Here is a 72,089-nt window from a genome sequence, read left to right as displayed (position 1 = left end):
AGTTATGTGGAGGATTTTCCTGACGGTCAGTGAATGTGGCGGTGTAACTGTTGCTGTAATTGTGTGTTTTAGGGAGTTATGTGGAGGATTTTCCTGATGGTCAGTGAATGTGGCGGTGTAACTGTTGCTGTAATTGTGTGTTTTAGGGAGTTATGTGGAGGATTTTCCTGATGGTCAGTGAATGTGGTGGTGTAACTGTTTAATGTAATTGTGTGTTTTAGGGAGTTATGTGGAGGATTTTCCTGATGGTCAGTGAATGTGGAGGTGTAACTGTTGCTGTAATTGTGTGTTTTAGGGAGTTATGTGGAGGATTTTCCTGATGGTCAGTGAATGTGGTGGTGTAACTGTTGCTGTAATTGTGTGTTTTAGGGAGTTATGTGGAGGATTTTCCTGATGGTCAGTGAATGTGGAGGTGTAACTGTTGCTGTAATTGTGTGTTTTAGGGAGTTATGTGGAGGATTTTCCTGACGGTCAGTGAATGTGGTGGTGTAACTGTTGCTGTAATTGTGTGTTTTAGGGAGTTATGTGGAGGATTTTCCTGACGGTCAGTGAATGTGGTGGTGTAACTGTTGCTGTAATTGTGTGTTTTATGGAGTTATGTGGAGGATATTCCTGATGGTCAGTGAATGTGGAGGTGTAACTGTTGCTGTAATTGTGTGTTTTAGGGAGTTATGTGGAGGATTTTCCTGATGGTCAGTGAATGTGGAGGTGTAACTGTTGCTGTAATTGTGTGTTTTAGGGAGTTATGTGGAGGATTTTCCTGATGGTCAGTGAATGTGGTGGTGTAACTGTTGCTGTAATTGTGTGTTTTAGGGAGTTATGTGGAGGATTTTCCTGATGGTCAGTGAATTTGGTGGTGTAACTGTTTAATGTAATTGTGTGTTTTAGGGAGTTATGTGGAGGATTTTCCTGATGGTCAGTGAATGTGGAGGTGTAACTGTTGCTGTAATTGTGTGTTTTAGGGAGTTATGTGGAGGATTTTCCTGATGGTCAGTGAATGTGGTGGTGTAACTGTTGCTGTAATTGTGCGTTTTAGGGAGTTATGTGGAGGATTTTCCTGATGGTCAGTGAATGTGGTGGTGTAACTGTTTAAAGTAATTGTGTGTTTTAGGGAGTTATGTGGAGGATTTTCCTGACGGTCAGTGAATGTGGAGGTGTAACTGTTGCTGTAATTGTGTGTTTTAGGGAGTTATGTGGAGGATTTTCCTGATGGTCAGTGAATGTGGTGGTGTAACTGTTGCTGTAATTGTGTGTTTTAGGGAGTTATGTGGAGGATTTTCCTGACGGTCAGTGAATGTGGCGGTGTAACTGTTGCTGTAATTGTGTGTTTTAGGGAGTTATGTGGAGGATTTTCCTGACGGTCAGTGTGGTGTAACTGTTGCTGTAATTGTGTGTTTTAGGGAGTTATGTGGAGGATTTTCCTGATGGTCAGTGAATGTGATGGTGTAACTGTTGCTGTAATTGTGTGTTTTAGGGAGTTATGTGGAGGATTTTCCTGATGGTCAGTGAATGTGGTGGTGTAACTGTTGCTGTAATTGTGTGTTTTAGGGAGTTATGTGGAGGATTTTCCTGATGGTCAGTGAATGTGCAGTTGTAACTGTTGCTGTAATTGTGTGTTTTAGGGAGTTATGTGGAGGATTTTCCTGATGGTCAGTGAATGTGGAGGTGTAACTGTTGCTGTAATTGTGTGTTTTAGGGAGTTATGTGGAGGATTTTCCTGATGGTCAGTGAATGTGGTGGTGTAACTGTTGCTGTAATTGTGTGTTTTAGGGAGTTATGTGGAGGATATTCCTGACGGTCAGTGAATGTGGAGGTGTAACTGTTGCTGTAATTGTGTGTTTTAGGGAGTTATGTGGAGGATTTTCCTGATGGTCAGTGAATGTGGAGGTGTAACTGTTGCTGTAATTGTGTGTTTTAGGGAGTTATGTGGAGGATTTTCCTGACGGTCAGTGAATGTGGTGGTGTAACTGTTTAATGTAATAGTGTGTTTTAGGGAGTTATGTGGAGGATTTTCCTGATGGCCAGTGAATGTGGTGGTGTAACTGTTGCTGTAATTGTGTGTTTTAGGGAGTTATGTGGAGGATTTTCCTGACGGTCAGTGTGGTGTAACTGTTGCTGTAATTGTGTGTTTTAGGGAGTTATGTGGAGGATTTTCCTGATGGTCAGTGAATGTGGTGGTGTAACTGTTGCTGTAATTGTGTGTTTTAGGGAGTTATGTGGAGGATTTTCCTGACGGTCAGTGAATGTGGAGGTGTAACTGTTGCTGTAATTGTGTGTTTTAGGGAGATATGTGGAGGATTTTCCTGATGGTCAGTGAATGTGGTGGTGTAACTGTTGCTGTAATTGTGTGTTTTAGGGAGTTATGTGGAGGATTTTCCTGATGGTCAGTGAATGTGGAGGTGTAACTGTTGCTGTAATTGTGTGTTTTAGGGAGTTATGTGGAGGATTTTCCTGATGGTCAGTGAATGTGGTGGTGTAACTGTTGCTGTAATTGTGTGTTTTAGGGAGTTATGTGGAGGATTTTCCTGACGGTCAGTGAATGTGGCGGTGTAACTGTTGCTGTAATTGTGTGTTTTAGGGAGTTATGTGGAGGATTTTCCTGATGGTCAGTGAATGTGGCGGTGTAACTGTTGCTGTAATTGTGTGTTTTAGGGAGTTATGTGGAGGATTTTCCTGATGGTCAGTGAATGTGGTGGTGTAACTGTTTAATGTAATTGTGTGTTTTAGGGAGTTATGTGGAGGATTTTCCTGATGGTCAGTGAATGTGGAGGTGTAACTGTTGCTGTAATTGTGTGTTTTAGGGAGTTATGTGGAGGATTTTCCTGATGGTCAGTGAATGTGGTGGTGTAACTGTTGCTGTAATTGTGTGTTTTAGGGAGTTATGTGGAGGATTTTCCTGATGGTCAGTGAATGTGGTGGTGTAACTGTTGCTGTAATTGTGTGTTTTAGGGAGTTATGTGGAGGATTTTCCTGATGGTCAGTGAATGTGGTGGTGTAACTGTTGCTGTAATTGTGTGTTTTAGGGAGTTATGTGGAGGATTTTCCTGATGGTCAGTGAATGTGGTGGTGTAACTGTTGCTGTAATTGTGTGTTTTAGGGAGTTATGTGGAGGATTTTCCTGACGGTCAGTGTGGTGTAACTGTTTAATGTAATTGTGTGTTTTAGGGAGTTATGTGGAGGATTTTCCTGATGGTCAGTGAATGTGGTGGTGTAACTGTTTAATGTAATTGTGTGTTTTAGGGAGTTATGTGGAGGATTTTCCTGATGGTCAGTGAATGTGGTGGTGTAACTGTTGCTGTAATTGTGTGTTTTAGGGAGTTATGTGGAGGATTTTCCTGATGGTCAGTGAATGTGGTGGTGTAACTGTTGCTGTAATTGTGTGTTTTAGGGAGTTATGTGGAGGGTTTTCCTGATGGTCAGTGAATGTGGAGGTGTAACTGTTTAATGTAATTGTGTGTTTTAGGGAGTTATGTGGAGGATTTTCCTGATGGTCAGTGAATGTGGTGGTGTAACTGTTGCTGTAATTGTGTGTTTTATGGAGTTATGTGGAGGGTTTTCCTGACGGTCAGTGAATGTGGCGGTGTAACTGTTGCTGTAATTGTGTGTTTTAGGGAGTTATGTGGAGGATTTTCCTGACGGTCAGTGAATGTGGAGGTGTAACTGTTGCTGTAATTGTGTGTTTTAGGGAGTTACGTGGAGGATTTTCCTGATGGTCAGTGAATGTGGAGGTGTAACTGTTGCTGTAATTGTGTGTTTTAGGGAGTTACGTGGAGGATTTTCCTGATGGTCAGTGAATGTGGTGGTGTAACTGTTGCTGTAATTGTGTGTTTTAGGGAGTTATGTGGAGGATTTTCCTGATGATCAGTGAATGTGGAGGTGTAACTGTTGCTGTAATTGTGTGTTTTAGGGAGTTATGTGGAGGATTTTCCTGATGGTCAGTGAATGTGGTGGTGTAACTGTTGCTGTAATTATTATTAGAATTTATTAGGATTAGCCCCTTGAGATGTATCATCTCGTTTTCGAGGGGGTCCTTACAATGAAACACAATTACAACTTAAAGAACATAACAAGATTACAATTAACAATACATCAACAAACAGACAAAACACAAAAACACACCACCCAAAAAATAAAAAGAGCAACAGTACACATAACAACAACGACAGTTTCAATGATAGCATGTGCAATCTACTTTAAAATAAGATAATATAGATTGTTTAAACAACCAAAAAGAAGTAATGGATCTAATATCTACAGGCAAATTATTCCAGTCTAGTACAGCTTTAAACATAAATGCTCTCTTACCAATTGTTTTTCTAACACGAGGAACGAGAAAGTAAGTCTGAACAGAATGCCTAACTTGATGGTTTGAAGAAAAGAGTACAAAGTATTGTTGTAAATAACTAGGATAATCAAAGTAAATACATTTAAATATAAATTGGAGCCAGTGAGTCTGCCTTCTCACATTCAAAGATGGCCACTGAAGTGCATCATACATTGTACAGTGGTGAGTGGAAAAAGAACATCCTAAAACAAATCTGCAAATTCTATTATATGCCGAATTAAGTGAGACAAGATCAGATTTTAATGCCGTCTGATAAACCACATCACAGTAATCAAAAAACGGAAATATTAATTGAGCAACTAGTTTCTTACGAACACTATAAGAGAAGCAATTTCGAGATCGATGCAAGATACTCATTCCAACATTGACTTTTCGTAAAACATGATTAATATGTGGTTTAAAGGAAAGTTTAGAATCGAGCCATAAACCAAGATATTTAATAGTGTCAACTCTATGCAGAGGAGTACCGTCTTTACATGATACAACACAAGAACAGGTTTTAGAATTAAGTTTATGTCTAGAACCAAAAATCATAGTATATGACTTGGTTTTATTAAGCACTAATTTATTAGCCAAAAGCCAGTCTTGTAGACTATTAAAATCCGATTGAAGAGATAATTGAATTTGTGTAGGATCAGAATTACATATATATATGACAGTATCATCTGCGTAAAGTTGAACCTGACAGTTTTTAAGAAGTAATGGTAGATTATTTACATAAATAGAAAAAAGAAGTGGTCCCAGAACTGAACCTTGAGGCACACCTCTTTGCTGAATCAGAAAATCAGATTTATTCCCATTTAGGACAACGCATTGTTTCCTGTTGTGCAGATATGAATTAAACCACAAAATTGTATTTTTTGAACAACCAATAGCATGAAGTTTATCTAGAAGCAAATAACGATCAACCAAATCAAAAGCTTTAGTCAAATCAAGAAAAATAGCACCTGTGAGCTTTCCATTATCTGAGGCTGAAAACACATCATTTGTAAACTTAAGTAATGCAGTAGTTGTGGAATGATTAGACCTAAAACCAGATTGAGATGATGATAGAATATTATTGATAGATAAATAATTTGAAAGTTGTTTATAAATTAATTTTTCAAAAACTTTAGATATAGAACATATAATAGATATTGGTCTATAATTATTAATATCAAGTACATCACCTCCCTTATAAAGCGGAGTAATGCGTGCACATTTCCAGATCACCGGCAACTCACATGTAGACAAAGAAAGATTAAATAAATCAGCTAGTGGATACATAAGAATATGTGAAGTTAATTTAAGATACCTATTTTCAATTCCATCTAATCCTTCACCACTAGTCACTTTTAATTCATCAATAGCACTCTGAACATCAATTGGAGCAATCTTCCCAAATGAAAATGAACTATTACATGATGCAGTCTCATTACAAATATCAGTATTCAAGTAAGAGGCGGATACTAAAGTAGACCAAACTGAAGAAAAATGCTGATTAAATTCTTGCGCAATAGATAAGGAGTCATGAAGTATTATATTATTATTAACTCTAATTTGATTAACTGAATGTTTATTTGATGTATTAATAATGTTTTTAATTTTATTCCAAAATTGTTTAGGATTTTTATAATGAAAAGAAAGACATTCTTTATAATAATTAGACTTTGCATTTCGAGTTTTTGTTTTGCTCAAATTTCTCAAATGCCTATAGACTTCCCAATCAGCATTACTTCTTGTCTGACGAAATGTTGTCCATGCTTTGTCCCTTTGCCTAAAAAGACTAATAAGTTCCGAATTAATCCAAGGAAGATGATTGCCCTTAACCCTAACAATTTTCCAAGGTGCATGCTTGTCTACAACATTTATAAACTCAGTATAAAAAAAATCCCAAGCGTCTTGTACATTAGGAATTAAATTATATCTATTCCAATTAATAGAAATCAGATCATGAATAAATAAATCTAAATTCAGTTTTTTATATTGTCTGATTTTAATTAATTTTGGTGGCAATTTAGGTACTTTAATTTTCCATACACAGAATATAATCGAATGATCACTAAAGCAGTCAGACATCACACCGGACCTTAAAAATCTATTTGGGTGTGAGACAAGTATCCAATCAAGAAGAGATTGTGTGCGAGAAGTAATTCTAGTAGGCTCAGTAATTAATTGGGTAAGATTTAAATCATTAAATATATTTTTCTCTTTATTACATGACGTATCCAACCAATTCTTATTGAAATCGCCTAATAAGATTAACTCATTTTTACCAAAAACTGAATTAATAGTGGATATCAGGCAGTTAAAGGACTCCACTGGTGAAGAGGGTGGTCTGTATATGCTCCCGATGATTATACATTTATTTAAATGGAAAACCACCTTAACAAAAATACATTCAAAATATAAAGGATCAATCGAAGGTATAATTAATTCAGAAACAAGACCTGTAGATACATATATAGCCACACCTCCACCCCTGGAGCACCTATCCGATCTGTAAACAACATAATTTGTTAAGTTAATTTCATTATCCGAAACATTGCTATTGAGCCATGTTTCGGAAAGAGTGATAATATCAGGCTTATTTAAATCAACCCACACACGAAGTAAATCAATTTTACACACCAAACTTCTAATATTCAAGTGAATGATTTTTAATCCCTTAACCTTATCCAGCTTGAAAAATAACTAACAATGATACTGTCACTGGTCAAATATAAGAACAAAAATAACTGAATACAAAAATTCATTACAAGGGTGCAAAAACTATCAAATAAACTGATCACAACAGAACAAACAAACAGGACATAAAATACAAAACATATAAACATAAAAACATGATACCCTTCAAGACTAACCCAGCTGCCCCAGAGACCATGTCCCAGGGCACTCCAGTGAGTAAACCAAATAATATAGATCAAAAACCGTCTCATCAACTCAACTCAAACAGCAATAATAATAAAAATAAAAATAAAGAAGAATGTAACTTAATGAAAAAATAAAAAATAAAAAAATAGAAAAGAAAAATATAGGCTATATGCCAAACAGTAGCTCTGTGTGAGGTAATACAGAATCCAACGCTCCAAAATAGTATTTCACATCACAAAACTACCTCCACACAATAATAATAATTATGCTACTAACAAACTTCGGTTATCCAAAAAATCAAGCCTCTCTTCAGACAGTCATTAAATTATCCTGGTGAAGTCTGAGGTGACATGTAGACAGCTTCAGCATCTTTGTGGCAGCTAAAACGCTGCTGTTTGCCATCAACAAAAACACACAACGTGCAAGGATATCTAAGATAATATTTCATATTAAGTTCGCGAAGCTTACGTTTAACAGGATCAAAGCTCCTGCGCTTCTTCATCAGGTCAGCACTGAAGTCCGGATAGATATATACACGTGTCCCGTTGTACTCGAGCTTCTTTTTCTCCCTCGCAATGCGAAGAATTTTCACTTTGTCCTGGAAATTAAGGAGCTTGATCATAATAAGTCTAGGACTGGCTCTATCGCTTTGACGAACTGTCGGAGAGCGATGAGCCCATTCAATGATCAACGGAGTGGAAAAGTTGTCTTGTCCCAAAAGCTGTGGAATCAAACGGGACATAAAGCCGGCAATATCACCGCCTTCCGATGACTCTTGAACTCCAACAAAGCGGAGATTAGAACGTCGACTTCGATTCTCCAAATCGTCAACTTTGTCCAGCAGGTATGAGTTGTCTTTCTCCAGTTGTTGAATCCGAGCGACACATACTTGCACGTTGTCCTCATTAGCCCCAACACGTTGTTCTAACAAATGAACTTGATCTCCCAAAGTACTTAATGAATTCTGAATACTAGTCAGTCTGCTATGAATGACGTCCATTTTTACATCAAAATGCTCCAGCATATCAGTCTTACTCTGTGTAATGGCGTTCCACAAAGTTTGGAGTGTGATATGTGACTCATCCATTGCGCCAATCGTGTAATCCAAACAACAAAAAACGTGTGGCTGTATGAAAAACTTTAACGCCAATGTATTGAAAAGCAGTCAAAAAAGAGGAGATCTTACAAAGTTACTATGATAGCAATAAGCATGCTTGAGTAGAGCTTGACAAACGTTCACTCACGCCGCGGCCATCTTGTTGAGAGTCTATGGCAATCTATGGCAAATTATTTAATAATTGTGTGTTTTAGGGAGTTATGTGGAGGATTTTCCTGACGGTCAGTGAATGTGGTGGTGTAACTGTTGCTGTAATTGTGTGTTTTAGGGAGTTATGTGGAGGATTTTCCTGATGGTCAGTGAATGTGGTGGTGTAACTGTTGCTGTAATTGTGTGTTTTAGGGAGTTATGTGGAGGATTTTCTTGATGGTCAGTGAATGTGGTGGTGTAACTGTTGCTGTAATTGTGTGTTTTAGGGAGTTATGTGGAGGATTTTCCTGATGGTAGGTGAATGTGGCGGTGCAACTGTTGCTGTAATTGTGTGTTTTAGGGAGTTATGTGGAGGATTTTCCTGATGGTCAGTGAATGTGGTGGTGTAACTGTTGCTGTAATTGTGTGTTTTATGGAGTTATGTGGAGGATTTTCCTGACGGTCAGTGAATGTGGTGGTGTAACTGTTGCTGTAATTGTGTGTTTTAGGGAGTTATGTGGAGGATTTTCCTGACGGTCAGTGAATGTGGAGGTGTAACTGTTGCTGTAATTGTGTGTTTTAGGGAGTTATGTGGAGGATTTTCCTGACGGTCAGTGAATGTGGCGGTGTAACTGTTGCTGTAATTGTGTGTTTTAGGGAGTTATGTGGAGGATTTTCCTGACGGTCAGTGAATGTGGCGGTGTAACTGTTGCTGTAATTGTGTGTTTTAGGGAGTTATGTGGAGGATTTTCCTGACGGTCAGTGAATGTGGAGGTGTAACTGTTGCTGTAATTGTGTGTTTTAGGGAGTTATGTGGAGGATTTTCCTGACGGTCAGTGAATGTGGCGGTGTAACTGTTGCTGTAATTGTGTGTTTTAGGGAGTTATGTGGAGGATTTTCCTGACGGTCAGTGAATGTGGTGGTGTAACTGTTGCTGTAATTGTGTGTTTTAGGGAGTTATGTGGAGGATTTTCCTGATGGTCAGTGAATGTAGTGGTGTAACTGTTGCTGTAATTGTGTGTTTTAGGGAGTTACGTGGAGGATTCTCCTGATGGTCAGTGAATGTGGAGGTGTAACTGTTGCTGTAATTGTGTGTTTTAGGGAGTTATTTGGAGGATTTTCCTGACGGTCAGTGAATGTGGAGGTGTAACTGTTGCTGTAATTGTGTGTTTTAGGGAGTTATGTGGAGGATTTTCCTGACGGTCAGTGAATGTGGGAGGTAACTGTTGCTGTAATTGTGTGTTTTAGGGAGTTATGTGGAGGATTTTCCTGACGGTCAGTGAATGTGGAGGTGTAACTGTTGCTGTAATTGTGTGTTTTAGGGAGTTATGTGGAGGATTTTCCTGACGGTCAGTGAATGTGGTGGTGTAACTGTTGCTGTAATTGTGTGTTTTAGGGAGTTATGTGGAGGATTTTCCTGACGGTCAGTGAATGTGGTGGTGTAACTGTTGCTGTAATTGTGTGTTTTAGGGAGTTATGTGGAGGATTTTCCTGACGGTCAGTGAATGTGGTGGTGTAACTGTTGCTGTAATTGTGTGTTTTAGGGAGTTATGTGGAGGATTTTCCTGACGGTCAGTGAATGTGGTGGTGTAACTGTTGCTGTAATTGTGTGTTTTAGGGAGTTATGTGGAGGATTTTCCTGATGGTCAGTGAATGTGGAGGTGTAACTGTTGCTGTAATTGTGTGTTTTAGGGAGTTATGTGGAGGATTTTCCTGATGGTCAGTGAATGTGGTGGTGTAACTGTTGCTGTAATTGTGTGTTTTAGGGAGTTATGTGGAGGATTTTCCTGATGGTCAGTGAATGTGGTGGTGTAACTGTTGCTGTAATTGTGTGTTTTAGGGAGTTATGTGGAGGATTTTCCTGATGGTCAGTGAATGTGGAGGTGTAACTGTTGCTGTAATTGTGTGTTTTAGGGAGTTATGTGGAGGATTTTCCTGATGGTCAGTGAATGTGGAGGTGTAACTGTTGCTGTAATTGTGTGTTTTAGGGAGTTATGTGGAGGATTTTCCTGACGGTCAGTGAATGTGGTGGTGTAACTGTTGCTGTAATTGTGTGTTTTAGGGAGTTATGTGGAGGATTTTCCTGACGGTCAGTGAATGTGGAGGTGTAACTGTTGCTGTAATTGTGTGTTTTAGGGAGTTATGTGGAGGATTTTCCTGATGGTCAGTGAATGTGGTGGTGTAACTGTTGCTGTAATTGTGTGTTTTAGGGAGTTATGTGGAGGATTTTCCTGATGGTCAGTGAATGTGGAGGTGTAACTGTTGCTGTAATTGTGTGTTTTAGGGAGTTATGTGGAGGATTTTCCTGATGGTCAGTGAATGTGGTGGTGTAACTGTTGCTGTAATTGTGTGTTTTAGGGAGTTATGTGGAGGATTTTCCTGATGGTCAGTCTGCTCTGCTGGAGCGCTGACGGACAAGTGACTTGCAGAGACCACAACAATGGAGAAGTGGACTGGTGAGACAACACTTCTACTACTACTACTACTACTACTACTACTACTTTGAAGTAGTTTATTTCTGTTCTTTTTTCAGCAGAACAATAAACATATGGGAGAATTAGCAGAGTGCAGTGAACTCCAGATTCAATTTCTGATTCAATGTCCTATTTCAGTTGCAAAACTAATTATCTCTGATATTTCTACAAGGTTCCCTCTTACCTGCTGCATTATTAAAAGTTTCAATGTTTACATAAAAAATTGCCCCAAAGCAGTTACATTAATGTACTTTTTACTGAACATGAACACACTACAACAGAATAACACAACAAAGTTGAACTCTCCAGACACTACAGTCAGAGAGTATTTAGTGACATTTCATTCAGATATCTCGACAGACAGAGAGACCCTTTTAAAATGGCCATGCCAGTTTTTCCCTCACCAAAATGTAGCCAAACTTCCTATAAAAGCTAGCATGACCCAATTGGTACCAGTGGATTCCTCAGATCTTGTAGTTTATACAAGTTAATACAGACAGAGATCCATTCTGAACTGTAGTAATATATGTTGTTGTATGGTATTAAAAAGGTTTTGTATTTAGAAATCTTAAATTTACCATAATGAACCCTGCAGGTAACCTGAAAATTATGTTTTATTATAAAAAAAAAAAAAAGAAGTCAAAATGTTTATCACACTTTTATTCATTTAATCCGACAGACATTTCAGATCAAATTCTCCTGGTTCTTTAACCTCCTTTTATAAATAGTGATAGAGGGTCCCAGACAGTTCAAGCCTAATTTAGCATTTGGAAAAACTTTGTGATGCATTTTTTTTTTGGCCACTAAACGAAGCTTAAAACACTATCAAAAGTTAGCTTTGGCTGCTTCTCACTTGCCATGATTACTCGTTTCACGAGTTCACATGTTAATGAAATCTGATGTAATATTATAATGCGTATTTGGCTTGCTGTCCGGGGGGAGGGCTCCGAGCTCGGAATTCGGCCCGACCCCAGGGTACTCCCCCCTATGAATGTATAGATCATAGGTATCTATGAGCAGACCCATCTGAATGTGAGGTGATGGGGTGGTGGCGGGATGCTGAGAAATTTGTCATGAGACAGGAGGTAAGGGAAGGCTTTATTTATACTGGCTTCTTCTTGTGCTGATTGGATGATTACCTGAACATGCTCCTCCCGAACTTTGTTACATAAAACTTCATTTGTTACTTTGTATCGCGTTACACCAAACACTGCTTTTACATGCCTTTATTTGTAGACTTATTCAATGAAAAGGGTTCTCAATTTGGTAGTGTGACTTTTACATTTTTAGTCAGAATTTGCGTTTTGAAGTATCTAAACTAAATGTATGACTTGGTTGACGTTGACCATTTGTAAGACCCGGTCTCTGTTAACCTCTTCCAGAACCAAGTCTCCGCTGCGTGTTGGACTTTTAAGGCAGAAAGCTGTTTTCCCATCAGGCACCGAGTCCTAGTTCACAGCCAACTGTTCACCAATTCCTCGCAAAGCACAATAGCACTTTTACAACTTTATAAAAGATTAAGTTATAATTACCTCATTCAAACTTCTTTTAAGGGAATTGTAGAGCCATTGTATAATGGATAATGGAGTACAAATCAAGGCTTCCCCACCTCTCTTGCTATTACACATGTTCTTACATCATAAAGTAAGCAAAAAGGAATCTAAACATGTTGCACTCTTGGTTATCATCAGGGCCAGACGGAATCTGCAGATGCAGAATTTCACAGATTTTCTGCAGATTTAGATTATTTTTTTAATTAAATGCAGAATGTTAACATATCTTCATCACATGCAGAAACACAGTCCTCTAAATTCCTGCAAATTTTCCTTTTGCATCACTGCCCAAAAATCTGCAGATTGCGTTAGTGCCTGGTTATGTACCTTGTGTTCTAAACGTATGACTGGTGTTTACCAGCTGTTACTAGAGACAGTTCAAAGGTCAGAGAACCGACCACATGGCTCGTTTGTTTAACACAAGCTTCAGATACATATGAACAGATACAGGGGTTACTATAGTATCATCTCTCAGTACATGGTGCATGGAGAATGGGAGCAATGTTCTACACTTTTTAAAATATATAGAAGAATCACAAAGTGATAAAATACTTCATAAATGCAACACTTTAAGAGTGTAATATACTAATACGAGAAAAGAAAAAAAAAATACGATCTTCAAGAAAATTATAAAATGTAACACTTTAAAAGTGTAATAAACCAAAGAAAGATTGTTTTCAGGATTCAGGATTATGTAATCATTCAGTAAACACACGTTAAGAGTGTGTACTATGAAAGTAATATCGGTTATTTAATTCAAGCAACATTATGATTAAAGCAAAAACTTAACACCGTAAAACACAACCCGTTCTCACTCCCATCTGGTAAAATACAGACCCTTGGTCAGGTGGCTTTTGACTCTAAAAGTCTCCTTTAGAGTCAGATTTAGATGTGGTTGGTTGGCACTTTTGGTGTCACTTTTTGGTGCTTTGGATCTGGACGTAGGTTTAACTGACAACAACAGGACACTTAGGTTTAGGCTAAGATGGTTGGTGGGGTTACAAAATGTACGTTTCAGGGACACACGGGACAAGAACGGGACCTGAACCCCGGTCTCCTGGGGGAAAGTCCTGTATTGTTTGACCCATCCCCCCCAAAACCTGCATCCTTATGCAGCATTTCAGCTTTCCTACCACTCTCTAGAGTTGCTACCGTTGTCTCTCCTAACACTACGTCATCTCACGGCGCCGCTGAGCTGCTGCTCTGCCCGCTGCGTTCCAGACAGACGCTGAAGGGGGGGTGTTAGTGTTGGGTATCTGACGGTGAGAGACGCTGTCTAAGGGTCTGTATTTTACTGGTTAGGAAACAGGCTGTAAAACAGTATTTAGGAAAAACATGATTACTTCTTTTCAGACAATGTATGTGTGGATCATGTCTGTCAAACTACTTCCAGGATACCCACAATGTCAGCACACGTATGTTTGTTTCTTATTATCAACATTATTGGCATTATTGGCGTGGACACTCTGTCCCCCTCTGCTGTTATAATATAAATATAAGGTGACTATATTATTGTTGGGCAGATGAACTTGTAACGTTATAAGAATCATTATGATAGCTACACTGGCTAACTGTTGTAAATAAGTAGCGGTAAATCAGAAGGTAATCTACTGAGGGTGAGCTGTAAGACTGAAGTTTTAACTTATGACATGGTTAGACCTATTTCAGCTAGGGCAACCCTTAAAATGTTAAACGCATAAACTCTGACTTAAAGGGATACTTCACCTCTGGAAAGATGAATGTGTATTTAAAATAGGTCATTTATGTAGAAGAAATGTGAAGACATTTTTGAATTTGGAGCTTTCTAGACTGAGAAAAGCCAGAAAATGTATTTTTGGCTTATGTGGATGAAAGACAACAACTCCCAGAATGCACTTGCTTCGCTGCCCTAGGAGGCCACGCCTACCGGTAAGACAGCGCAGTTGAAAACAAGGTTAGGCTACCCTATGAGGCTACCAGTGAGTCTCCGTGACGAGTCTGCCTGGGATTTCGGGATCGCCCAAAATGTCCGGGATTCGGCTTTTGCGTTCTACAGTCACCATTCCTCATGTTTACTGTGGCGAGCAGGACGAGACTGAGGGCCGCGGGAGAACGGCGTGCGGCCGGTGGCGTCATTACTGAGACGCGCCGGGTATCTCATCTATCACGGAGGTGAGGGAATTTTCTTAGCAATGTTTAAAACGCACATCAACCGATCACTTGTTTAGCGTTCATGTAAACACTACATTCAGATTCACCGATCGGAATGAATTCAGTTAGATTGAAACAAAAGGTGTGCATGTAAACAATGAATGGCGACCGCAGAAAGCAAAAGCCGAATCCCGGACATTTTGAACGATCCCCGCCCGCCGGACAAGTCCGGGAAAAGGAGGATGGTTACCCATACTTACTCAGCTTTCTCCACAGAACAAGAGCCTGCTAGCTTAGCTTCCAAAGAAAGACGGCTGACACTGTGTACATTCTGTGAGTGAGATCCCTCTATGGGCGGGTTGAAAACATGCGGAACAACGCCATCTACTGGCTGTAGTCTTTAGCCTCTGGACAGAAAATCCTCCGATGACGCAAAATAACGATTTTTGAGTCATTGCAGGATTTTTTCCAGACAAAAAAATACATAAATCTCTCGTCTCAGGGGGATATGAGGGGGGAAAGCATGGTAATTCAAAAATACTACAGGTTTTCTACTAATACAAAGCTTAATGCTAAATCCTGAAGTATCCCTTTAAGTCAGAAACGTTCAAACTATTAACTTATTACATCAACACCGACTTGAATTGGTAGCAATTATAATTTTTTTGAAGTTATTTATATTTCTGTCCACCCTCTTTTGTATTTCACTATGGATTTAGAAATATATGTCAATACATAATAATTATAAAGTGAAAAACCGAAACACACTCAGACCCAAACACCAGAAAAAAAACAGGACTTGTAGACGGCGAGGAGAGGCGTATTTATCCTATTGATCATTAATCAGAGTCATCGTCACAGGCAGAGCCAAGGTCAAGTTTAGCTTTCTTAGAGGGAATAAGGTCAGGGGACGAGTGGTGACGCTTTAGGGGGTTTGGACTTGGGCAATCCTTAGTTCCAGCAATAAGAACTTTAAATAGGTCACTTGCCTGTTGATGTTCAAAGCACAGTGCCCCCCCCGGCCTTTCGTATTGGGTGACTGCTCTGTTTACATCAGCGATACAGATCAAATTATTATTATTATCTTTAGCTACACACCACTTGGAATGATCATTACAAGGCTCCCACTCAACCTCCCATTTATCATTCTCTTTACCCAGATCAGCTTTTACAGATTTAATATTGATCACTTGATGTTGATTTTGTTCGCAGTAGGAACCTTCACGGTAACACTGTTGGCCCCAGGTCTGGACTCTCACATCAATGTTGGATTTCTTTATAGCACTGTATCTCTTTGCAATAGTGAGGTAAAGATCTCCATCTGCAACAACAACAACACATGAGTCATGTTACAGAAACTGTTCACATCCTGACAGTTCAATACTGACTGATGTTACTCAAAATACTGTAGGACACTGCACAACACGCTCAAGCAAACTAAACACACACTGTGTGACTTTACAATTTACTGTGTGACGTGGATGTTATACGACAGTTCTGAGGTCTGTACTACGAAGCAGGATTTGGCGTTAGCAAGCTAACTTAAGGCTCAATCCAGGATTTTCTGTACTACGAAGGTGGATCAGTTATCGGGTTCAATCGCCGTGGTAACTCATGCTGAATGCCTAACCTGGTCGGGAGCAGGTTAAGTTGGAGATCAGAGATCAACAGGTGTTAAAGCCCCGCCTACTGACCAATCAATACTCGGTTGATAACGGCGTCACCGTTCTTTGAAGACCAGGCGGAGCTCGGTGCACTGAGCGAGAGAGAGAGGGGAGAGAGGGGTGCGCATATAAAAGATAAAACATTTAGAGACCGAAAACCCCATTAACATTCCCTGATGGGTATTTTTATGAAATGTATATATTTTAATGGGAGGGAATTACATCTCGGCTATTTGTCGGCATCTTGAGCCGTGTGGTGCCAATGCGCACATCGGTTTGAATTATGTTTTTATATTTTTTATTTGCTCTCACGATCGCTTCCACTGCCAGGGTTGCAACTGAAATAACAGGCTAAAGCAACGGCAGTTTATGGAAAGCACCAGTGTAATTATGGTCAGATCTTTTTCCTGACTGATGGAGAAGTGATATTAATAAGAGTAATTTACGCATCTACAGCGTCGGCAATTTTTTTTTTTTTGCCAGCTTTCCTTCTTGTTTTAGGAAGCAGCGACTGTATTGTGTTTTCTCTGTAAAACCGTGTCTGTGTTCTTCATATTTATGTAGAATTATAGTTTGCTCTTCTTGTTTAAAATATGCGGCTCGGGTAGATGTTTGCGATTGGTCATGGTGCGCAAACACCGCCTCTTTTATGTGAACGCGTGCGTCTCTAGATTGGACAAACCTTGGACAAACTTGTTGATAACCACCTTCGTGACACCGGTTATCCGGGACCGCAGTTGTTAGGGTTAGTGAAGCCGGATTACTGAAAGTAATCCAGGCCATGTTGATCTTGCTTCGTAGTACAGGGGCCAGGTGCTGTTTACGTGTTTTAAATCCATAAATCCATAGACATGGTGAGAAAGCTCTGGCCCTAAATCAATCAGTTGTCAGGATAGAAAACTAAATGTCTCGTCCCGTGCTTCTAACAAGCTAATGTCAGCTCGACTCCAGTAAGTAAGAGACAGTGGTCAACGTCAAGAAAGATGTTTATATATGCAGCATTGAATTTATTTGCATTATGTTAAGGGAGGAGGAAGATAAACAACGTGAGCCCCTCAGTTTTCTACACCCTTTATGTCACACTTTTCCCTCAACATTCAGCAATGTGACCAACATGACATCATAACATACACGCCACTGTCTAAATTGGCGTGTCATACACTTCATGAGGTCAGTCTGATGTGACAATAAGCTAATCAATAAATCTGTTCCACTTCCATACTCAATGTTTAGAGTATTTAAGCTCTAATTGTTGAAATATATGAAAATGTTGAGTTTAAAACACTTTTAGTCACTGAGAACAACATTTAGTTACCAAATCTCTTTGAGTCCTTAAGTGTGTCCTGTCTAGGTGTAGTTTTAGTAGGTTCTGAAAAACAAACCGTAGAATTGTCAGTTAGTGTCATCTTCTTCACACTTGAGGCAGGGTTCATTTGTATTTTGTGTTTACAGCCCATAATGTCCCTGACATGTACAGACAATGTCAGGGACATTATGGGATTTTGTTAAACTACACTAGTAAACTTCTCTCAACCAGTTCACATAATATTTGATTTCCACAGTAAAAATGTCTCTTTTCTTTGTAACTTTGTCTTTACTAAATTAGGTAATGTGATTCAAACCATCATGCAGATATCTTACTTTTATACAGTTCTTTAGCAATGCTACGGAACGATGCTTCTCCTCCTGCTGATGTCAGCTCCTGGATTCTATCTCCTGGTGATCTTTCCTTCTTTGTAACATCTATAAGCTCTTTAAGGAAGCCTTCTGGAATTTGATGATCAAACGGGAAAGCTCTGATGTTCAGCAGGTGTTGACCTTCAAACAACATTAACATCCTATTCAAATCAACCACTAAGACTATAAATATGAATATTTAACTGAGAACATTACCTATCTTTTTGAACTCCTTGTACTTGAATGTTACACAGATAAATGTCTGAGCATTTGCAGTTCCGGTGGATGGCCAGAAATTATTATCTCTTGTGGAAGGGAATTGTGGTGTGCTGTGTAAGAGCCAGACTCCTGTGGTGGTTTTATCCATCATCACAACTCCTGAAACATCAACAGATAGACAGACAGCTATTGGCTGATAGAGGAGGATTGTTTAAAATCATAATATGTGATTTCCTGAATGTTTTAAAGGTGCAGTGTGAGATTTTTAGCGGCATCTAGTGGTGAGATTTGCGAATTGCAACCGGTCAATAATTCGCGGCCTTTCCTTGAAATTTCAAACTCGAATGAGAGGCTACGGTGGCCGACGTAGGAAGCTGCGTCTTTTTCTGCTGCTTCTCATTCAAGTTAGTGATGAAACGCGTTCTGTAGCGCTGTCTGTTCGCTGTCGGCTACGGTAGAAACATGACGTCACGTCAGCTTTGTTGCTGCTCTGTTACTTACTGTTTTTTATCAGCATGACCCACTCTGCTTTTGCGTCACTATGATCGGTTGTAAACACAGATTCTCATTCAAATGATTCAAAGACAGCTGAAAAAGCTGAAGGAATTCAATTCAATTTTATTTATAGTATCAAATCATAACATTATCTCGACACTTTACAGATAGAGTAGGTCTAGACCACACTCTATAATTTACAAAGACCCAACAATTCCAGTAAAAAAGGAAGTGAACAAATAGGAGTCACAGATCATTCTGTTAGGCTATGGTTCTGACACAGCAAACAGAGAAACAAACACGGACTAGGAGTATGATTAACAAAAAGTATTTTTAATGAATATTCAGTTCTTTGGGTGTCCAAGGAAAGCAAACGCAGGGTAGGTCGGCTCTGGGCTGGATAGAGGCTGAGGCAGGCAGGCAGAGGAATGTCCAAAACTGTCATACAGTAATCCAAACGAGATGGTTGGAGTGACGGAGTGGATTGAGCTGGCAGCAAGGCACACCACGGCAGCAGGTCTCGCGGTGTAGGTCACACTGGTAGGTGCAACGATCTGGCGCCAAGGAGCGCCAAACCCAAGAATATATACTGCAGGTTTGCTGAGTGGAATTGGAAGCAGCTGTGCAGGTAAGTATCAGTGGGATTGCCAGCAGCTGCGCAGAGAGGTAGACTCCCAGCCACGCCCCTTGACGCCCAGGAGAGTAGGGTTGGGTATCGTTTGAATTTGAACGATTCCGATTCCGATTCCTTGTTTCGATTCCGGTTCCTAACGATTCTCGATTCCGATTCTTTTAAGAGGCAGGGTCAAAAAAGTTTAGATCAATTTTAATTCTATGAACTTTTTACTTTTTATGAACTTTACTATGAATTTCTCACAGGGCTGTTTTCAACTACAACATAAATATCAAATCAATTTTAAATATTTTTTTTTAGGACATTTTAAATGAGCTAGCTAACCAACGGTCTTTCTAAAGGGAATAGTCTGACCTTCTCCATCAATTGAAATGTAAAAAAAATTGCATCACAATAAGTGTATTGTGATTGTCACTAGCATTTTAGTAACTAAACTGAATTTTATTAGGTTTAGTGACATGTTACAATGTTTACATGGTACAACTTCTGGTAAGCTACTCTTTTTTTTATTATTTCAATTCAATTATTGTGATTTGATTTAATATTGACTACTTTGGATAAATATTAGGTACTCAAGATAGGCGTTAATTTAAAAAGTCTAATGCTGTAAACATACAGAGAGCCGTATCAGCTGGCAGTATTATTTAAGGTTAAAAATAACTCAAATTAAATATAATGCGTTATAAACGCATTATATTATATAACTTATATTATATAACGCGTCACAGCCCGCCAGAATGGGCGGCGTCAGAGCGTATATAAGGAGGGCTCGTAGGCTATATTCTCTGATTTCTGTCTTTTCATCGAAGCACTCGCATCGCTGATCTCTGAGAGGAAACCGTCGCCGTGGCCTTCTTGGATCAAGCTAACGAGCCAGCTTAGGACAGCCTGAGGAAGCCGGACGATCTCTTTGCCGCCTTCAGCCTGCCGTGCCAGCTCAGCTATCCGGCGATACATATCCTTCATTGATAAGCTCTTAGGCGTGTGTTTGCCTTTTTCTAACCTCCATCTCTAACATATTTCTCAGTCCCCTCCTAGTTCAGGCTACTGGGAATATCTATACTGCAGTAAACGAGCCTGTTACAGTACACGCACGCCTGCAAACATGATAACGCTCTCTGGCTACTCGCTCTCCCCACACTCTCTCCCTCTGTTCGAGCCGCGCAGACTGCGCCGCTCACAAGGGATTGCAGAAGCTGACAGTCGCGGGGTTAGTTTTCTTTACGTTACAAGAAAGCTACTGTCCCCGCGTCCGTCTCTCGCCTGTGATAGGAGGAAAGAGAGTGTTCGAGTCCCACCGAGGTTTGGCTACCGCCTTCTCACATTTCTCAGTCCCCTCTAAGTTCAGGCGGCTGGAAATATTAATATTGCGGTAAACGAGCCTGTTACCTTACACGCTCGCCTGCAAAACATGATGACGCTCCGGCTACTCTTCCCGCGCAAACTGCGCCGTTCTCAGGGATGTCAGAGCGGACGGTCACGAGTAATGCTCAGCACCCCGCGTGCCTCACTCACCGGCGGAAGGAAGAGGGAGATGTTTGTAGCCCCGCTGAGGCCGGGCCATTCTCCAATTCCCATACGTTTCTCAGCCCCCTCTGAGTTTAGGCGGCTGAAAATGTTAATGTTGCAGCAACGAGCCTGTTACAGTACACGCACGTCTGCACGCTATCGCCGACGAAAAACATGACCCGCACTCTCTTATGCTCGAGCGAACCGATTGCCTATGCACTCTTCCCCTGTGGCTCAGTGGCAGAATAACAGGTTTTCACACCAGAGACCCGTGTTCGATCCCGGCTCTGGCAGCAAAAAAAAAAAAAAAAAAATTTTTTATGCTGTTCGCTGATCCGAGCTCACGGCCAGCTTCTCACACGCAGAAAGTGAACCCGCCCCTCGCATCCTCCCTCTTGGTGCGCGAGGAATTATGAGAGCTTAAACATTTGAGCCTTCAAGCGTTTCACGCTGTCAGTCACCTAAGAAGATGACCGCAGATGTGGATTGCAGCCAATGAGTCAGTTACACAACTCGCTCGCCTGCACACAAATGCTGTTCGTACAGCGGCTCAGAAAATCTGGAAAAGAGTGTTAATTCTGGTTGTCCGGCTCACGCCGTCAGTGTTATGAGTGTAGTAAACATGCCCACGCCCCAGTGTTCATCACTACACACAAGCACAAATTCCCCTGTGTACCCCACAGAGTGCACTCATATGAAGCGCGCTACGGCCGCTCGAGTTATAACTGTAGGTCACGTGCCCACGCTTCGTGCTCACACCTACACAGTGTTCACTCTGTCTCACACATTCGGGGACCAGAGCATTCTGTCACCGGCCGTGTGCTAATAAAGAGCTTTGTGCCCGCTACACAGCACGCACACTCTCAGATAAACACACACGAGCCCGCCACCAGCGGTGTGTTAATAAAGAGCCCTGTGCCCGCTACACAGCACGCACACTCTCATGTGAACACATACGAGCCCGCCACCGGCTATGCGTTAATAAAGAGTCCTGTGCCTGCTACACAGCACGCACACTCTCATGTGAACGTGCACGAGCCCGCCCCGCTTCCGCATTGCGAGCCGTCACACATAACGCTCGGTCACAGCGCTACTCAGCCGGCTGCCGCCACTGGCGAGCCCCCGTCCCCCCTCACTGCCACTGCGCGACTCGCGCACACACCGCCGCAGGCTCCCCGTCCCGCGCTGTGCGGCGGGCGGGACCCGGAGGCGATTCGACCCCTAGCTATGAGTGCGAATGCATGGAAAGCTGTTCAGGGAGTGTCGAAGTGGGTACTAAGCACAGTGATAAAGGGCTATTCGCTTCAATTCGCTCGCCGCCCTCCGCGCTTTCGCGCTCGGGTCGAGACTCTAGTGGAAGCGGATGCAGCGCGTCTGCTTCACACAGAGATAGCGAATTGGCTGCGCAAAGGGGCAATAGAGCGAGTCCTCCCTCAGGCTACCGAGGCAGGCTTATACAGCCGTTATTTCCTCGTACCCAAGAAGGGCGGAGCACTCAGACCTATATTAGATCTGAGATATTTGAACAAAGCGCTCGTGAAACGACCGTTCAAAATGCTCATGACCAGTCGAATCCTCGCGCAGATTCGCCCGGGGGACTGGTTCGTCTCTCTCGATCTGAAGGATGCATATTTTCAGATCCAGTTTATACCCCGTCACAGGCCATTCTTGAGATTCGCCTTCGACGGTCAGGTATATCAGTACACCGTCCTGCCTTTCGGCCTATCCCTAGCACCACGTACATTTACGAAGTGCATGGATGCGGCGCTCGCACCCCTGAGATCAAAGGGAATGCGAATCCTGAACTATCTGGACGATTGGCTCATTATAGCGCACTCAATAGAGGAACTGGTTTCCCACAGAGAAGTGCTCCTCGGTCATCTGGAAAGCCTGGGTCTTTCTGTGAACTGGGACAAGAGCTCTCTAACCCCCAGCCAGTCTATCACTTTTCTGGGTATAGATCTGGACTCGGTGGCGATGACAGCCAGGCTGTCGGCACAGCGCGCGCGCTGTGTTCGACACCTCGCCGCATCCATACAGGTGGGAAAAGTCTTTCCCCTAAAAACCTTTCAAAAGCTGTTAGGCCACATGGCGTCAGCCGCAGCGGTCCTACAGCTGGGTTTACTTCGAATGCGCCCGCTTCAATGCTGGCTAAAATTGGAAGTACCCTGCAAAGCATGGATTTCGGGCCGTATTCCAATCAGAGTGACTCAGCGCTGTGTCTCAGCCCTGCAGCCCTGGCTGGCGGCCGAATGGTATCAGCGGGGAGTGACGATGGGAGCCATCGCACACCGCAAAGTGGTCTCGACAGACGCGTCCAACATGGGTTGGGGAGCGACTCACGAGGGCAGCCCGATTTGTGGCCCATGGTCAAAAACGGAGAAACGCCTTCACATAAACTGTCTAGAGATGCTGGTGGTCGAGAAAGCGCTGAAGCACTTTCTACCGCTTCTACGGGGACACCATGTACTAGTTCGCTCAGACAACATGTCAGTGGTGTCCTACGTGAACCGACAGGGCGGAGTCAGATCCAGATCCCTGCGGGCTCTCACAGAGCGCCTTCTAGCATGGGCTCAGGGCCCGCTGCGCTCCCTAAGGGCGGCTCATGTACCCGGTCGTCTGAACGACGGCCCGGACAGACTGTCCAGAGACAACGTTCCCCCAGGGGAATGGTCTCTACACCGCCAGACGGTGCATACGCTTGGCGTCGCTTCGGCGAAGCGGAGATCGACCTTTTCGCCACGAGCGAGAACGCTCAGTGCCAGAGGTTTTTCTCGATACAGGAGGACGCGCTGGCCCAGCGCCCCGCTGTATGCGTTCCCACCGATCTCGATGCTGCCTCAAGTGCTAGCGAGGATCAGGGAGGTGAACTGCGCAGTGCTCCTCATAGCCCCGCGCTGGGAGAACCAGCCGTGGTTTCCCGAGCTAATGAGTCTGGTGGACTCAGCCCCATGGCCGATTCCGGTGAGGAGAGACCTGCTCTCTCAAGCCCGAGGATCCATTCTGCATCCCCATCCAGAGCTCTGGGCTCTGCATGCGTGGAGAATCAACGGATACTCGTTGATCTGCCAGAAGGGGTGATTAACACGATCACGCAGTCCAGAGCCCCCTCGACGAGGCGGTTCTATGCGTCTAAATGGTCGGTGTTTAACAAATGGTGCGTGAAAATGGGTTCAAACGCTCAGTCCTGTGGAGTTCCACAGGTATTAAATTTTCTCCAGGAGATGCTGGACGCGGGCAGGTCCCCCTCCACACTCAAGGTTTATGTAGCGGCGATAGCAGCGTTCGCCGGCTTGGCGCGCGGCCGCTCACTGGGCAGAAATGAACTCATTACTCGCTTCTGCGCGGAGCCAGGAGGATGAACCCTCCTCGGCCGCCGTCAGTCCCTATTTGGGACCTGTCTCTGGTCCTAGAGTCCCTGAAAGTGCATCCCTTCGAGCCTTTGGACTCTGTGGAGTTGAAATACTTGACGCTTAAGACCGTTTTTCTGTTAGCTCTGGCTTCAGTCAAACGTGTGGGTGATTTACATGCGCTGTCCATCAGCGCGTCGTGCCTCGAGTTTGGACCTAACGACTCGTTAGCCATTCTCAAACCGAAGCACGGCTATGTCCCCAAAGTGTTAGGCACTCCCTTCAGGACCCAAGTCATTACCCTATCGGCCCTGCCGTCTTCCAGCAGTGAAGAAGGGGTTAACCGCCTTTGCCCGGTCAGGACGTTAAGGTGTTATGTTGCGCGCTCTGCAGCGTTCAGACTCTCAGAGCAGCTTTTCGTTTCGTTCGGAGGACGCACCAAGCTGATCCAGAATGCTGCAGCGCGTGTTCTGACAAGAACTAAGAAAAGAGATCATATTTCTCCTGTATTAGCTTCTCTGCATTGGCTTCCTGTAAAATCCAGGATTGGATTTAAAATCCGTCTCCTGACCTAAAAAGCTCTAAATGGTCAAGCACCATCATATCTAGAAGAGCTCTTTGTACCTTATTGTCCCACTAGAGCACTATGCTCCCAGAATGCAGACTTAATTCTGGTACCTAGAGTCTCTAAAAGTAGAATGGGAGCCAGAGCCTTCAGCTACCAGGCTCCTCTCCTGTGGAACCAGATCCTAGTCCGGGTTCGGGGGGCAGACAGTGTCACCACATTTAAGAATAAACTTAAAACTCTCCTCTTTGATAAAGCTTATAGTTAGGGAGTGAGGAGTTGCAGCGTCCGCCTAACCGGCCCACCTGCTTCTCTTCATAGTCATCAGATGTATGTATCGTATAATCTATAATATAGTGAGAGTAGAGGGAGGCAGGCCAGTACAGCCCGATCCGGTTGGGGAGAGTTCTAGCCCAACCAGGCTTCTCTCCTTAACCTGCCTCTTAGTTATGCTGTTATAAATTCTAGATACATTCTAGACTGCCAGATGACACACTTAGCTGCTCTCTCATCTCTCTTTTCATTTGTTTCTTTTTGTGTGCATCCTTGTCCCAGAAATGCAGGGCAGTGGTGGCCTATAGGTTAGAGGAAACCGGGAGGTCGTCGGTTCAATCCCCAGACCAACAGGATAAAATCTGGGTGGGGAAAGTGAAAGATCAGTGCTTGTCCCTCCCTCATTACCATCACTGAAGTGTCCTTGAGCAAGGCCCTTAAGGCCCGTTCACACCAAGCACGATAACTATAAAGATAACGATAAAGATAACTATATATGTGTCCACACCAGCGACCGATAATGGTCTTTTTATTCTAAGCAGGCGCGCGCCCGGATGATCCAGATCCATTTTAAATGCGCGAGACCTTTAAATTAGAATGGATTCTGATTGGCTGTCAGTGTTTTATCGTTCGACAGCTGGAAATAAATCGTTCTGAAAGTGATCCCAACGATATCGTTCCTCATATCTTTATCGTTATAGTTGTGGTGTGAACTCTGTTATTCTTTAATATGGAGAACGATTTTTAGAATTATATCTTTATCGTTATCTTTATAGTTGTCGTCCTTGGTGTGAACGGGCCTTTAACCTCAACCGCTCCAGTGGAGCTGCTCAGTGGCAGCAGAGTCAGACTGTGGTTGTACTGGGCAGCTTCCAGGTATGAATGTCTAACTGTGTGAATGGGATCAGGGTGTTCCTGCAAAAGAGAGGCTGCCTCTCAGGGAACCTCCCCAAAGTAAATAAAGGTAAAAAAAAAATATATATATATATGGTTTACTAACCTGGGACTACTGAGCTCTCTCAGTGTAAAAATGCTTGTTACTACGCCACTTCTGAGTCCTTATGTTTCTTCTTCGCGTAGAATATTGCCTTGGATTAGGGTGGCACCAAGATCTGGGTCGCCGTGGACCTGCTACACCCTGCTACGTGCTGCGATTCCCTGAAATGTCCGGCTGCGTCCACTGCATCCACCCATGCTCTGCTCCACTACATCCCGTAACGCCTTGCTGTGCCGTGCTATGACATGAACTACTACGACTACCATTGTAGTCACTGAGGTTTCTTCCTAAAAGGGAGTTTTTCCTCGCCACTGTCGCAACAGCCACTGCTAATGCTTGCAAAATTATACAGTGTGGTCTAGACCTACTCTATCTGTAAAGTGTCTCGAGATAACTCTTGTTATGATTTGATACTATAAATAAAATTGAATTGAATAAATACGATAACAGAGATGTGATGTCATTACATACAAGAAGTATGACATCACACTGAGCAGACTCTGTCCTCTGGGATGAAAACCTGATGGAGGCTCAGAGAGATGTTTCCTGTGAGAGTGATGCTTTCTCTACTCACCTTTACTGTGACCATACGTAGAGCCAGCACCCGTTCCATCTGGAGGTGGTTGATCGCTGTAGGAGATGAATCCAAAGTCTGCCGGCTATAAATGATGCAGAATGAAGAAAAGAAACATTATGATTTATTTTTAAATTATTGGGATGTCTAAAGAGGGGAACAGAAAAGTACCAAATCTACCGCTGCCAATCAAATACAACAATAAAACACGCTTTCTGGACACATTCTTGTTAAGACATGTTTAGGTCTGTAGGCTATGGTTAAACTGTAACAGAGAGGTGCAATCTATCACAAAACTCACGGTACGGATTGGATCCATTTTTGGATCAGCACAAAACAAGGGGGTACAATTTAATAACAATAACTATTAACAATAATACTTATTTCACCAGGAAAGTGCTGTTGAGTGACAAAATCAGATGAGAAAAGGGTATTTTTAAATAACTTTGAATGCACCACGAGATTTACCAGTTTCAAGTGAACGCACCATTTAGTCATGGCTGTTTTGTTTTACCAACGACAGCTGCAGACGGTTGTGCGTCCTGGTGTTAGAATCCTCTCCAGTGAAATACAGTCTCACTTTACACCGTTTATCTGTCAGCATTTAAACCGTGTTTAATACAGTTACTAGCTAACGCTAGGCTAACGTTACCTACTGCCAAGTGTCACGTTAGTGTTAACCAGTGTGACATGCAGCGAGCAGCAGAGAGCAGACCAGGCATTTAAGCGTCCGCGAAATGCGGCACTGAAATCTGCGTTGCTATACCGTCTGGTAGATACCAATGGTTTAGGCCCCGGGGCCGTAGTAGCACCTGATTTTAACCGTTAAGGTGAACAGAAAATTGCGTTGCGTGTATATTTTCACGGCAACCCTCCCTAGAGATTTCTCAGTCTACTTTGAATAACAGCGACAGTAAAAATAGATTTCAGACTTGTTATGGTTAAATCTTTTTAAATTGATGTGCGGTTCACATGCATTCTGAACTGTGAGTATTGATCTGTACGGACCACAGATCAACCATGGTCTGTTAACCACTACTGTAGCAGCCTGGGGGCGTTTTCAGGGGATCTGATGAAGGTTAACATAGTAACACGGTAGTTACAGCCGTGCATAATGGCAACTCAGTCAGGCACCGGCTGGCTGAGCATTCATTCACACACACACACAAACGCACACACACACACACACACACACACACACGCGCACACACACGCACACACACGCGCACACACGCGCACACACACACACGCGCACACACGCGCACACACACGCACACACACGCACACACACACACACACACACACACTGTTATCTCTCGCTTTCAAAATCTTTTTTGTGTGAAATGAGGCTGCCTTCAAGTGCAGTCGGACAAGTTGGTTGCCACTGTCACTGAAGTTCGAAGCTCAGAAAATCGTTTTCCCTATTATAATTAGTACAGACCATAATATTTGCAAAGGAATTGACCCCAGCCTGGTGGCCTGTTTTTCAACAATCTGTGGGCACACACACTGTTCCCAGCCTGTGGAAAAGATCTATTATTACACCTATTCCAAAAAAATCATGTCTAATGGATGATAACGACTATAGACCAATAGCGTTAAAGGGTTAGTTCGCCCATTTAAGACATGAAGTTGTATGCAATCCTTACCAGCACTATAGTGCATACACACTGACCCACTCTGTGGTCACCTCCCTGGTCAGAGTTCTGGCCGCTCGAAGTTTTTCAAGAAAGTATTCCCGGTTAGTTTCCGGGGCCTCAAAACTGTGCGTTTTTACGTGAAAAAATTATATGCGTTTCAAAGCTTGATTAATTTACATCACAAAAAACACTCCGGGCAAAATTCATACCTCAGTTTTAATCGGCACTATTTTCTTTCCATTTCTATCAATCCGCGCTGCTGTCAACGTCAACAGTGCGCACGTTCCAAACAGCTGTTCCATATAGTGTTTACACAATCGAATGACAACGACGTAAAAAGTAGCCTACAAAATTAACAATGGTGCGAACTTGTAAATTCCCAGGTTGTGACCACAAGAATGTGCCGGGATCACCGTTCAGATTCCATCGTTTTCCTGTTTCGGATAGCTAACTTATTAGACCGCTTTGGCTGGTTGCCATCGGCTACTCTGCGGGAGCTAAAATATCCAGAATAAAGGATTTTCGTGTGTGCAGTGCTCACTTCAGAAAAGACGATTACATTCCCAACCAAGGAGAAAAAAAAAAAAAGATTTTAAAGAGTTTTGCTGTACCAGTAGGCCTACCACAGGTAAGCTCTATTTACTAACTTTATGATCCCATGTCTAAACTGTACGGTAAACAAGCTGATGTTTAGACTCCAGTGGAAATCACGTGAAAAGAGGTCTAATATAAAAACAGTATATAGGGATATATAACGATGGAATCTGAACGGTGATCCCGGCACATCGGAACGTGCGCACTGTTGACGTTGACAGCAGCGCGGATTGATAGAAATGGGAAGAAAATAGTGCCGATTAAAACTGAGGTATGAATTTTGCCCGGAGTGTTTTTTGTGATGTAAATTAATCAAGCTTTGAAACGCATATAATTTTTTCACGTAAAAACGCACAGTTTTGAGGCCCCGGAAACTAACCGGGAATACTTTCTTGAAAAACTTCCAGCGGCCAGAACTCTGACCAGGGAGGTGACCACAGAGTGGGTCAGTGTGTATGCACTATAGTGCTGGTAAGGATTGCATACAACTTCATGTCTTAAATGGGCGAACTAACCCTTTAACATCTGTTGTAATGAAATGTTTGGAAAAAATCTTAGTTCCCCTGCTTAGAGCCGATACTGACCCCCTGCAGGATCCTTTACAGTTTGCGTACAGGTACAGGATACTCAGGTTGTAAGGGTCAATAATACCCTATCAGATTCTAAATTAACACACATAGGTGCTCCGCAGGGTTGTGTGAGTTCACCTGTTCTTTTCACAATCTATACTAATGACTGCGTGAGTCTACATGCTGGAAATTACATTTTTAAATTTTCAGACGACACAGCCATTTTGAGCCTACTGTACAAAGATTCTGATCTATCTATCTCCCTATCATTTTGAGATAAAGAACTTTGAACAGTGGTGCGATGCCAACAAATTGATTTTAAATGTTAAAAAAACAGAAGAAATAGTGTTTGACCCCAGAGCAGTCGGCGCCCACAGTCCTGTTGTTATCCATGATACTCAAATTAAACAGGTGTGTTCATAAAGTATCTTGGCATCCATATTAATAACACGTTTACATGGCAGGTGCATGTTGACAACTTATGTACTAAACTCCAACAAAGACTTTACTTTGAGGAGACTCAGGTTGTATGGTGTTAGCAAAAAAATGATGACTGTATTTTACCAGGCTGTTCTGGAGAGCCTAATCAGGTATGGGATCCAAGCATGGTATGGTGACCTCTCTGTACAGTTAAAAAACAGACTTTCCTATTTTATCAAAACTGCCATGAAAATAGTGGACTGGAAAGACTTTCCATCGCTTCAAACACTATACGAGCAGTCTGTGTATCGAGGGGCACACAGAACACTGGCGGATCCCTCCCACATTCTTTATCCTGAGTATGTTCTTCTTCCTTCGGGCAAAAGGTATAGAGTGCCCAAATGTCGACTTAACCGATTTAAATACTCTTTTGTGCCTGCCTCCATTAGAATCCTGAATGACAATACAAGTTCAAAGACTTGATCGTTTCTGGTTAGCACTGATTATTTTATTTTATACTGTTTTTTTATTTACTAGTTTGTGTGATTTAAAATTGCAGCATACACACTGTGCCCAAGACAAATTTCCCTAAGGGGACAATAAAGTATATTGTATTGTATTGTATTGTATTGTATTGTAATATCTATCCATCAGTTTGAGTCATGGTTTAATTTTTTATCAAAATAGAAACAGAGCTGCAGTTTAAACATGAGTCTCACCATGGTTAGTTTAAAAATGGGCTTCAGGGTGTTTGCCAGGACACCGTTAGGATCATCGATGAGCTTTTTGTGATCTGTAGAGGTCTGCTTCTTCTTCTCTTTTGAATCAATGTAAATATATTCTAAACCATTAGTGTAGATCTCTTGCAGTCTGGGTGCCTTGTACATGATGTACCTGATGATAAGTAGAGAAGAGAAACATCAATGTGCAGAGAGGGCAGAGACTAATAATAATAATAATAATAATAATTTAAATATCTAAAAGTTTGTTAGAGAGTTTGCTTTTATCTTGAGCCTTTGTTTGTCTTGTGTACCACGCAGTAGCACTGGTGCAGATAAAGCAAAGCTACAGCAGCAGCGTTTGAAGGCTTTAGTGACGTGAGGACACCTTGTCCTATGCTGCACAGACGGTCAAACCTCTTAAAGGAACACGCCGACTTATTGGGAATTTAGCTTATTCACCGTAACCCCCAGAGTAAGACAAGTCCATACATACCCTTCTCATCTCAGTGCGTGCTGTAATGCTGTCTGACGGCTCCAGTGGCATCAGCCCATCACAGAACAGGCAGGCGAATGGTTCCAGTAATCCTACTGCTCCCAATAAGTGACAAAATAACACCAACATGTTCTTATTTATATGTTGTGATTTGTAGAGTCACAGCGTGTACAAAAAACACCGTAACATGAGGCACAGCCATCTTCTAACCGTAAACAAACTGGGAACTATATTCTCAGGCGGAAGAATATAGTACTTGGGCGGAGTGATATGCTCGCAGCAAGCCTGTCTGAGAATATAGTTCCCGGTTTGTTTACGGTTAGAAGATGGCTGTGCCTCATGTTACGGTGTTTTTTGTACACGCTGTGACTCTACAAATCACAACATGTAAATAGGAACATGTTGGTGTTATTTTGTCACTTTTGTCACAATTCGGAGCAGTAGGCTAGTTGGAACCAGTTACCTGCAGGATCTGCGCTAGGCTAAGCTAATGCTGGAGCCGTCAGACAGTGTTACAGCACGCACTGAGATGAGAAGGGTATGTATGGACTAGTCTAACTCTGGGGGTTACTGTGAATAAGATAAAGTCCCAATAAGTCGGCGTGTTCCTTTAAGGACAGTTCTTTTTCTAACTTCATGCGGTGTTTCACTGTCACTGACAGCACGTCTGTCCGCGAAAGACAGGTCGAACTGTGCTAGGGCCGCGCCCCCTCATATAATCACCATGAAGAAACTATACAAAGCTCCCTCAGCACTTCTCGGCTATCTTGGTTGGTTATCTGCTAAACAATTCACAGACGGGCCGTTAAGTACTACGTCACCGATCGTAGTTCCCGACCCAGTCTGGACTTGCTGAGCAAGTACTACTACTACTACTACTGAAAATTTGGTAATGAAATGTAGTTCCTTTTTAATTTCGGCACAACGTTACTTTTCCCAGGGACAAATTTGACAGCGACACTGCCTTCTCGGCTGCATGCTCACAAGCTCCACACAGGACGTGACAGAGGCTGGTAGCAGAGTAATCATGGCAAGTGAGAAGCAGCCAAAGCTAACTTTTGATGGTGTTTTAAGCTTCGTGGCTTTGAGCTCTCTGAGCCAGGCAGACACAAAGCTGACAACCTCAAAGATGGATGCAGTGGAGATGGGCTCATACATACACGCAGTGGACCGCTGCATGGACACGCAAGGATTTCAGCTGTCCCTCTGTGAGGAGGGAATCTGCAGTGGAGTTCAGACATTTCACTGATAAACCAGAGACTGGCTTTATGGTCAAAGATAGCTTTTGTATAATTAACTTCAGTCTCTGCCAGAGACGTCTGCTTTTAAAAGCAACAAAAAGTTACTTTCCATAGGGGGTAACTAAGTAAAGTAACGGATTACTGTTTTAAGAAGTAACGAGCAAACACTACTTTTTAAAAGTAACTTCCCCAACACTGTGTAAAAGACATAAGAAACCAGCTCTGACCCTCCCTTCCCTCTTGCTATGTTGTGTCATTATTGGCTGTATTACTGTAGCTACAAATCATTTAAGAACCCAACAACAGCTCTGGTGTGTGACTTCATTCTCCGGGTAGGACAGTAAATTAATCTAGGACCCCCACACTACAGCTTACGCAACCGATATCAGACACACACACACACACCACACTTTTCAGGTAAGAGGGCTCTAATTGCCTCGCAGGGTTGTTCTGTCCACAATCCAAAGATAATCAGTTTAACATTATTAGGCCACAGGGTTCAAATCTGACCGACGGAGATCTTCCCCCTTTTTTTCAGTAAAAAGTACATTAATGTAACTGCTTTGGGGCAATTTTTTATGTAAACATTGAAACTTTTAATAATGCAGCAGGTAAGAGGGAACCATGTAGAAATATCAGAGATAATTAGTTTTGCAACTGAAATATGACATTGAATCAGAAATTGAATCTGGAGTTCACTGCACTCTGCTAATTCTCCCATATGTTTATTGTTCTGCTGAAAAAAGAACAGAAATAAACTACTTCAAAGTAGTAGTAGTAGTAGTAGTAGTAGTAGTAGTAGTAGTAGAAGTGTTGTCTCACCAGTCCACTTCTCCATTGTTGTGGTCTCTGCAAGTCACTTGTCCGTCAGCGCTCCAGCAGAGCAGACTGACCATCAGGAAAATCCTCCACATAACTCCCTAAAACACACAATTACAGCAACAGTTACACCACCACATTCACTGACCATCAGGAAAATCCTCCACATAACTCCCTAAAACACACAATTACAGCAACAGTTACACCTCCACATTCACTGACCGTCAGGAGAATCCTCCACATAACTCCCTAAAACACACAATTACAGCAACAGTTACACCACCACATTCACTGACCGTCAGGAAAATCCTCCACATAACTCCCTAAAACACACAATTACAGCAACAGTTACACCACCACATTCACTGACCGTCAGGAAAATCCTCCACATAACTCCCTAAAACACACAATTACAGCAACAGTTACACCACCACATTCACTGACCATCAGGAAAATCCTCCACATAACTCCCTAAAACACACAATTACAGCAACAGTTACACCTCCACATTCACTGACCATCAGGAAAATCCTTCACATAACTCCCTAAAACACACAATTACAGCAACAGTTACACCACCACATTCACTGACCATCAGGAAAATCCTCCACATAACTCCCTAAAACACACAATTACATTAAACAGTTACACCGCTACATTCACTGGGCTTCGAGTTCACATCATCTTGTTTTTGTTATCGCTATTACAAAAGGTTTTAAAGCGCCCATATTATGCTCATTTTCAGGTTCATAATTGTATTTTGAGGTTGTATCAGACTAGGTTTACATGGTTTAATTTTCAAAAAACACCATATTTTTGTTGTAGTGTACATTTGTGCAGCTCCTCTTTTCACCCTGTGTTCAGGGGCCTGTTGCACAAAACCAAGATAAGGGATTAAGCCGGGATTTTTAAGTTATCCTGGATGAATTTAGCTTTGACTTGGTTGCACAAAAGCAGGTTGAATTAAAGTGCAGTGTCTGAATCTGTCTTCATTTCAGATCAACAAAGGTCAGTTTGAAAGATTTTCATCAGATTTTGAGAGACTCTAGTCACGCTCATCCAGCTCGTCATTTCCGGGTGAGTCCCGACGGCCCTGCTGCCGACTGAACACGTCAGGTCGGCCAAAATGAACGCTGACAGCCCCCCAGACTGAGTCACTGACCTCGCCAGACTGTCCCATGGCCGATTATCGGCCTGGTAAATTTGGGTAAATTTCCCAAGGAACATTAATTCCCTCTGCTCACTTTTATGGCAAAGTGTTATGGTTTCAGTGTTTTGCTTTGCATTTTGTTCCGTTTCTGTTACCTGTTGGTTCATTTCTGTTGTCTGTATCCGGTTTTGTAGATTTCTGTTTAGTTTTCTCCCTGTTTATTGTGTTTATCCCCTCTTGACTGTGTCCTGTGTTGTGTCACATTTCTGTGTTTAGTTGTCCTCATGTTTTCTGTCTGTGTTCCTGTTTCCTGTTTTATTTTGATAGTCTGCTTTCTGTCTTGTCATGTCTAGCTTTACTTGCGGTGTTTTCCCGCCTTTGTTGATTGTCCTGCCCCGCCCTGATGTGTTTCACCTGTTGTATCACCTGTCCCTCATTTGTTTATTACCTCATGTATTTAGCCTCTGTGTTCCCTTTGTCTTTTGTCAGATCATTTTGTGTCCATGCCTGTTCAGTTTGTATCCGTGCCCTTGTGTTCTCCCCCGTGACTTGTGTCGTTTCCCTGTGCCTGTGTGTGCCAGTTTCTCCTGCCAGTGTTTTTCCCATCGGTTTCTTTTGTGAGTTTCCGGTCTCTGTACTGCCACTTTTTGTTATAATAAATCCTCGAGGTCAACCACCTCCTGCCTGCCTGCCTTCCTCTGCGTTTGGGTCCACATTCCCTGCTTCCTCTTAACAGCAAAGTAGGCTAAATAATAATACATTTAATTTATACAGTGCTTTACATGGTAGGCTAAAAGACACTTTACAGTAAAGGCCCTTTCACACCGCATGCGTAACGAAAAAGCGAATAGTTCGTGTGCGAATAGTTCGCGTCAAAACCCATCACATGAGCCGCGTAAACACGGTCTCTATCTCTATCTTTGACGATTAGCTTTCTATCCCAAATGTAGTTTAGCCTGCTAGCCTACACAGCACAGGACTATACAACAACTAAAACTATCACACAACATACTCACAGTCGTGATGACCGAGTTGGTTGGCAATGTTACGCCACACAATCATTGTCCTTGTAGTATGCGTTTGGCTGAAGCCTTTTCTGTCGCCGCAAAAGGAAAAAAAAATCGACATCGAAACGAAAAAAATAAAAGTCGTTTTTTCGCCGCAGCACATTCGCGTTCGGTGTGAAAGCACTCATTACACAAACAGCTGATCAAAAAATAAAACCATCGCGCGAATTATTCGTGCGTCAAAATCGCGTCCAGTGTGAAAGGGCCTTAAAACCAGCACATTTAGCACATAAAAACAGATACAGCAATAAAACCAACAGATAAAACAAGCATATTAACGCAATTAAAACAGAATGAACAACTTTGTAAAAATGTGGAGTGACCAGTAAGATTTTTTTAAATCCATACCCATTCAGTTAGTCCGCTATTGTCTGTAAGGCTTTTTCTCTCCATTTGATAACAACAGCCGTATTTTCCTTTTCTGCATAATATGCTTCACCTCCTCATAACTTTCCATAATTAGTTGCTGCTCAGCGGGTGAAACATGTGCCACACGCGTATTCTCCATTTCTGCATCAGTAAATCTGTGATCGATACCGTGGTCTATTTAAGAAATCCGTGAACGTGCACTTATCCCAGCTATCTACTCCTGGCTTGACATAGCTTCACCTACTTATCCTGGTCGGCAAACGTGCAACTGATTAAGCCGCGATGAGTGGATCACACTAAGTCAAGCTGCGCTTTTTCAGTTATCCTGGATATCTTTATTCTACTTTTGTACAACAGGCCCCTGGTCTTTGTTTTAGCTTCAGAGTGAGACCTCTCACTTCTGTAACATCTTTTTTGGAGTCACACATGCTCAGTAACTAGGTAAGCTCACAATTACTAGCTAGCTGTTTCTCCAACTTCAGTCAGTACAAGGCAGGATTAGCCGGGAAACTTCTTCTAAAGGAGGGCGCACTTCACACTTAGCGAGGAATACCTGCAGAACAGGGACATGGAAGTAGTTCTATACAATTTATTTTGGAGATTAGGGTGAATTTGTGTGTGTTTTAGCAGTGTTTTGCCATTGAGAACAAGCTAGCATGCTAACGGTTAGCCCCCTAGGTAGGGCTGCACGATAATGGCTAAAATGATAATCACGATTATTTTGCTCAAAATTATAATCGCGATAATTAATCACGATTATTCTCATTTGAGAAACTACAGAGAAAGAGAAGAGACAGTTAACGGTTTTGCACGAGTATTTGCGCAAAATCCGAGCAGATTTGGTTTACACGAATTTCCCCAGCTAAGTGAGTAAACATAATAAATGCCAAGCCAGTGATTTGAAAGCAATGCCTGCCAAAGTTCATTTTTAGCCACATTTGGCGGGTGTTAATTTCAAACCATCAGACTTCATTTAACCAACTACAACTTCCTCAGACAGCAAGTCAATACAAATGGCATGATTTAACGTTAGATGAGCGCTTTGTGATGCGTCTTCACATTAGATCTTCTAAGCGACACATTTCGGTTGAAACTGAGACAAAGTAGGCTACAGATCCAGATCGCTCAGCAAATTTGTACTGCAAAGAAAAATAGTCTAACTTACTTGTTGATACACACTGAAAACGGGCAGTGGCTGTCGTTTTCAACTGATTCACAACACATCATGAAAACTGGTAAACTTAAACTTAAATGAAAACTTAAACTTCAAAAAATAGAACAGTGAAACTCATTTAGAAACAGATTTAGTCACACAAACAGCACAAGTGGCTTGTGAAGATACAGACTGGCTGTGTAACAATTTCATGCGAACAGAATATCGCTGTGGAGATCAGTGCTTTTTCCGCAGTGTAGAGCGCGCGCGCAGGGTTGCCAGATTGCACCGACTAAGTAAAACACGGGGCATAAAATGTAAGAGAAAAGCTCTGTTTGGGTAATTTGGGAGATTTAAGCTATTCAGATCTGGCAACCACAAACATCAATGCTAGTGGGGACTTGTTTACAATGAAAGATAATACAAATGTCTAATAAAAAAGCGTTTTCAGGATTAAAAACGAGCGGGAAAATATCACGACGATTTTTTAAAATTAATCGAGAGAGGCAGATATCGTTATCGCGATTAAAATACGATTAATCGTGCAGCCCTACCCCTAGGCGTCTCGGCTTGTGACGTAGAAAGCCGTGCCGATTTTAACCAGCTCACCAGGAGACTGAAGGCAGGACACATTCAGAAACTGTATCTCACTCAAAACAGCACGGATGATTTTTATCAAAGTTTGTGTATGTGTGTGGAAGCACCAGAGACACAAAATACCACAAATCCCAGAAAATGTGATTTTGTCATAATATGGGCACTTTAAGGCCCCGTTTACACGATGGGAAAACGCAGATATTTCCCTGCGTTTTGGCCTGTCATTTACACGAAAACGCCGTTTTTATCCCAGAAAACGATTATTTCTAAAAACTACGGCCAAAGTGGAGATTTATGAAAACGCCGGTTATGTGTTGCCGTGTCAACTGGGAGAAACGGGGTTTTAGGTTCTCAAACGTCACATTATGCGCCAGAAAATGCTTACGTCATGAACCTCGCGCCATGTCTGTTGTTTTGAAAGGAACAGGAAGTCGCTCGCTATTCGTTGTTGTCGATTTTGAGGATTCTGATTGGCTTGCATGGCTTTATCCTTCTCCCTACACTGCCGCCCATAGGTTTGGCATAGTTATGATGGCCCTCGACGGCGTATTTATGCGGGTTAATGTAAACGACAACTTTTTTGAAAACGATGGGGGGGAAATATTCGTTTCTCTAAATACCCGGCTATGTGTAAATGTGGCCTAAAGTAATTAATTAGTGAGGAACCTGATAGTCAATGTGTTACATTTAAAAATCCTTACTTTAGTACCAGACATTCATCAGTTTTTGATAAATTCACAGTTGGTATTTTTTTTAACATGACTTCATTCATTCACACAGTTACAACTTTTTTTGTGTGTGGCATTTTTAGGCCTTTATTTGACAGGACAGCTTAGATTTGAAAGGGGAGAGAGAGGGGGAAAGACATGCAGCAAAGGGTCGCAGGTCAGAATTGAACCCACTGCGATGAGGAACGAGCCTCTGTACATGGGGCGCGCCCTCTACCAGCTGAGCTAACCAGGCTCCTCTAGTAAACATCTTTATTGTAAACTGCTGGCTGCTGTTTTGTGTTTGTGGCGCCTTCAATTTCAGATTTGAGTGAAACTGACTGGATATTATGCATATTTATACATATAGCATATCACATTATTCCATATGGCAAATATTAAGGAGTACATCATTAAACATTTCACATCAATGGACGTCTATTAAACATGAAGACAGACTTGATCCAACCTGTGATCCATACCTGTGTTTTTAAAGTCCTGGTCAACCCAGGAAGAGGTCCAGAGAAATGGATCTGAAGTTCCTGAAGCTTGGTGACGGGGTGACTACGGACACTGTCTGGAAGAAAGAAAATAATGAATCATATGAAGGTAATATAGCATCTTCAGCTATTAGTTATGTCAAATATATTAATAAAATGTAGAATTTAAAATAATCCAAGATATATTTTTTTTTTTATGATTAGCAGTTTATTAGATTTTCCAAAACATTTTACACGCAAATCAGTCATGAAAACAAATAAAACCAAACATACAACAAAATAGAATGAAAGGAAGACATAACATATCCATAGAAAAAAATATAATAAAAAATAAATAAATAAATAAATAATAATAAAAATATTGCGAATACATTAAGAAAAAAAAAAAAAAAAAAAAAAAAACACCAATAACAGTGATGCCCAGAGTCCTTGAGTTTGCAACCTTGTCTATATGTAGGTACAGTAGTCAATCAAATGTGTCCGACAATCCTGTTACAGAGTTAAATTATATGTTTAAAAGCCAGAACGCCATTAAACGCCCAAAGTATACGCATGATACTTCCCCCATTTCAGGTTATACTCCTCCACTTTATCAAGCAACCTATAGGACAGTTGTTCAAGAGAAGCCAGCTGACCCAAAGCAGCACACCACGCATCCGGTGTAGGTGCGGAGGGGGCTTTCCATTCTTTGACCAGAAGTTTCCGGCCTAACATAAGGACAGACTGGGTCCAGTTAGAGAGTGGAGGGGTCAAATCGCTTAAGGCAGAGGGGTCCCCCAAAATAAACAAACTAGGGGTGAACGGGATACTCTGGTCGACAATTTTCTCAACAACTGTGTGCATGGAAGACCAAAAAATTATTGGGCAACTCCAAAGCATGTGTACTAGGGTACCATTTTTGTCCTGACACCTCCAGCAATCGGAGTTCTCAACCAAACCAACCTTATGCAACCTGGATGGTGTCCAATAAATTCTATTTAATATTTTGAATTGGATAAGTCGCGTTCGCAGCTCCCTTGAAATTTTTGCCCCATTGCCCCATTCTGCATCTGAAAAAGACACCTTTAGGTCAGTTTCCCACGTAATTTTAAGGGACAATATATTAGAGTCCGAGGCCGTAAGGATCATAGCGTAGTACACAGAGGCTTCATGACCGCGCCCATAAATTGTTAGAACCTTCTCTAATAAGTCGCCACTCGGGAGAACTAATGAATGGGAGCCGAAGACCTGCCCCAGGAGGTGTCTCAACTGAAAATACTTCCATTGTTGATTACGTGGTAAGTCAAATTCCTGTCTAAGTGCCTCAAAAGATTTTAATGTCCCATCCTGGTACAAGTCTCCGAGCACCCTAATCCCTTTTTGCAACCAGAGCTTCCAAAGGAAGGGAGATTTATTTATACAGAGTTTGGGATTACGCCAGATCCCGGCAGACTGGTGTAGATACGGATCAAATTTAAAGATCTTAGCTACTCTCTTCCAGACCCACTGAATGTGGGAAAAAATGGGATGTGACTGATTCTGTTGGGATAGTTTTGCTGTGATGTATTCTATGGGTGTGAGAGGGGAGGACACCACACTTTCAAGGTGAAACCAAGGGGGGGCTCTCTCGGGGGGCAAGGACCACCGTGCCATGTGCCTAATGGTGAACGCATAATGATAAAAAAGCAAGTTGGGCACACCTAATCCTCCTCTATCCACTGGCCTCTGCAGCTTTCGCAGGTTCATCCTAGGACGTTTGTTATTCCATAAAAAATTATTACAAAGTTGATCAAATTGTTTGAAATAGCGCAACGGAATTTGGACTGGAAGAGCCTGAAGCAAGTAGTTAAATTTAGGAGCACAAATCATTTTAATGATGTTCACCTTTCCCCACATAGAAAGATACAAAGGAGACCACCGCTCTACATCGGCCCGCAGTTTGTCCAGTAGGGGGTCAAAATTTGTTTTAATGAGATCCGCCAATTTAGAGGGGAATGTTAACCCCAGATATTTAATGCCTTTCTTAGGCCAGGAAAAGGTGCCAGCCTGGAAGAGGGATTTGGGACAATATGATGTGAGAGGAAGAGCCTCAGATTTTGTCCAGTTGACTTTATAACCCGAAATGAATGAAAACTTGTCAATAATTTTAAATAGTGATACAAGAGAATGTTCAGGATCTGAGACAAACAAAAGAATATCGTCTGCATACATCATCAATTTATGACATTTGTCACCAATTTGTATGCCTGGGAATGCAGGCTCTCTACGTATAGCAACCGCTAGCGGTTCAAGTGCAACTGCAAAAAGTAGTGGAGAGAGAGGGTCTCCCTGCCTCGTTCCTCTTTCCAGATCAAAAGGAAGGGAGATAATGCCGTTTGTGAGCACTGATGCCGAGGGGTGAGTGTATATGAGCCTAATCCAAGCTATGAACTTTTTACCGAAGCCAAAACATTCCAGGGTGGAGAGCAGATAATGCCACTCCACCCTGTCAAACGCCTTTTCGGCGTCCAGCGAGATAGCAGCAATGGGAGAGGTATTATCCTTAGTGGCCCACATAATATCAATAAGTCTTCTGATGTTGTCAGCAGAGGAGCGTGAACGTATAAAGCCAACCTGGTCAGGATGGATCAAGGAGGTTATTACCCTGTCCAGACGATTATCTAAAATTTTAGATAGAATTTTACTGTCGCAGGAGATTAAACTAATAGGTCTAAAATTTTTACAGTCTTGAGGGTCTTTTCCCTCCTTCAATATAAGGGTGATAATGGCCTCAGATAATGAAGGAGGGAGTTCACCCTTCTCAAGAGCTTCATTATAGGTGTCTAGGAGTAATGGTGCAAGTTCCTCAGCATACGCTTTATAAAACTCAGCCGTAAAGCCATCAAAGCCTGGTGCTTTACTTGAAGGAAGGTGTTTAATCACGTCACTTATCTCCTCAATAGTAACAGGTGATTCAAGACGTTCAAGCTGGTCCTCTGACAGCACCGGCAGATCAAGACCTGACAGAAAAGATGAAATGTCCTCTCTATCCCCTCCCGACTCTGAAGTATAAAGATTTATATAAAAGTCTCTAAAAGCTGAATTAATCTCCTTGGGATCAGTCAGGACAGACCCATTGTCCCCTTTAATAGCAGGAATGGTACTCATTGCTTCCTTTTGTTTAATGTACCTGGCAAGTAGTCTACCCGCCTTGTCACCTTCCTCAAAGTATTTCTGCCTTGCCCGAAATAGAGAGAATTCTGCCCTCTGGGTCATAATTGAATTAAACTCATACTTTAGTCTAGTCAATCTGGTGAGATTATCAGAAGACATATTTTTTTTTACAGTTTGATTCTGCTGTTGTGATCTGTTTTTCAAGCTCCTGGAGTTTAGCATTGTTTTCCTTCTTCCTAAATGACGAGTATTGAATTATGTGGCCTCTCAAAAATGCTTTCAAAGCCTCCCAAGCTACCCCTGCTGACGGAGCCGTTGGAAGATTGGTCTCTATATAGAGGTTAATTTGTGATCTAAGTGATGCCTTAAAGGTCTCATCTAATAACAGACTAGAATTTAATCTCCATCTTGTTGACCTAGCTGGCTTATTAAAAGACAGAATATGAAGAAATATTGGACTATGGTCTGAGATAACTATATTACCGATGTCGCTCGCTCCCATTGCTGATACCAGCGACTGAGACACCAAAAAAAAGTCTATTCTGGAAAATGAGCTATGGGGTGAAGAGAAGAATGTAAAATCTCTCGAAGATGGATTTTGTAGACGCCAAATATCTACTAGACCCGATGCTCTGGACATATCTTTGAGCACTGTGTGTGCCCTAGTAGTACGGGTCGACGGTGAACTACGGTCTAATATAGGGTCCATTACCTCATTAAAATCCCCCCCCATGATAATTGGATAGTCCCCTAAAGCATTCAGTTTCTTCTCGAGTAGCCAAAAAAATTCAGGATCGTCACTATTTGGAGCGTACACATTTGCTAGTATAATACTATTCCCCTGAATCTCACACAGCGTCAACAGCATTCTCCCTGCCTCATCTTTACTCTCTTTTAAGCATTTAAATTGTAGTTGCTTGTTAACTAGAGTAGCTACTCCTCTGCTCTTACTACTGCCACAGGCAGCCGCCACAAAGCCCACCCAATCACCCCAAAGTTTTTGAGATTCTTGTGATAATAAATGGGTTTCTTGCATAAATACAACATCACATTTTTTAGATCTAATGAAAGTTAATACCTTCCTCTTCTTTACATTATTATGAAGGCCTCTGACATTCCAGCTCATAAGCTTTAAACCTTTAGTACTACTAGCTGTAATAATATAAAATGAGTGCTATACAAATTGCGCTGTACCTTCCAAAATGACTCATTTATGAGAGACATCACAAAATAATAAGAGACAAAAAACACGTTAAATTTATACAAAGCAACAAAAATGCATCTGAGAAGCCAGACGCTTACACTAATCTTATTTTGGTCCGTGACACTCTAACTTGAAGCCGCTATGAACATGCCCCGCCCACCCCGCACCCATTGCCCTGCCCAGGACAGGCAGTGAGGACACCCACCCTCCTAACTGCCCAACACTGGCATAAACATGAACATTATTAACAAAGAGGAAGATATTTTAAAGCTTAAACAATGAGTTAAAAAAAAAAAAAAAAAAAAGATTTGAAATATATAATAATAATAATTATAATAATAATAATAAATAAATAACTAAATAAATAAACCTTAAGTAGCCCATATGCGTAAACCCAAATAATGGGCAAACGTTGCAAGGACAAGAACTGGGATGCCTCACCTATAAAGTCTCAGTTTACACCGAAATATAAGCAGCAGTGTTGTCTTGGACCATATTTAGATTTTACTAACCTCCAGGTCCCAAAAGGATCCCCCTCCTCTCCTGAGGGGACAGAAATAAAATAAATAAATAAAATTAAAGTCAACAGAAACATCCTCTGAATACCCCAACAACAGGATCCAATGACTCAACTTGAGAAATGCGGCTTGTGATTTCAGCTAGTTTGCTGTCAGTTGCACTAGTTGTCACCCAGATAGCCTCCAGCTTCTTGTCATGAGCGTCCGATTTTTCCAGGATTAATGCAGTGAGTTTAGCAAACTCTTTGGCTACATTACCAGGGATGGAGCTAGCATCCGGTTCAACAACGTCGGGCTCGTCATGAGGCTGCGGTTTCTTCAGGTTAGCTTGGCTAGCATTAGCCATTTCGTTAGCCTTCGCTCCACTGGAGCCCGCTTTCGAGGGATTTGAAGTGCTTCTGGTGTTATTTGGCATTGTTGCATATAAAGACAACTTTTCACACAATAACTCGCATAAATATGGACTCTTTGTCAAATTTAAAAGTAAATATCATGCGGGGATGGGCACAGTCCTTCCTCAAGCAGCCATTCTCGTCGATCGCGTCACGTGACTCCAATCCAAGATATTTTAAATGAACAAAGACATTTGCATGACTGTTTTTCTACCCCCCTCTTTCTACCACAATGACCATTTGGAGTTCCTAAGGCACTGAGGGGCTGATAGTGATCTAGGCTTGCAGGCCAAATGTTTGTACTTTGGGGGTTGATGAATTGTCACACCTTTAGTACAGTGGTGGAAGTGTAATTATCTGATTGGTCAGTTTGAATGTCTCACAGTTGGGTTTTAGTCACATGGTCAAGGAAAGGATAAAACAAGATTGTAACTGTTGCTCTGTCTCTTTGATGCTCGGGCTATCTTCTTCTCTGGGTCCCTTTCTTGGGGCTCTCTCCTTTTGCCTCCCCTTTTCTTTGTCTCTCTCTCTCTCTCTCTCTCTCTCTCTCTCTCTCTCTCTCTCTCTCTCTCTCTCTCTCAGGTAACATTTTTCACTATTGTAACTGCGCTTATTTCCGTTGTTGGTATAAGTGGCAGTGGGTGGTATAGACAAGAAATGTGCAGTTTTCTACCATCTTGCCAATAACGTTTCTTTAGTCATTCGGCAGTTCTTGCAGACTGAACCACTGCAGGAATTCCACCCTTACAGATGGTGCCGAAACCCGGGCATAGACGTTGGAACAGGGGGGGCGGGGGGGGCGGCCCCCCCCCCACTAGGGGTCAGCCAGCCCCCCCCTCCCCGTGTGGGCCCCACGTGTGCAGGGGCCTCGGATTGGCCAGACATTTTTATGTTCATAGGCTGACCTATCCGCGATCGCTCTCCATGGTTCTGACCAAAGAAGAGCGCTTTGGAATCTCCATTACGCATCATACCTGGGCTGCGTTTCCCGATAACGTTGTCTCTTAGCGCGCTACAAAGACTCTTAAGGTATAACTTAACTAAAGGTATAAAGGTATACGATAGGCGTCTTCAGGGCTATCGTCCACTCGCAAGGCAGAGGCGCTGAGAGGCAGAGGCGCTGCCGCCCTCCTAGCAACGGCGCTGGTCACGCTAGCTGCGCTAGCCGCGCTAGCACCCTGGGGTGGCAGAGACGAAGATGTGCTTGGTGATGTGGATCTCAGCTCTCTTCATCTCCTGGTTGCAGCGATGACTCCGAGACTGTACGCGTTTAAGGTACCTAAACAACGACGGTTGCAACAGGGCTGAGGGCTGGGTTGGAAAATATGTGACGTCATTATGTTTTTTAATTTAATCAGTGTTGATTATGAAAATGAGCATGCAGCATGCATGAAAAAAGATATGATACATTTTGAGATGTGCAATATATCTTGGAGACTTGGAGTGGGTAAAAGTAAAACATGACCATTTTTTGACTTCATTGAGTTTTGTTGTTAAAAATGTTGTTTTACTCACTGTGGTTTAATAAATAAACATTAAACTTAACTGTCTGTGTGATATGCTTGAAGTGTTTTATATTTATGGATTTTATTGTAGCCAAGTAAAGTATTAGCGATGATTTGAGAGGCTAAATTGATCAAACATGTTTTACTCGCTGTCGGCTCAGCTGCTTGGTCATTTAAAAAAAATGCTCAAAACATTTGTCTTAATTAACTTAATAAAGCTGCAAATAGGGCAGACTGCCGCTGTGAAAAAAAAAAAAAAAAAAACGGGCTCGGGTCGGACTCGGGCTGATAATTCTAATGATCTGTCGGACACGGGTCAGGCCAGGGCCGGGCTCGGGCTTAGATTTGAGGCCTGTGCAGGGCTTTACACTAATGGCTTAAATGAACAACTACTAGTCGACTAGAAAAAAAATGTTGTTCGAGGCAGCCCTTATTATTTTAGAACCAGGCTCAGGCCATTCTGGGTTGAGCGAGCGACCCTGAGCGGAATGAACGAGCGGAATATTCAGAAATGCGCTCTCTGCTCACGAGCTCTGATCAGAACATAACATAACCAGCTTTTTAAAAGTTTTTAAAAATAAACATTTAGACTAGTTTAGCACAAATTATGAGCTTATTGCCGATTTTTTATAATTCTTGACAAAATTAGAATATATTAAAATATGTTTTTTTTTTGTTTTGTTTTTGTACAAAGAGTAGCCTAGGGGCCCCTGACCACCTTAATCCGCCCCTATATGGGCTATACATACATATATATGTAAATACAGAATCTGAATTAAAATGTGTTTGATTTAAGCCTACATTTCAAAATTTTGCGTCATAAAATTATATCGCGCATACAGCTCAACTAACGCGATCGTTATAAAGGTGTTTAAACAACAATACACTTCCACTTGCATGTATTTGACAATCGGAATATCAGATATTTTATGCCATAGCTAACACATTTGTGAATATTCTGAATAAAAAAGGATACATGACATAAAAGCAGATCATCATTCATTCAGTGCTGTTGCTGCTGCGGTGTGTCACGTAACAAGCAATGACGCGTCACCATGGAAACCATAAAATAACAGTCTCGCCTTGAAAAACTTGTGTGAAAGTTCCAGAATCTCATTATCATAGCCGCAGCGGAGACATAATTTAAGGTCGCGAGTCCCGCAAGAATATGACACAAAAACGTATTTCAAATTTCTTTTCAAAAGCTCCCACAGCAAAGCGAATAAGAGAAGGGGGGGCAACATCACTGGATTTGACATCCGATTCATCATTATGTGCAGCACCACCGGCAGAAAGCCGCCGGGATGATGAGCAGCGGCAGCTGACTCAAGCGAGTGAACCCACCACCGCCACCCTCACTACGAGCCACCCTCATCCCTCGTCGCCACACGCGGATAGTCAAAAAGCAGATACAGGTGCACAGTCCTTCAGGCCTCCGCCTGATTATAATTTTCCAGTTAAAAAAAAAAGTGGGGAGAGCTTCGCACGCAGCTGTAGGACATCCTGGTTCCGAGAGTGGAAGTGGCTGGAATATATTTCGGACAGTGATGGCATTGTGTGTGGGGTGTGCAGATCGGCTGTCAAAAGTAAACTGCTGTGCCCAACCACCGACAGTTTGTTTTTAAAAGATAAGGGATTTTCAAATTGGAAAAAAGCAACAGAGAAAATCAGAGACCATGAGAAATCTAAAACTCATTTAGATGCAACCCAAAGATTGGCAGCGTTGAAAAACACTCCAATAAATGCACTACTCTCTGACGCCAAGGCAAAGGAGCAGAGAACAGCGCGGAAAATCCTCGAACTTATTTTCAGCTGCGTAAGATTCTTGGGGCGCCAGGGGCTTCCACTGCGGGGATGCCAATCGGGATGGAGTCTTATGGCAGCTAATGCAGGAGCGAGTGCGCGATGATCCTGACCTTGATAAGTGGCTGAAAAGGAGAGACAACTGGATGTCAAACAACATCCAAAATGAGATTCTGGAACTATTTGCGCATGACATATTGAGAACAATTGGAGCAACAGCATCAAAAACTGACTTTTTTGGGTTAACTGCGGATGGGACAACAGATATCAGTGGCAAAGAACAATTTTCAATCAGTCTGCAGTTTAGCAATGACCACCTAGAAGTTCAAAATTTCTATCTTGGCTTTTACAACGCCCCTGACACAACGGCTGAAACCTTATTTCTGTGCATAAAGGATGTCCTGTTGCGCCTCCATTTGCCACTGGAGCGACTGAAGGGCTACTGCTTTGATGGAGCCAGTAACATGTCAGGGAGGTTCAATGGGGTGCAAGCTAAACTGAAGGAAGTATGTCCCGACTCTGTTTTTGTCCACTGCGCAAATCACTCACTGGATCTGGTGCTGCAAGAAGTGGCTCGTGAAGTGCGTCTTGTTGCTGATACACTAAACTTTGTGCGTGAAGTCACTGTTATAATCAACGATTCAGCAAAGAGAAAAGCATTGTCTCAGTCCCTATTTGGAGCCGGAGACGTTGTGAACTTGCTTGGCCTCTGCCCAACTCGGTGGTGCGTCAGAGTTGTGTCACTGTCACGTTTGCTGGCCTGCTACGGAGAGATGATACAGACTTTCAGATCCTTGGAGAGTGACAAAGCTGTGAAAGGGGACACCCGTGCCAAAATTGCAGGATTGTTAACAAAGGCCACAAATATGCACACAGTGTTTGGTTTGTTTGCCTGCGTAACCCTATTTACCCCATGTGAAGCAGTGGCACGATCACTTCACGGAACCAAAGTCACAGCTCTAGGATCCATGGAAGCTGGCAAACTCCTTTGCAAACAACTGGGCACACTGCGACAGGATGAAACCATCACTGACCTTGTGGCCAAGACCAAGCAATATGCAGAGCTTTACGGCCTGAAGCCGCCTCATCCAGTGCGCAGCAGCAAGACACCTGCACGCTTTCGCTATACACAAGAGGAGGAGGCCAATGACCAAGAGTGCAGCAAAGTGGAGGGTAAATGTTTTTAATAAAAAATATACAGTTGGTATTTTCAGTTGTAGTAGGCTAAGGTATTTATGTTATATTTCTGTATTCAGTGTATCCGAACGTGTGGAAAAGGGAGATGTTTGAGGCACTGGACCTGGTGCGCTCAGAAGTGGAGAGGCGTTTTGACCAGGTCGGAATCCAAGTTGCTGCAGGGCGAGAGCAGGTGATCATTGAGGCAGCTCAAGGAAAAAAAGTTAATGTGACTTCTCTGAAACTCACCGGTTTTACAAGAGAGCGACTAAGTCATGAGTTGGACATACTGCGGGATATCTGTACAGGGCGTGAAGTTAACACAATTCGGGATGTTGTGTCCATTCTCCAAACCATGCAACCACAAACCCGTTCCATGCTGTCAGAGGTGGAAAAACTCATCAAACTATGCCTGTGCCTGCCCATATCTGTCGCTGCATCAGAGCGCTCCTTCTCGGCTTTGCGCAGGTTGAAAACCTGGCTGCGTAACACCATGTCACAGGAGAGACTAACGCACCTGGCCATTATGAATGCCCACAGTGATCTCCTGGATGAAATCGATGTCTCGACTCTGATAAAAAGATTTATAAGTCGAACAACTGAAAGAAGATCCACCTTTGGAAATGCATGAATTAATTTTTTTGTTTTTTTGCTTTTTGAGTAATGTATGTGTCTACTAGCATGTTCATAGCTTTAAATGTTTTGACTGTCAATGCTATTTCAAAATAGGGCTCTATATGTTCGTTCAGTGGCTTGATATTACCGGTATGAATTTTCACGTTCCAAACGATATGAAATGTTGTGAAAATAAAACAACTCGCCCTCGTTCATTTCAGGGGTTCTATTTAATTACCATTTATGCATTTCATTCATTGCGCCTTGACACCAGTTCAAAACGGAGTCCCAAAAGTCCGCGTAAGAAGCATAACACGTACAGACTCCATGTAGGCCTATGATTCGCTCTTTTGTTGTTCTGTTTTCTTTCAGGATCAAAAATACAACAAATTAAAGCGTTTATCTCTGTATTTCCGACTGATGAGAACTATGCATATCCATTCATAAATCAGTCAATTTTGTATTTTATTATGAGATATTTTATTCTAATGTGATCAGTGACTCAAGCACTGATGGACAAAAGAGCGCGCATTTCGACATTTGCAGTAAAAACTTTTAATACCATTATATTGAAACGTCTGTTTACATACTCCATTAATAAAGGAGTGCAGACATTGGAAAAATATCAGTCCACATGCGTTTTATATTTAATATGAGGGCATGCATTTAATAGACATGCATGCATGCGTGACACAAAAAATCTTTAACTTTTAGGTAGCAAAATATTTTTAGTAATTCTGTCAATTACACTAAGGTTATTACATTGTCTGCTATATTTGCTTCTTATTTATTAAATACACTCTCAGAAAAAAAGGTACAAAAGCTGTCACTGTGGCGGTACCTGTGGACTAATATGTAATCTTTAGGTACAAAAGTGTACCTTTTGAAAAGGTACCACCACAGTGACAGCTTTTGTACCTTTTTTTCTGAGAGTGTACGGGCAATTGATTGATAAAACATTGATCAAAATTAAGATACAATTTATAAAAAACGAATATCTTTTAAAAAGAGTTTTCTATAAAACAACACTTAATGAAGTCGTCAAAATTATGTTTTACCAAAAACAACGCCGTTGCTGTGAGGGCACCAGTGCCTCTGCCTCTCAGCGCCTCTGCCTCGCGAGTGGATGATAGCCCTGAAGACGCCTAGCAATGATATACCTTACTTTTAGTGGTAGAATATCTTTGGTTAAGTTATACCTTAAGAGTCTTCGTAGCGCGCTAAGAGACAACGTTATCGGGAAACGCAGCCCAGGTATAATGCGTTTCATGCGTAATGGCGATTCCAAAGCGCTCTTCTTTGGTCAGAACCATGGAGAGCGATCGCGGATATGTCTGTACTATGCACGGAAACTTTTAACAATGCAATAAAATATTTAAAGAGCATCAAGCTATTAAAATCTATATTATGTATACGAACAGATAATATAACAGTAGGCTATATTAGTCAATATTTTTTTATTAGGTTAAGGTTTTTTTATTTAACGTTTTTAATTTAAGGCCTACCCACAATTGGTCTGGCCCATCCAAAACTGGAATCCTGGCGCCGTGCCTGGGCCACACTGAGCTGTGCGTAACGCCCATAGACGTGAAGTAAACGAGACAGAGGCTGTCCTGTACTGTCTGAAATGGTTAACTCTGTGGCGATGCATGTGCAAAACAGATTTAACTAATCACAAAGTAAATCAGGATACATACAGCCTACTATAGGCCTACACTAACCCCCTCCCCCGTCCACCCACCCAAGAATCCCGCCCCCCCTCTCACAATATAGTTCCCACGTCCCTGAACCCGGGATCCCTTGCAGTGAGTTTTCTGAAGTTTACTGTGGTCGGTCATCAGAATGAGGACATTTTTTCACAGTTGATTTTGTGAATGGATTAAAGCTGACCTTCTGACCATGGAATGGGTAAGTCTGTTTTCATTGTTTAATGGTATGATAGGAAATGTCTTCATTTGCATGAATTGAATGAAACAGAATTTAGAAGGTTTTGAATAGCTTTAATAGTCCCATTACTGTATAATTTGTAAATATTGTGAATATTCAGATCTCCTCGGGGATGGAAGGGAAAAAATCTGATAACAGTGATGTATTGTTTGCTTTATGGAGCAAAAAAGTTGAGCCTACTTTGTGTAAACTCAAGAAAGAGTACATTGGAATTAAATGTCCAGATGAGGAAATGCTCCAATGGTGGGACACAATAGGCAAACATCAAAAGAAATCAAAACATGCTGAAATAATTGAGGCTTTAAACTTCATAAGTTTTACACGGCTACGTGAGTTAACAACATGTCTATCTTCAAGTATAGATGCTAAATGTAAAGAAGTGCAATCTAAAAATGCAGAGGCACTAAAGTCTGAGGCAAAGATTCAAGATCTTCAAATACAGCTAGATAAGTTACTAGCTGAGCAGTTTGCCCTGACTGAAAAGTGTAAAAATCACAAAGAGACCATTGCAGAACTCAAGGCTAAGCTAAATGCTAAATTGTCTCCCAAAATGCTTAACAGCGATGGGACTAAGAGGCATGTTCACTTCTTAGAGGAGGTGACTAGCTCTAATGAATCTGAAACGTTTAGTTCAGAAAATGCATGTGCAACTGTCAAAGAAAGTGTGCCTATTTCAGTTCTTAAGGTGATGCAACACCGTAATAGCTCAGAGTCATGTACCAGAACGCATGGTGTACAAGCATTAGAGAGTCGTGAAAACCCTCAAACTCCAGGAGAACGTAGCAAACATCCCTATGGTAAAGAAAGCAGGTTTTGCAGTTCCTGTCAGAAAATAGGCCATACAGAGGGAAAATGCTGGTCACTGGGAAGGGGCAGACCTCCTCCTTATTTTCAGAAAAATAGTAAACCACTTTCTAAGAGCAAAAATCAGCGATCTGCACGCACAGGTAAAACTCTTAGTGAGTTAACTGCTTTGTTCATGCAAGGCCTTCAACTATTAACTTCACTTGCTAGTGGGTTAGCAGCCCAATAGCAACAAGTTTAATAGTTAAACATCCAAATTGCAATGATCCTGTTTGTATTTTAAAATGTGTAATTGTGCGTAACACATTGTGCTCATAGAACACACGTTATAGTTGTTTGTGCTACATATGCACATAGGCTAATTAAGTTTATTCTTTAAAACACATGAATGCTTTACTGTAAGTGTTGTATGAAACACTTAGGTTAAAAGGTTGTAGATGCTAAGAATTCTAGGCCATGTATCTTGTGTAAACTGAATAATTGTTTTACTGGAATTGCATAGCGATTTCAAGTTGCATGTGTGACTATGTTGAATTTGTTTGTCTCCTTAGTGGAAAACTCTGCTATTTTTCCATATAGCTGCAGTTAAACCACGTAAAGGAGCATAGAATTGCCATGTGGCCACAATGTTAATCACAGTTTGCATTAACCATGAAAATGCTTTCCTCACAACAGGATTCAGTAACTCTGTACTTTGCACTTTTATCATGCTTCTCAACTGAAACATTGGTGTTTAATGATTTTGAGCCAGATCACACCTCATACCCACACTCTCAGGCTGGCTCCCTGTTACAACAACAGGACCAAATGTGCATCACAATTGTAAAATCTCCTCACCTTTGTTTTGGGGCATGATAAATTTACACACAGCCACAGGTAAATGCAGCCACATAATTTGATCTGCACACAAAGTCAAATCTGCATTTATCTGATTCTGCTTTACAAAATGAATGCATATGCTATTTAAGTCTTTACATCTAGACTGAATTATAACTGAATTGCATCCAGTAATTGTTTGTTTTGTTTTTTCTTTGGTTTTACTTTATCACTTAAGTAATCATTAGTCTCACCAAGTTAAATTTTAAAATGTATGTCAGTATTTCTCATTTTTACCCAAGTACAAATATTTGTATTCTCATTAATGCTTTTGAGACGATTTCTGCTTATTTGTATTTTGTCCATTTTACTTGCAACAATGTTGTTGGACATTAATTCAATTGAATCTCTGTGTTTGGTTACACTGAATATTTTGCTGATACTCTTCATGAAATGGGGTTTTAAACCAGCATTTGTTGTTTTGTTATAATACAATTTATTTAAATGTTTCCAGAAACAGTGTAAGAGCTTGTAAGATCTTCTTTTATTTTTCCTTGACCATGTTTATAAGTACATCAATTTAAGGGCTTTTTGCCAGAGACTAATTTTAATCTGACCATATCAATCATCTGACCAATGAGAAATGCCATGTATCTGCTTTTGCTGTTTGTTGTGTTATATGCTCTTTTAAGATCACAGGATCCCTGCAACCAAAGTTCACATCCCGTGTCTCATCTCAGAAAGAGGAACCAGCGTTTGCTCCCAGATTCAGTGCCTGTTCTTGTGGAGGTGTGAAGTGTTCGATGGGTGATTTGCATATCTATGAACGGTGCAACACCATTTGATGGAGCCTCCTCATGCAGGGCTGAAGGAGAACAAAGACTGAACACTGACCAACTGCTATTGCAACAAGCCTGGACGAAAAGTCTGAAGATGCAACTACACGCAACAGAAAGCAGGTCTTTATGGATTGCGTCACCTTTGGACTCCATGTGTGTGGCCAACGGTGCCAAGGGGGGAAATTGTAGAATTCTTGACTGTTTTTCTACCCCCTCTTCCGACCACAATGACCATTTGGAGTTACAAAAGGCACAGAGGGGCTGATAGTGATCTAGGCTTGCAGGCCAAATGTTTGTACTTTAGGGGGCGATGAATTGTCACACCTTTAATACAGTGGTGGGAGTGTAATTATCTGATTGGTCAGTTTGAATGTCTCACATTTGGGTTTTAGTCACATGGTCAAGGAAAGGATAAAACAAGATTGTAACTGTTGCTCTGTCTCTTTGATGCTCGGGCTATCTTCTTCTCTGGGTCCCTTTCTTGGGGCTCTCTCCTTTTGCCTCCCCTTTTCTTTGTCTCTCTCTCTCTCTCTCTCTCTCTCTCTCTCTCTCTCTCTCTCTCTCTCTCTCAGGTAACATTTTTCACATATGCTGGGTACATTTAATAATATACAGTGCTATGCATAAGTTTAGACACCCATGCTAAAGTTGACTAAAAAGAGGAATAAAAAATCATCTTTTGGAAATTGAACTTAATGCCTTAATTTAAAAAATTAGGAAAAATCCAACCTTTAAGGACACCAATTTTCTTTGTGAATGAATAATGTATCGTAAATAAATAAATGTTCTTCCTTAAAATACAGGGTGCATAAGTTTGGACACCCCTATGTTAAATTCCCATAGAGGCAGGCAGATTTTTTTATTTTTTTATTTTACAGTTACTTCATGGATCCAGGATACTATGCATCCTGATAAAGTTCCACAGTTAATTAAGTTAATTAAAGTAATTAAAATAGCCCCACATTATCACATAGCCTTCACCATACCTAGAGATTGGCATGGGGTACTTTCCATAAGATCATCTCTCAATGCAAATCAAACTAGCTTTTAGGCTAACTGAAATAAAACCATGCCAATCTCTAGGTATGGTGAAGGCTATGTGATGATGTGGGGCTATTTTAATTCCAAAGGCCAAGGGAACTTTATCAGGATGCATAGTATCCTGGATCCATGAAGTAACTGGCCTTTAAAAATAAAAATCTGCCTGCCTCTATGGGAATTTAACATAGGGGTGTCCAAACTTATGCACCCTGTATTTTAAGGAAGAACATTTATTTATTTACGATACATTATTCATTCACAAAGAAAATTGGTGTCCTTAAAGGTTGGACTTTTCCTAATTTTTTTAATTAAGGCATTAAGTTCAATTTCCAAAAGATGATTTTTTATTCCTCTTTTTAGTCAACTTTAGTATGGGTGTCTAAACTTATGCATTGTACTGTAAGTTACATTTTACATTTACATTTATTCATTTAGCTGACGCTTTTATCCAAAGCGACTTACAATTGCTATATATGTCAGAGGTCGCACGCCTCTGGAGCAACTAGGGGTTAAGTGTCTTGCTCAGGGACACATTGGTGTCTCACAGTGGATTCGAACCCGGGTCTCTCACACCAAAGGCATGTGTCTTATCCATTGTGCCACCACCACCCCATAAGTTAACATCATTTCATACATTTATTTTGTAACTATTTTAAGTGTAACCATAACCATATTTTGTCATTAAACATTTTCAATTACAACTAATGTACTAACTAGTTTTGATTTGGTATTGACTTTGAAGTGCTACATATTGCAATACAATATCGTCACTATCTATAGCAACGCTCTCCCACAAATATTAAGCTATTGTAACTGCGCTTATTTCCGTCGTTGGTATAAGTGGCAGTGGGTGGTATAGACAAGAAATGTGCAGTTTTCTACCATCTTGCCAATAACGTTTCTTTAGTCATTCGGCAGTTCTTGCAGACTGAACCACTGCAGGAATTCCACCCTTACAAAAATACATCTAAAAACTGAAAGATGATTCATGGTCACTTTACTAAATCACAAAAAAACACAGATATGGTCCTTTTTAAAGATGACAAATAAGAAAAATGTTCAGTTTTAATTATCGGATTCTGAGTAAAAACATTGACGTAATCTAAGAAACAGTTCTTAATTTAAATTCAGCTCTTTTCATTTCAGTGTTCTTACCTGTGTTGTTGGTCTGTATTGTTGGTCTGTGATGCAGAGGAGGCAGAGAGCAGTTTATATACAGTATCTGCAGAGGGGGAGGAGGACGCTCTGCGGTCACATGGTTTGGAAATTACAGTAAGTAAACTCCCTTTACTTCTTGTTAAACTCACACCCTTTCTCTGAATGTAACAACAAAATTATCAAGGAAGGTAACTTTTGGCACAATCCAGAAATTTGCATATAGCACCTTTCAACAACACCGTAAATTTTATTTGTATAGCACCTTTCATAACAAGTAAACCCAAAGTGCTTTACATTAAAACAGCATGAATAGAAAAGAATACAATAAACACAAGACAATAAACACATTTATTTTTTTAAACTTTAATAATTACAAACAAGCAATCAGAAGCATTGAAATGTATTGAAGATGTGAATTCAATTGTGGTTTCATCTCACAGTGTTTATTTCATTTTAATTCTGCTTCAGATGGAAATACAGTCAATGTTCTTTACATAATGTTGTATAGTTTAATAGAATAGTTCAGCATACTGGAATGGAAATTTAATGATTTGAAACAGGAACAATGCACAAATAAACTTTAAACTTGTTAAACAAGAGAATATGTCTTGGGCCAGGTTATAGCAACAATTGCTAATTTCCACTTGTAGTCCCTGGGCTAACATACCATAATATAATAATAATAATATAAACATACAGTGCTATGCATAAGTTTAGACACCCATACTAAAGTTGACTAAAAAGAGATATAAAAAATCATCTTTTGGAAACTGAACTTAAAGGGGGGGTGAAATGCTCATTTTCACTCAATCTCCTGTTAATCTTGAGTACCTAGAGTAGTATTGCATCCTTTATATCTCCAAAAAGTCTTTAGTTTTATTATATTTATAAAAGAAAGATAGGCTGTACCGAGTCTTTCCGGAAAAAAACGAGCGGCTGGAGGCGTGCCGTGTGGGCGAAGCTAAAGCTGTGCTAACGCGCCGAGCTAACAACACACAGGGACAATAGAAGCAGTTTTACTCACCGAACCTTTATCATTGTGACTGCTCGATCCTTAAGCATTAGACGATCTGCAAATCCGTCGATCTGGGCTTTGTTTATAAAACAATCATCGTCGAAATGCAGGGAACAAACAGTCTACACAACTCCGTTTATGCTCAGGAAAAACAAACTCCATCCACTGGTGCCTTAACGCCGGGTTCTTTGGGAATCTGTGCAGGGTTGTCTTGCCCTGGCAACCAAAAACACACTTCTTTGGTGACATTGGCTTCCCAAAAGCCGGGCAGGGCGCTTTGATGGCGAACTGCTTTCGCTCTCTTGCTCTGGTCTACGAGTGTGCGCGCGCCCGCGATCTTACCGGAGAAGTGCCCTTAGGACCCGTATAAGGAAATTCCGTTACATCTGACGTCACACATGCCCATACTCGAAAAAAACTTTCCGAAACTTGTGACAAACCGGAAGGACAATTTTTGGCACAGAAATACTCCTTCAAACGTACAATTTAATTTTTGAAACTTTGTCCATGTTTAGCATGGGAATCCAACTCTTTAACAGTGTAAAAAACTCAGTATGCATGAAATAGCATTTCACCTTTAATGCCTTAATTTAAAAAAATAGGAAAAGTCCAACCTTTAAGGACACCAATTTTCTTTGTGAATGAATAATGTATCGTAAATAAATAAATGTTCTTCCTTAAAATACAGGGTGCATAAGTTTGGACACCCCTATGTTAAATTCCCATAGAGGCAGGCAGATTTTTATTTTTAAAGGCCAGTTACTTCATGGATCCAGGATACTATGCATCCTGATAAAGTTCCCTTGGCCTTTGGAATTAAAATAGCCCCACATTATCACATAGCCTTCACCATACCTAGAGATTTGCATGGTTTTATTTCAGTTAGCCTAATAGCTAGTTTGATTTGCATTGAGAGATGATCTTATGGAAAGTACCCCATGCCAATCTCTAGGTATGGTGAAGGCTATGTGATAATGTGGGGCTATTTTAATTCCAAAGGCCAAGGGAACTTTATCAGGATGCATAGTATCCTGGATCCATGAAGTAACTGGCCTTTAAAAATAAAAATTTGCCTTAATAAGAAATTAATTTTGCTCTGTGGACTTTGATATTACAAGCAAGTTTCATACATCAATCGATTCTGTTAAATGTGTATTATTTTTGTGTATACTCACAATAAAAACAAAGTGTTGTGTTTTTTGCCAAATAAAGAAAAATAAACGTGATGCGAGTTCTGCCTTCTCTCTGTCAGTGAAGACCATTCTGAAACGCGTCCGAAAATGAACTGTAACTCAGCGAATACTCAGTCAAACAGGCATACAGACACACAGGCATGAAGCTTGAATTCTATTCTTTTCTTTTCTTTTTTTTTTTTTCCTCACTTTATTTATAAATTTCTCCACATATTACAAAATTCCAACCATTCCAAAACACAGTTGTACAACATATGTAGAGAAAAAGTGTAAAAAAAGAGGGTAAGATCAGAAGATAAGCAGGGGTCCAGGACAAACCTAATATAAAGGGAACAAATATTAGCCCCAAATAAGAATGTTCAAGGAAACCCATACATTATCAAATATGCAAAAATTACCCCTCAACCTCCCCACTACCCCCCCCCCCCCCCCCCCCAAAAAAAAAAAAAAAAAAAAAAAAAAAAATGTGCCAACCAAGGTAAATGTCTAAACAACACAATCAATAAGTATGAGTACAGGAGCACTAACACACTAGAAGAAAGTACAATTAACTATTTTCCAGTATGCAAGGAGTGTATGTTTCCATATATGCAAGGAGAGAACCCCACATTTTGTAAAAGTTCTTGAGAGAGCCCTTCAGTGAGTATCTGATTTTCTCCAGTTTAATACAGTGAAAAACGTCTTTAATCCATAAAGTGTGAGTAGGCGGGACAGATGATTTCCAATGCAGTAAAATCTGACGTCTGGCCAGGAGGGTCACAAAGGCCACAAAATCTGCCTTGTACCGTGGACAGTGAACTGGCAAAGAAAGTGTACCAAACAGTGCTGTTATAGCCACAGGTTCAATTATTGTCTCAACTACCTCTGACATTGTCTCAAAAATATCAGTCCAATACCCATGTAGGGTTGGGCAAAACCAAAACATATGCGCCAGGGTTGCAGGAGCCTGACGACAACGGTCACATATAGGGTCAATGTCAGAATAAATTTTAGAAAGTTTGACCTTACTCCAGTGAGTGCGATGGAGTATTTTGCATTGGATCCATCCATGTTTGACACACACAGATGAGGAATGCACCCTGTATAAAATACTCTCCCATAGTTCATCTGAAATTTCCTCTAATAAGTCTTCCTCCCACTGAGTTTTTATAGATAGCAGTGAGCTTCTATGTAGGGAACATATTTTGTCATAAAAAAAAGAAATCATCCTTTTTCCAATAGGTAGTGGCTCAAGAAATAAATCTATGGAAGTGGGAGTGGGGAGCCTAGGAAATTGAGGGTACATATTACGGATAAAACTGCGAGCCTGCAAGTATCGGAAAAAATTATTTCTGGGCAGTGAAAACTTATCCACGAGTTGTTGAAAGGATGCAAAAACATCATCTATATATAAATCTTTAAACATTGATAGGCCGTGTGTTGCCCACTGGGAAAAAGTATTGTCCATCATTGATGGTGAAAAAGCAAAGTTTGACGCTATAGGGGCAGACATAGAAAATGTTTGCAATCCATAATACCGCCTAAACTGTCTCCAGATTCGCAGTGAAGTTTTTACAATATAATTTTTTGTATAAGGAGAAAATGAACTGTTAATAGGGGAATATAACAGGGCAGTTAATGTAGTAGGAATACATGAAGTTACTTCCATGGCAAGCCACATGGGTGAGCACTGTGATTGGGCCTGATTTAACCAGTACTGGAAGACCCTGAAATTAGCTGCCCAGTAATAGTGTCTAAAGTTGGGTAAACCCATACCCCCAAGAGACTTAGGTCGTTGAAGAAGTGCTTTGCTAATTCTAGCAGTCTTTTTATCCCAAATAAACTCTGAAATTAATCTGTCTACTCTCTGAAAAAATGATTGAGGGAGAAAAATGGGAATACACTGAAACAAATACATAAACTTTGGGAGGGTATTCATTTTTACAGAATTAATTCTACCAGCTAAGGATATAGGAAGTATCGACCATCGTTCAAAGTCTTTCTGAACCTGAAGCAGTAGATTATCAAAATTAAATTTAAAAAGATCTTGACATCTGTTGGTTATACAGACCCCGAGATATTTAAAATTGCACTGTGCAATTTTAAATGGTAAAGTATGCAAAGGGTATTTATTGGCCACTGCATTCAATAGGAAAAATTCACTTTTGCCTAAATTTAGCTTGTAACCAGAAATAAAACCAAATAATTTTAAATTGTTAAGAACCGCAGGTACTGTAATAGAAAAATCAGAGATATACAGAAGAAGATCATCTGCATACAATGAGACCTTCTGTTCAATACCTAATCTTGTTATTCCTTTTATTAATGGGTCAGACTTTAAAGCAACGGAAAGAGGCTCAATGGCAATAGCAAAAAGAAGGGGGCTTAAAGGGCATCCTTGGCGGGTGGAACGGTAAAGATTGAAGTATTCTGAACGAATATTATTAGTCCTAACTGAGGCCTGAGGAGCAGAATACAGCAACTTCACCCATGAAATAAAATTCTCACCAAAACCAAATTTTTTTAATGTATAGAAAAGATATTCCCATTCTACCCGGTCAAATGCTTTCTCAGCATCCAATGACAGAGCAGCTTCTGGGATAGAAGGGGTTGAGGAATTATAAACAACATTACATAATTGCCTAATATTAAAAAAGGAATGCCTACCCTTAATAAAACCAGTCTGGTCTGAAGATATGATTGAAGGCAATACAGATTCTAGACGCACCGCCAATAATTTTGATAAAAGTTTAAAATCAACATTAAGCAAACTAATAGGACGATATGAAGAGCAGTCCAAAGGATCTTTATCTTTTTTTAGGATCAGGGAGATTGAGGCCTGGTTAAGTGTTTGAGGGAGTTTTGATAAATTGAATGATTCGTTGTACATGTCCAATAATATGGGAGCCAATTTGTTAAAAAATATCTTATAAAATTCTACTGGATACCCATCGGGTCCAGGGCATTTGCCACTTTGCATCGAGGAAGCAGCTTTAGCAAGTTCATCTATAGTGATGGGTATTTCTAGCTGATCAACAAAATTAGAATCCACTGTAGGGATACTGAGGGTACTAAAAAAATGATCAAAGTCAGAGAGGTTGGCAGTTTGCTCAGATGTATAAAGGGAAGTATAATAATCTTTAAAATGGTTGTTAATTAATATGGGATCTGTTGTTGTCCCTGAAGGTGTTTTAATTTGGGAAATAAGGTGGGAAGTTGCTTCCTGCCGCAGTTGGAGAGCTAGCAGCCGACCTGCCTTGTCTCCCTCTTCATAGTACCTAGACCTAGTTCTGAGCAGTAAATTCTCTACATGACTTGTTGAGAGTATATCGAATTCTGCTTGTAATGCTTGGCGTTCCTTATAAATATCTGGAGATGGGGTAACAGCATATATATTATCTAATTTAGTTATTTTCTGCGTTATCTCAGAACGCCTCTTTTTGTTTAACCTTGCCTTATGGCAAGTATATGAAATTATTTCCCCCGTAAGAAATGCCTTAAGGGTTTCCCAAAAAAGAGATGCAGATATCTCCGGACTGCTATTTGTGGATATGAAAAAATCTATTCGCTGAGAAACAAATTCCACAAAACTGTTTTCCGATAGCATGCGGGTGTTGAATCGCCACGGTGGGCGTGTACCATTGAGCCCCTCAACGTAAATATTCATGGTAACTGGTGCATGGTCCGATATTACAATAGCATTGTAATTGCACGACTCCACTGATTGGATAAGTCTATTATCTATTAAAAAATAATCAATGCGTGTAAATGTTTGATGAACATGGGAAAAGAAAGAAAATGCTTTACCACATGGATTAAAGAAACGCCATGGGTCAGAAATGGCAAATTCTTCCATAAAAGACTGAATTACCCGGGCAGATTTTGAGGGTGAATTACGTCTGAGAGAAGAACGATCAAGGTCAGGATTAAGCCAACAGTTGAAGTCCCCTCCCATAATAATAGAATATGAAGAAGTGTCTGGCAATGAGGAAAATAAGTGTCTAAAGAATTTGTCGTCGTCCCAATTAGGGGCGTAAATGTTAACTAAAAGAAGTGCTGTGTTACCAATTCTCCCTGAGACGATGACAAATCTGCCATTAGGATCCGTTTTAACATCTAAACATACAAAGGGCACTGATTTATGTATAAGGATTGCTGTCCCTCTGGCTTTACCCTGAAATGTGGAATGATACACCTGGCCTACCCATCTTCTTTTTAGTAGCTGATGGTCTTTTGTTTTGAGATGAGTCTCTTGGAGATAAACGATATGTGCCCCCAAATGATGAAGATGATGTAGTACCTTACTACGTTTCACTGGTTCGTTTACCCCTTTGCAGTTCCAACTAACAAACTTTAAGTTGTTACCTCCTGCTCGGTACCCTGTCTTAGACTGTGACATGTTTAAAGTAAAAGTAATAAATCAAGTGTACAAGTAATAATGATAAAATAATAAAATAATCTGGCAAAACACTGTAGGTGGCACAAAAAAAAAAAAAAAAAAAAAGCATCTCCCCAAATGAGATACAGATACAACCCCCTTTAACATTAACCCCTAAATAGACACACTGTAACAACACTAGCGCTAACACAACTCGCGTAATGTTGCTTCGAAAAAGGTAACAGTATTTTAAGTATGAAAATATAAAAATATCACTGAACAGAACAGCAGTCATGGAGTTCTAACCAGTCCCCTATATCAGCAAAGAATAGTTCACAAAGATGATAGTAGAGGGGGCATGATGATTACAATCATGAGCTCTCAATAATGAAGCACCAGCCAATAAAAAAAAAAATTATAAAAAAAAACATAATATCCATCTGTGTTGCTCAGGCCGATACTTGCCCCATCTGTAAATTACTATGACTCGCTACCTGACGCATCCGCAGGTTTCACGTTACTGCGAACGAAGTTTAGTGCAGCAGATGGCTCCGTAAACTTGTGTGAAACTCCATCAGGTAACGTGATCCTCAGCACTGCAGGGAAAAGCAAGCCAAACTTGACTCCAGGACATGAATGGAGGATGCGTTTAACATCTCTGAATGAAGCCCGCTTCTTAGCCACAGCCGTAGTGTAGTCCGCGAAAATGGACAGCCTCTTTCCGTTGTAATAGAGAGGGGAGAGATCCGCGGCTCTTTGAAGAATCTCAGTACGCACATGAAAGTAATGCACTCTGATGACAAAAGGGCGAGGAGGTTCTCCTTTCTTTGGTTTTTCACGGAGCGTACGATGTGCTCGATCCAGCAAGGGTTTATCCTGGAGGTGCAAAATCTCCTGCAAAAGTTGGGCCACATATTCAGTGGGGCGCGAACCCTCGCAGCCCTCGGAAAGCCCCACTAAGCGGATATTGTTTCTCCTGGAACGTCCCTCCAAATCTTCGCACTTAGAGTCAAGATGAGTTACGCGCTCACTGAGCGACGTTACCAAATTCTCAAGCTCTGTAATATGATCGCTATGATCAGACGAAGATCGCTCCAGTTCTTTTATGGTACTAGTGTTGGCTTCGACCATCTGTTGCAAAGGTTCCAACCAGCCTTTGACGTCTGATCGCACTGTAGTGATCTCAGAGCGTAAGTCAGAAGATAAAGAATCGATTTTCTGACAAATCTCATTCTTGACAGAGTCCAACATTGTCTGAAGACAAGTAACAGTCCCGGGCGATTCATCCGCGGGGCACACATTCACCGTGGACCCGTTCGCGTCGCTTGAGGAGAGCGGTGCTTTGCTGCGGCCTCCTTTACCCGCGTCACCTTTTGAGCGAGACGACGACATATTTACACTTATAATCAGTGTAAGAATAGTACCAGAGTTTAGGAGGTTGGTTTTAAGTTATATAACAAAACAAAAAAAGATCCTGCTGTTCAATATATGAGTAAATCTGTCACCTTCCCCGAGAGCGAACGAAAACACGTCTTACATTCTCAACGCGCAACAGCGCCCCCGAATTCTATTCTTTTAAATGAGGTAATTTATATAAAAAACAAATATTCTCATTTTGTGAAATCTGTATTAAAAGAGAGCGATTCCAGTCGAGCTAATTAGAGCTCATTCAAAGGTAATGTGACTCCGCCCACGGAGAGCGCGTGCTATTCAAACGCAAATTACTGAGGCAAACCTGTGAACGCCCCCATATCAGCTCGAGAAAACACAAGTTTAATCATATCATTGTAGCCTACGTGTTTACACCATCTGGCAGCGCTGTGAGGAATAATAATAATGTAAAATCTACCTCAGAGTGCGGGTATTGCAGGAGAGAGGATCCGAATATGTAGTAAGTTTTTTTCCCTTCTCAAGTTAATCGCGTTTCTGTGAATGAATGAACGGCAGCTGCAGAGATGCGCGCTGTTTATCACAGCTTGCAAAAAGACAGTTTAAATTTAAATTGCGTCTCTGTGTGAATGAATGATGATGTTTTAGCAAACTGTATTGCTATACTGAGTTAAGTAAAAATCGACAGAAATATGTTGAAATAAAATGTAGGCTGTTTGTATAAGCAACGTATTAAACTGAAAATTAACATTTATATGCCCTAATATTTCATAAAAACAACGTTACAGTCAGGCGTTTGTGTTTGTGAATGAATGTTTCGGTTTTAGCAAACTGTATTGCTATACTGAGTAAAAATCGACTGAAATATGTTGAAATAAAATGTATTTGTATAAGCAACGTATTAAACTGCAAATTAACATTTATATGCCCTAATATTTCATAAAAACAACGTTACAGTCAGGCGTTTCTGTTTGTGAATGAATGTTTCGGTTTTAGCAAACTGTATTGCTATACTGAGTAAAAATCGACTGAAATATGTTGAAATAAAATGTATTTGTATAAGCAACATATTAAACTGCAAATTAACATATTTATTTCTTATAATAAAAATGAAAGACCTATGTTACAGACATATGAAAGACAACATTTCGTTGATTAGTTTTGGATAGATTATACATTTTTACTGTAAAATATCTGCCACCTCAAATAAGCTTTTGTTTGCCAATATTTGCTCATGTTAAATACAGTATGTTTTGTCAAAAATAAAGTAATCAAATAATCAATCAAATCCTTAACTTTGAAATATGTATGATAAAATGTATACTTTAGTTTTTACAAAGAAAGATTACACTTGAATTGTTGTTGTAATTGTAACCTTTTTAATAAAAAAATATATTTACAAGGTAGATGTAAACAAACTATTAAAAGGTAAATATAAGCCTTTTCTTTAAATAATTTTTATTGTGTTTTATTAGTGACAAATTTGGGGAGAGGATAAATATTCCAAAACTGAAAATACAGTATGAGAATTAACTGCACAATTACTAGACATGTTTTCCTTGGATATTATAGGCCAAATTGCAAGCACAATATGTGGAAAAATAAAAAAAGAATTGAGATGCTTCCAACTGTTGCTCTTGCATTCTTGTGGCTCAGTGACTCACCTGAATGAATGGCTAATTAAGTATGCAGGCCCCACTGTCTCTTCAGGTGTGAACCACTAAATATGCATGATCGTTGACGCCCACTCCGCATATTGCCTTTCCAAACAGAATGTGCTTTGCAAAATTCAAATCAATGTATTGTGTTATGTGAATGATAAGGCAGGGTGATTTTCACATCATTTTGAAGAAAAAACACTAGGTGATGACATCCATTAGAAAAAAGTCTTATTGGCACATATTTAGAATGTGTTTTATGGCCTTATTTCAGAAACTTTAGTTTTTAGTTTTTTCAATAACCATGCATAAACATTATTCTCTCAAAAATGCAGACATGTACATTCTTGTTGCTCACATATTATGGTAGCCCTGTTTGTGCTAAATAGTGTGTAATTTGTTTTTGCCATTAATATGTTTATAAGCAACTGAAAAAAGCACAAATGTCAGGGCATGTCAGAACATCTCAAGGACCCCAAAAACACCTTAGACCCCAGAGGGTTAACATAGGGGTGTCCAAACTTATGCACCCTGTATTTTAAGGAAGAACATTTATTTATTTACGATACATTATTCATTCACAAAGAAAATTGGTGTCCTTAAAGGTTGGATTTTTCCTAATTTTTTAAATTAAGGCATTAAGTTCAATTTCCAAAAGATGATTTTTTATTCCTCTTTTTAGTCAACTTTAGCATGGGTGTCTAAACTTATGCATAGCACTGTACCATGTGAATGTATAATGTCAACATACAAACTAACCAATATTATGCAACCAGGAAAGAGTCTCTGAAATGTAATTCAGCAGAACACACGTCATGCATCTAAAGCAAAGTTGGGCGTTCCTCTGATTGTTTAACTTCACAGGAAGAGACTTAAAGTAAACGTTGAACAGGAACAGTTGTTTGCACACTGAGGTCTGACTGTCATCTTTTATAAAGATGAGCACACATGAAATATAATCTCTCAGTGCTGCACTAAAGAAATATTTTCCTTCAGTGATGAAAACCCTGCTGGTCTTTGACTCTCTGTGTAGATCAGGGGTCAGCAACTTAGCTTAACCAATCAACACTAGCAATAAGTGTGCCAGAGTTGTTTTAAATGTTCCAATCTGATGTCAAATTTTTATTAAAGATATAGATTTTCAGCGGAGGGAATTACTTAAAGGCTATTTGTTGGCTTCTTGAGCCGTGTGTTGCCAATGCGACATGTAAGGACCATCCATTAGCCCAACGACGGAATCCAACGGCCTGGCGAAGGTTTAATGCGTGTATGTCTTTTCAGCGCTCCAGTGAAGTTCACTTAATTTATTGGAACTTAGTTTTAGTATTTACTTTAGCTCTATGCGTAATCTGACTCCAATTTCAAATGATAATCAAATTTAGATTTTATTTCTGATTAGAAAATAATCATAAATACTGATTATGAATTAATTTAGATCTTTGATTATTCTGATTATCCCATACTTTCAAGTATTCGTTCATTACGGACCTAGTGTCGCTTTGAGACGTCCCGTCGCGACTGCGCGCTCACGATCACAAACTAGCCAGTCCTGAAATAGTCAGAGGGTGCAGTACAAATATTTTACCCCATGCGGTCGCACACTGCAGACCCATAGGTGTAATTTATATAATATTTGCAGCATACAACATGCTAAGTCAGGGAATAGTCAGAAATCAGGAGGTCTTTCTAAGATGTGCCCCATGGTCCATTCAAAGTGCCTCCAGTTTGATCTATTCTGGACAAAGGTTTGCGGAAACACCAGACTACACATTAATCTACTGGAAATAATGATTTCAGAAGAATGCAGAATAAATCAAGGTTAACATTTATTTGTCAGGTAAAAATGTATTATGCCAATTACAGAAGTAAATTATTAAAATCCAATTCAAAAAATATATGACATCATTTACTCAAAGATGACTCTAAAAGTAAGTAATGTTTTCCTGACAGAGACACACAGTAATGCGTGTCAGGATCTTCCAACAGGAAAATACTGACATGCATTACTGTGTGGGGGATGATCTTGGTAAAAGATTCCCAAAGGTTGCTCTGTTCCCTCACCTTAAATACCAGATCAGAACAGAAGGGGGTTAGACAAATGTTGTTTAGAGTTGGTTGGGCCAATCCATGTACCCCAGTGGGGTAGCACCTGGTTTTTTGAGATGTAAAGAGATATCAGCCAGAGAGGAGATACAGGATTCTCCTAAGTTCTCAGTCTTTTTCATTAAACCAATGACTGCAATGAAATTAAGACCATTTTACCAATCGCACTGTGCCCTTTACAATGACACCAAACATGAAAAGGAAAACCAACATATTCACAAGATACATCATATGTGATATATAGACATTCTTAATGACCTTTCAGTGACTTGAGAAGGGAGAAGAGGAGGGAGAGGGGAGATGAGTTGAAGTCAAACAAGGAGACAATGAGATAAGTTTGGGCAGGACCAGGTTCTGTGCTCTGCCTTTGTTATCTGCTGTCCAGGGTGCATTTTATGGCGTTATTGCAGGGTGAGTTTTGTTTTAACAGGAAAATCAGTTCTTATAGATGACCCTCTGGCCCCTTGGGACAGATTTAGATCAGGCCTAAGGGGACATGTTTTGGACATTTTCCTGTTTCCACATTTTCAGTGTTATTCTCTGAGTGTTCATAGGCTGACCACTGTAGTTTGCAGTGTTTGTCGATTGGTGTAGGAATCAAGTCACCTGAAATAACAGCATTAAGACAGGTTGAACATTAAAATGAAAGCATGGCAGAATGCGTGGATGTTGCAGCCGCTGGACAGGGTGTCACATGACCCTCTTGGCCGGGTTTGCTTCCACCTGCACTTGGCTGCGTTGGTATTCAATCTGTAGAATGATCTCGTTGTATCAAGTCTGTTTGCTTTGGTCAGCATGATCAGAAAGTGTCATTGGAAAGTGTCATTATAACGCTTTGCGGAAACATCCTTGTCCTCCCTAGGATGTTTTAACTGACCCTTTGAGAAGTCCTCGGTCACCTTCAAGCAGAAGGTTTGGTTGGATCAGAACTCCATAGTTGAAGGAATCATTTACTGATGACGCTCCATTGCGTGTGAGACACCTGAACAACTTCTGAATGACCATGCAATAATTGAACACTGATGTATTTGTGGTTATTGTAAGATGAGGAAAAAAGTTATTGGATAAACACAAGAACACAAGATAACAAAACATGATGTACTCAAAAATGTGAAACTCAAAAGTCAAAGGTGCGAGTGGTAAATATGGTCTCTTTTTCAGAATCATATATTTAATGAACAGGTGTAATTTGATCACCAAATTCTTCACTACCGCAGTGATCTGGTAGTGGAATTTAGACTTGGTCTGGATGAATCAAGGACAGGTAGCAGAAAGTCACCATAACTAGTATATTTTCTAGCGGTATGCATAATTAGAGTAATTAGAGTATATCACATAATTAAACATGGAAATACACAATTTCATAATTATAAAATTGTCTACATTAGTTGTTATAAGTGCAAATCATTAATGAAACCTAAGGTTTTAATAGATTCAATTAGAGAATGAAATGTATAGAAACAGAGATTTGAATTCTATAGTTTAACTCTTGTGAGCATTGTGACGTCCCTGAGTCTCCTGATCCTATTGGTCCTGGACGTGGGAGTTCCTGATTGGTTCTACTCATCCTAATTGATGATTAGTTAGAGTATATAAGAGTGCTGTGCCTTGTTTGGGGCAGGCACTCCATGGGGAAACTCTCCTCATGAGTGGCTCATTGTGTTTTCTTACACATGTTGTCAATATTTTGTTTTCCCTTATCCCTAGACTTATGTTCATTATTATTGTTTGTGATATGTTTAATTCAATAAATCCTATTTTGATTTAAACGTTTCTGTCTGATCCCCCTTTTGTGTTATGGCTTGAGCTGGTCGTAACATAAAATTGGGCGCTCGTCCTGGAATTGCTGCATGTGTAAGTAAATACATTAATGTCCTTAGTGTGTTTACCTTTTTGGAATGAGTAGACTTCAGGTATTTAGAGTGTTCTCAGCTGGGTTAAAATCCTTCCATCGAGACACTGTTTGTTATTTTTTTTTGTTATTTTGCCTTTCTTATTTTTGAAGGTTATTCTGGGCGGAGGTTTTAAATCTCTGTTGGGGGTACGCTTCAGGCTTTTGGTAAAACGCCAATTGTCCATGAGTTTAGCGTTTAAATACCACCCCGAGTCCGGTACACCTTTGAAGATTAGTTAGGTTTAGTTAGTGTTGTTTATAGTTAGGATCTGGAGTCTCTCATTTTTCATTTAAGGTAACACTTTGTTGTTTTTCTGTATCTCTGCGTATTTGAAGCCTGCTGAGTATGAGGATAATTTGAGCGATGACTTTCGGTAAGTCTTTATTTATCTCATAACCAAGGTGCGGGTTGAAGCTAGAGCGTGTATGTGTGACAATTCCGGGCGAAGTGGCTGATGGGATTTGTAGTTCTAATGCTCTAGTTTAGCGCGGCGTCTCACGCGTGTTGTTTGTGTTTTGTTATTGTGTTTCTCTGCTGCATCTTTTAACAGATATGTCGTCGGTAATTGAGGATTTCTTCTCATTTCCTTCGGAAATTCTATTGGAGAGATGTACGAAGGACGAGTTGTTGCAGATTGCCGAGCGCTTTGATGTGGAGGTAACGAGTAATGATAAGAAGCTTAAAGAAACGCTGTTGAAAGTTGTGAAAAATGCACTTTTTGAGCGGGGCGTTTTAGAGGTAAGAGCTCAAGATATTGATCCTGAAGAGTCTTTAACCTCTCCTCTTTATGCTGCCGATCGAAATGTGAAGTTTAGTGAGATGTCTTTGCAAGACATCTCACTGAGCGACGTTACCAAATTCTCAAGCTCTGTAATATGATCGCTATGATCAGACGAAGATCGCTCCAGTTCTTTTATGGTACTAGTGTTGGCTTCGACCATCTGTTGCAAAGGTTCCAACCAGCCTTTGACGTCTGATCGCACTGTAGTGATCTCAGAGCGTAAGTCAGAAGATAAAGAATCGATTTTCTGACAAATCTCATTCTTGACAGAGTCCAACATTGTCTGAAGACAAGTAACAGTCCCGGGCGATTCATCCGCGGGGCACACATTCACCGTGGACCCGTTCGCGTCGCTTGAGGAGAGCGGTGCTTTGCTGCGGCCTCCTTTACCCGCGTCACCTTTTGAGCGAGACGACGACATATTTACACTTATAATCAGTGTAAGAATAGTACCAGAGTTTAGGAGGTTGGTTTTAAGTTATATAACAAAACAAAAAAAGATCCTGCTGTTCAATATATGAGTAAATCTGTCACCTTCCCCGAGAGCGAACGAAAACACGTCTTACATTCTCAACGCGCAACAGCGCCCCCGAATTCTATTCTTTTAAATGAGGTAATTTATATAAAAAACAAATATTCTCATTTTGTGAAATCTGTATTAAAAGAGAGCGATTCCAGTCGAGCTAATTAGAGCTCATTCAAAGGTAATGTGACTCCGCCCACGGAGAGCGCGTGCTATTCAAACGCAAATTACTGAGGCAAACCTGTGAACGCCCCCATATCAGCTCGAGAAAACACAAGTTTAATCATATCATTGTAGCCTACGTGTTTACACCATCTGGCAGCGCTGTGAGGAATAATAATAATGTAAAATCTACCTCAGAGTGCGGGTATTGCAGGAGAGAGGATCCGAATATGTAGTAAGTTTTTTTCCCTTCTCAAGTTAATCGCGTTTCTGTGAATGAATGAACGGCAGCTGCAGAGATGCGCGCTGTTTATCACAGCTTGCAAAAAGACAGTTTAAATTTAAATTGCGTCTCTGTGTGAATGAATGATGATGTTTTAGCAAACTGTATTGCTATACTGAGTTAAGTAAAAATCGACAGAAATATGTTGAAATAAAATGTAGGCTGTTTGTATAAGCAACGTATTAAACTGAAAATTAACATTTATATGCCCTAATATTTCATAAAAACAACGTTACAGTCAGGCGTTTGTGTTTGTGAATGAATGTTTCGGTTTTAGCAAACTGTATTGCTATACTGAGTAAAAATCGACTGAAATATGTTGAAATAAAATGTATTTGTATAAGCAACGTATTAAACTGCAAATTAACATTTATATGCCCTAATATTTCATAAAAACAACGTTACAGTCAGGCGTTTCTGTTTGTGAATGAATGTTTCGGTTTTAGCAAACTGTATTGCTATACTGAGTAAAAATCGACTGAAATATGTTGAAATAAAATGTATTTGTATAAGCAACATATTAAACTGCAAATTAACATATTTATTTCTTATAATAAAAATGAAAGACCTATGTTACAGACATATGAAAGACAACATTTCGTTGATTAGTTTTGGATAGATTATACATTTTTACTGTAAAATATCTGCCACCTCAAATAAGCTTTTGTTTGCCAATATTTGCTCATGTTAAATACAGTATGTTTTGTCAAAAATAAAGTAATCAAATAATCAATCAAATCCTTAACTTTGAAATATGTATGATAAAATGTATACTTTAGTTTTTACAAAGAAAGATTACACTTGAATTGTTGTTGTAATTGTAACCTTTTTAATAAAAAAATATATTTACAAGGTAGATGTAAACAAACTATTAAAAGGTAAATATAAGCCTTTTCTTTAAATAATTTTTATTGTGTTTTATTAGTGACAAATTTGGGGAGAGGATAAATATTCCAAAACTGAAAATACAGTATGAGAATTAACTGCACAATTACTAGACATGTTTTCCTTGGATATTATAGGCCAAATTGCAAGCACAATATGTGGAAAAATAAAAAAAGAATTGAGATGCTTCCAACTGTTGCTCTTGCATTCTTGTGGCTCAGTGACTCACCTGAATGAATGGCTAATTAAGTATGCAGGCCCCACTGTCTCTTCAGGTGTGAACCACTAAATATGCA

The 72,089-nt window shown here is 40.7% G+C and overlaps 1 protein-coding gene across 1 annotated transcript; it reads right to left on the bottom strand.

Annotated features, from left to right (window-relative positions):
- Positions 1-15,404: 15,404 nt before the first annotated feature.
- On the bottom strand, positions 15,405-55,570 carry LOC311289599 (cell-death-related nuclease 7-like). The gene is made up of 10 exons (XM_084407732.1): positions 55,547-55,570; positions 43,448-43,478; positions 38,582-38,676; positions 33,060-33,157; positions 30,501-30,675; positions 26,559-26,643; positions 18,159-18,320; positions 17,907-18,083; positions 17,581-17,634; positions 15,405-15,922 (listed from the first exon to the last, which is right to left on the bottom strand). The coding sequence occupies exons 4-10, from the start codon at positions 33,149-33,151 to the stop codon at positions 15,441-15,443; spliced, it is 1,227 nt and encodes a 408-aa protein (XP_084263858.1). The 5' UTR covers positions 33,152-33,157; positions 38,582-38,676; positions 43,448-43,478; positions 55,547-55,570; the 3' UTR covers positions 15,405-15,440.
- Between the last annotated feature and the right edge of the window lie 16,519 nt (positions 55,571-72,089).

This window comes from Rutilus rutilus, assembly GCF_951802725.1.
Source record: "Rutilus rutilus genome assembly, chromosome: 4".
Taxonomy (NCBI): domain Eukaryota; kingdom Metazoa; phylum Chordata; class Actinopteri; order Cypriniformes; family Leuciscidae; genus Rutilus; species Rutilus rutilus.
Note: the sequence above shows the minus strand (reverse complement) of the source record. Positions and strands in the feature narration are given on the sequence as shown.

Coding starts and splice junctions, on each gene's coding strand:
- LOC311289599 (XM_084407732.1), bottom strand. CDS start 33,151: ATGTGGAGGATTTTCCTGATGGTCAGTCTGCTCTGCTGGAGCGCTGAC. Junction 26,644..30,500: donor CCATTTTTAAACTAACCATG/GTGAGACTCATG, acceptor CATCATTTATAG/CCGGCAGACTTTGGATTCAT. Junction 15,923..17,580: donor TAAGGACTCAAAGAGATTTG/GTAACTAAATGT, acceptor TTGTTGTTGCAG/ATGGAGATCTTTACCTCACT.